The sequence below is a fragment of the Pipistrellus hanaki genome (assembly GCF_964339955.1).
Source record: "Pipistrellus hanaki genome assembly, chromosome: 10".
Lineage (NCBI taxonomy): Eukaryota > Metazoa > Chordata > Mammalia > Chiroptera > Vespertilionidae > Pipistrellus > Pipistrellus hanaki.
In genome coordinates this window covers 51,436,499-51,507,958 of record NC_140512.1, presented here as the reverse complement: position 1 = coordinate 51,507,958, position 71,460 = coordinate 51,436,499, and the positions used below count along the sequence as shown (strand labels likewise).

Here is a 71,460-nt window from a genome sequence, read left to right as displayed (position 1 = left end):
TTGGGACCTGGAGAGGGGGAAGAGGAGAATACAAAGGAGAAAGCATACAGTAACAAGAGGGTGGGAGATCATTGTTGCACAGTGAGATTCATCTTCACCAATATTATTAAAAACCAAAACATGAATGTGTTTCTTAGGGAAATGAATGAGCGGGGCTAACTTTGTGTATATTCTGGCTCTTCGCAAAACAGAGGTCCCAGATACAGACAAAGGAGGGGATATGGATACCCCAGTTGCCATCAGTATAGCCAGACCAGGTTCCTTGTCTTTCGGATTTAAACCTGTGCAGCCAACCTGGTCCTGGATTATGCAAATTGATCCCAAGGGGCCCAGGACCAGCTTTGATAGGCCTATAGTCCAGGGGAGATGCAGTTTAGAAATGACAGATTATCAGAAACTAACAAAAGTGAAGTAAAACTACTCCAACTACCAACTCCTCTGACCTTCTTCTCTCTTCAAGGAGGGGCCTCTCAGGCACAGAAGGGCCTCAGCACCTGGACCCCTGCTGGTTATCAAATCTCTACAGTGTCCAGCAGGTCTCTGCCTTTCACTTAGTCCCATCCCATCCCATCCCATCCCATCCCATCCCATCCCATCCCACTCCTTTAATCTTACACTCATTCACAGAGCACCTACTCTGTACCCATGCTTCACCAGGCTGTGGGAACAGCTAAGCTTCAAAGGTATTGACTACACAAGTGTGACATAAGCCACACCCAGTCGATGGGGAAGGAATTCTCTGCACCACGGGTGGCTGGGCTCCGGGGAAAGAACCCTCCTTATTCCTCCTTGCCTTCTGAGCATGCTGCTGAGATGCAAAGCTTGTTCCCTGATGAGATTTCCATCATGTCCCTGTCTTCAGGATCAGTCCTGCAGAGAGGTTAGCTTAGAGCCTTGCACTTCTCAGACGCTTTCATATTCTCTTCTATGCAGTTGCTTCCTGTGCTTTCTGTTGCGACAAATTACCACTAATTCAGTGGCTTAAAGCAACACAGCTTTATTCTCTTAGAGTGTTGGAAGTCTATAATGGGCCAGCAGGGCTGTGTTGCTTCTGGAGGCTCTAGAAGAGAACCTAGTTTGTTGCTGTTGTTGTTGTTGTTGTTGTTGTTGTTGTTGTGTGTGTGTTTTGTGCCGTTTTGTTTTCCCTTTTCCAGATTCTAGAGGCAACCCACACCCGCATTCCTGTGTCCTGGGCCCGCAACACTCTGACCTCTGCTCCCATCGTCACGTGACCCTTTTTCTGAGTCTCCCCGTATCAGGACCCCTGTGATTACACTGGACTCTCCTGGCTAGTTCAGGATACTCTCCCCATCTCAAGAGCCTTCATTAAACCATCCATCCAAAACCCATCATGTAAGACAGCATGTTCACAGGTTCTGGGGATTCGGATGTGGGTATTGTTAGGGGGCCATCATCCAACCTGCTTCACTCCCCAAAACGTAAAGACCAGAGCATGGTGACCCTGTCCCTGCTGGAGCTATGTTTGGTTTGGAAAAAACTGTAAATTCTGCCCATGGTTCGCACAGGTGGCATGGTGTGTGTGATGGGAGACCTCATGTCTTCCAAGTCCTGCCCCGAGTTTCCTTAGACACGTAACTGCCTTGTCCTCATAAGTACCCATTACTCGGTCTTACTGTCCTCTCGATGGACAAACTGCAAACCCAGAGAGGTTACACATCATCCCACCATCATCCAGTAACCAACAGCGCCCACCCCGCCTGACCCTGACCCCGACCCCGACCTCAGGCCCTTCCCAAGAGAAGCGGACAGGCTAGGGAGGAAGAACGGGGCTCCCCCAGACATGCTCCCACGTGGCCCAGCATCTCATTCCAGAGAGACAAGATGGAAGACAAACATTTCCATGTAAAAGCCTTTCTTTCCTTGGGCTGTTCGACACCCTCTTTCTGACTGGGTTTGAGGAGAATGGTGACTTGAAGGAAAGCCATTGAGGGAGGTTCTAGAGCAGGGGTCTTCAAACTACGGCCCGCGGGCCACATGCAGCCCCCAGGGAGTCTGATCCTGCCCGCCAGGTTTTTTGGGCAGTGAGCGCAGCCAAGGTGTTACAGTAGGGATTAGTAGTTCATATAGTCCGGCCCTCCAGCTCTCTGAGGGACCGTGATCTGGCCCCCACTTTAAAAAGTTTGAGAACCCCTGTTCTAGAGGAAGGGTTTAGAGAACAGACAGGATAATGCATGGTGTCCAGTAGCAGCCAATGTGGGCATATTTCTTTACTTCTCACCTACTGTTTCTGAGTGGTCCCCAAGGCATGGAGGCAAACAAGGACTAAGAAAAGCTGCTCTCCCCTTACAAACTGCGACGAGTGTGTGGGACTCTGGTTCCTGCCACCTGCTCTAGGTGAGGAGTGAGCCAAGGCGGGGGAGTCAGACCCGGCGAGGGGTCAGGCCAGGTGGGGAGTGAGCCCAGGTGGGCGTCCTGCTAGGTGGGGATCTGGCCAGGTCAGGGATCATCCTGAGCGAGGAGGGTGAGGAGGGCCTGGATGCCCAGCTTCCTGCTGTGAACACTCCGGGCCCCGTTCCCAGGTACTCTCCTCCTTGTCCCAGGCTCCTTTCTGCCACGACTGAGTCGAGAAGCCTCATTGGCCACAAAGGCTGAGTGGATTTGTTGAGGGGACCGTCCCCTGTTTCAAGATGCCCCCGCCTCGCGGAGGTTTGAGTGGGAGAGGATGTCAGAGCCCCGGCTGACTGATGGCTCTGGGTCAGTACTATTGATGCCCACGGGCCATTAGCCAGCTGAGTTATAAACTCCCACAGCAGTAAGGCCGGCTGGCTCCAAACCATGTTCCCGACAGCGAGGGGCCTGACAGGGAGATGCTGTTCACTTGATCGCTGCCATCTGAACCCTGAGGGCGTTTTCCTCAGCTTTCAAACCGCTTTTGTGCTCTTTGGTTTTGGAGTTTATTCCGATGGCTACACACACACACACACTACACACACACTCCCATTTTAATAAAATCAGGGGACATCAACATGGCTACGTGTATCCGTGTCGCATGGAGAGACACCTTTCTCGCTAGAGCAGGGCAGAAAGGCTGCTTTGTAGTGTATTCAGATTTTTAATTATTGAAAGCAAAATTCACACATGCTGTCATTGCTGGTGAACAGAGGTCAAGTTCTTATTTTTATTTTATCTTTGGTATAAATAAGCAAGGAAGGCTTTCTAGCTTCCAAAGGAAGCTGCCAAGGGAAGCCAGGCTGTGACGAGCTTTGAATATGGTATCAGACTCCTGGTGACAATTGCATGTGCTTTCCAACGCACGCTGCTAATAGTTGGGGTTTGGTTGTAAGTACTGATGGGGGCCAGGGCTCGTGGGCGCCACGCTAGGGGCCGAGTGGGGGAAGTGAAAGGCTATTCCTCAGGGTGGAAATGAAGTGTGTGTTGCTGCAGAAAAGACCCAATTGGCGAATCACCACACCCAGGAGAGGAGCAAGCGAGATAGCAATTTAAATAACAGGAGTGTTTGTGCCTGTGTGTGAGGGAAGGTACACAAGCTGGTTTCAGAGTCTGGAGCTAGTGGTTCCCAGAGGAGCAAGGCCAGGAAAGCCATTGCCAGTGGTGTAGAAGGAGGGGGTGCAGTGATGCTGTGGGGGAGGGGAGGAGCTGGCTCCCCACCCCATCCCCCACCCCCCATTGCCATTATGCAGTAGAGGGTCAAAGGCAGACCTGAAGGACCTGAGTGAGGGCAGTTGCTTGGGAACTTTGGGAGGAGAGATGGAGGATGCAGAAAAGGCATTGTCTGAGTTTCTCAGGGCCAGGGAGCTTGGAGCATGGCAGTCTGGGGACTCAGGGAAAGTGCTACTGAGGAGCACTTGAAGTTTCCCAGTGGAATCCTTAGCGGATGTGTTTAATCCACATACCTCCTATGGAGTCTGTGCTCAGCTGCTTTCTCCAGCCTCACTCGCATCCCAGTAGGAAACAGATGGAGCACTCCAACTGGGTAATGGAGGAAAGCGTAACACAGGGACTATCTGCAAAAGTGTGGGCGCCCTGTGAGGAAAGCCAGGGATAGCCTAGAGCTGGGAACAATGTAGGGAGAGATCACCGGGTTGAGGAGGAGCGAATGCAGTACTGAAGCTGGGCGGTGGAGAGGACCACCTTGGGAGAGAAGTATGGTGGCCTGGACCATCTACCAGGGGAGCATATGGGAATAAATAGCCCAACCCCTCTCCCTTCACCTTACAGTCCATTGGCGAATCCCAGTTTGAAGCCAGACATCACGAATGGGCTGGCAAAACCAAAGTCCGTAGGTGAATGGCAGCCTGGAGATTTGAGTAAGAGCTGATGTTCCAGTCTCCAGTCCAAAGACTGAAAACTCAGGCAAAATCTTTTTCCCCCAGGAATCCTGTCTGCTCTGAAGACCTTCAACTGATGGGATGGGGCTCACCCAGATGATGGAGAGTAATCTGCTTTAATGAAAGTCAAATGATTGTAAATGTTAATCACATCTAAAAACTACCTCTACAGCAACACCTCAGCTGGCCATCACAGTCTTGTCCAGTTGACACATAAAATTAGCAATCACAGACCTTGTGGCGGGGCAAGATGGAAACAGAGTGAAGCTGAGCCTCCATCAGGACCTTACAGTTTGAAATTACTCTCACGTGTGTTGATTTATCTAATCCTCAAAACCATGTTGTGAAACAGCTATCATCACTTTCACATGTTGCAGCTGAGGCCCAAAGAAGTGATTGCCCGAGGACGCAGCTGGAAAATTGTAGAGGCAAAACTCAGACTCAGGTCTCTGGACTCCAATCCCAGACAGTTTCTAAGTGAATAATACAATATATTAAAGGCCATTTATGAAATTACGTAATATCGGGAACTTACTTAAAAATGATAGCGTGGGGGTGTGAATGAGAGGATGAAAGAACATGATTGGCCATATGTGGATAATTACCGGGGCTGGGTGACGGGTACGTGGAAGTTCACTGTATGTTTCTCTATATCTTAGAATGGGTTTGCGAATTCCAACAGTAAAATGTTAAATACAATCCCGCAGCTTTGTGAGCAGTTTGCTATCTTATGAAGGAGAGCTGTCCATGCAAGCCTGCTCATTCGTGGCCCAATGAACCCAAGCGCTTTGAATCTAAGCCTGCCTTTCCTTTTGAAGAGTGTTCTTTGCCAAGGAGTGAGAGAGGTTATGACAGGTGTCTGTGAGGTCAGGTTGCTGAGCACCTTCTGGTGACACTGACCTTCCGACCATGTGAGCTGACACACAGGTCTTGCCATGTTCAGTGTTCACAACCATAAACTCTGCAGCTGGACTGCCTGGGTTTGGCCCCTGCCTCTGCCACTTACTAGCTCTACACCCTGTGCAAGCCACTTACCCTCTCTGCACCTCAGCTTCACCATCTAGAAAGTGGACAAGGACAGAACCTTCCTCCCAGATTACAAGGATTGAATGAGTTAATGTCGCCAAAAAGCTCAACCTAATGTCTGCACACAGTACGTTTTATGTAAATAAAATAAAAAAATTTTTCTTTTATCATATTTTTTATTCCCTCCCTCTTTGGGCCACAGAAGCAGTCACCAGAACCGAGGCTTTCCTGGGGATTACGTGAGCTGACTTGTGCCAATTTGTGTGTATCTGTCGCATTCCTGGGCAATTGGCTGGGAAGCAAGACACGGTGCTTGGGTTTTGGGTTTCCTCCCCCAGTTAGCTGCCGCGATAAGACTGATGTACATCACGTTTTCATAAAGCCAGCAGGTGCTTTTTTTTTCTTTCATAGTTTTTCTTAAAAACCCCAGTTTCTGTTCTCCAGAGCATCGCTTCTTTGTCCCGTCTCTTCCCCATCCAGCCCTCACAACTTATCAAATTTGGTGGTAGTGTTATCAATCCACTGATGATGTCCTCAGTGAAGTGGAGGAAATCCAGTTTATTATGTCCTCTCACTGCAGACCCTCTGGCCATCTTGACAGCTTCCGCTCCCTGTCTAGTCCCTCAGCTCTGCCTTGGTTTCCCTACTGAGAAGGGAAATCTGCTGTCCCGTGTGTCCTGAAACTAACACCCAAGAGAAGGCTGGGAATTCTCAGGGAGTTTCTCAGCTTCCTCCAAGGCACAGCCAGGGTCAGAGAGGTCGTGAGGATCAGGACAAGCAGGGTGAGCTGGAGCAGGGGCAGGGCAGACCAAACCTCTTTACCGCAGAAGAAGGAAGCACACTGTGGAGGGAGAATAAATAGAGGGGCCCAGGGCAGCCGTCCAGGCCCTCCAGGGGCACACTGACTGTAGGAGCAGCGGGCGAGGGGGGAGCCCAGCACACCGACTCCAGGCCCCTTGCCCGCCTCAGCCCCTGAGGGAGAGACGCTTGTAGGCCTTGTTCATCTGCTCCAAGAAGATGAAGGTGAGGACGGTGTGGGGGCCCAGGCGGGCGTAGTATGGCGTACAGCCCTTCCACAGGCTGAGGAAGCCCTCGTAGCGAATCACCTTCGCCAGCACATCCAAGCCGTTCCTATGCTCCGGCTTCCCGTCTATCATTCGCATGTTCTGGATCCGGGTCTTGACGATGTCCACCGGCATGGAGGCGGCCGTGGTGACCAGGCCGCTGGCCATGCTGGCACAGAAGTGCAAGGAGATGTTGTCAGTGAAGTAACCCGAGTCCAGCAGGAACTGCTTGCACTGGAAGTAAGAGGCGAGCTGGGCAGCGTTGACCACGACCGCCCGGGCCATGGTAGGGATGCAGCCCCTCCACAGGGCGGGGACCCCCTCCTCCCGAGCGATTCGATTCAGGGCGTTAAACACGTTGGTGTAGCCACGGCGTTGGTTCGCTGGGAGCCGGCCGTCGGCAGTCATGCGGATGAGAGCCACGTCGGCGGGGGTTCCCACGAAGGCGCCCGCGGCACCCGCCGCCATGCCCAGCACGACCTTCAGCAGGAAGCCGGGCGGGGTGCCGTCAGCCCCGGTCAGGCGCTCGGACAGCACCGTGTAGATGCCGAGGCGGGTGGTGGTGTAGGTGGCCTGGCGCAGGAGGCCGGCCGACAGCCCGGTGTAGACGCCCCGCAGCCCCCCTTCCGCCCTGAGGATGCTGGCGAGGGCGTGGAAGCTGGTCTTGTACTCCCGCGTCTTGGCTCCTTGCCCGCTCAGCTGCATCCGGTTCTTCACCAGGTCCAGCGGTTGTACGAACACCGTGGCTCCCATCCCGGCCAGGCCCCCAAACAGGAACTTGACGGACTTAGAGGACGTCCGGGGTTTCCCGTCCACCCCGCCGGCCCCGGGATTCGCCGTTGCCGCCATCGCTTCTCGATGGCCCTGGATGGTGCCGGGTGCGCGTGCGCGGTCCCGCTCGCGCCCAAGGTGACACCGCCGCGCGCAACAGGGGCGAGGGCGCGCGCATGCGCACAGGCCGGCAGCTCCCTAAAATAAAATATTTAATAAAATCTACAAAACTCTCTTCCCATGAATCAACTTTTGTCTGCATGCAGTTTTCTGGTTCCTTTGTCTCTTTCAGCACTGGAAGAAAAAAGCAATGGGTAAATCACTAATTCCCTCAATTGTTATTGAGGCCCTATTTCATTCCTCTTATGGTGATGGTGATAAAGAGGAGAGTCTTTGACAGCGGGAACACAGGTTAGTTGGAAAAGGTGGACCGTTAACTGAATCAATAGTTATTTTTTGTTTGCTAATCCTCACCCGACGATATTTTTCCATTGATTTTTTTAAAAAAAACAAACAAACATATCTTTATTGATTTCAAAGCAGAAGAGAGAGGGAGAGAGAGAGATAGACACTTCAATGGTGAGAGAGAATCATTGATCAGCTGGGGCAAGACTGAAACCTGGCATGTGCCCTTTACTGGAATCAAACACGGGACCCTTTGGTCTGCAGGCCGATGCTCTATCCACTGAACCAAACTGGCTAGGGCTAAATCAATAGTTCTTAATATTTACTTAGGCGTAGACCTTTAGAGAATTGTGGGGAGATTTTAAATCATCTCTACAAAATACTCAGAACACATAAATTGTTGGGTATAACTGAACTCTAGATACTGGGTTAAGAACCCCTAAAATAAATAATTATAAATACTATGATAAATAGTATGCTGGGAATATATTCCCTGTTTACCTCTCCAGTTTTTCAACACTGCTCTCCCCTCTCCCTAGTTCTGCTATATGGACCTCTTTTATTCTTTAATAAATCAGTTTCCAAAGTCTTGCTTGTACATCTCAATTAGAAAACACAGCAAATAAATAAACCCAATCTTCTGAACATGTATATATATTATATATGTAATATGAATATATATATTTACATACATACTCCAAGGTGTGTATATCTATTTATAAATTGTATAATGTATTACTACCATTAATATATCAAGACAAGGAGAACTATAAACATTCAACATTAACAACAGAGTATGCAAATCCATATTTCAAAAAGATTTGGTGATAATTTTATATTCTTTAGGCAGAATCCTTGTCAGACCTGATTAAATGGTTGTTTTGATCTCATAATGTGACTGACAAAGAGCTTGTATGAGGAATGTCAGTTCAGGAGAGAATCCTTGTTCACTGGTACTTAAATTATTAACTTTACCTTCAATCATTGACTCCTTTGCAGGAGCCTCTTTAAGCTACGTTTCGTTTTTTGAGAGTTGGTTTAGAACAGTGGTCGGTAAACTGCGGCTCACAAGCCACATGTGGCTTTTTGGCTCCTTGAGTGTTCTAATGCTACTTCTTCAAAACAGACTCGCCCAGGCCGAAAACCGCCTTCTGCGCATGGGCCACGAAGTTGCAATCACACTGTACGTGCGTGCCCGCACATGGTATTTTGTGGAAGAGCCACACTCAAGGGGCCAAAGAGCCACATGTGGCTCGCGAGCAGCAGTTTGCCAATCACGGATCTAGGGCACGAAAGTGGGTAAGATTCTTCCCTATCCTGAGGAGGTTCCAGTCTATTGGGAATGAGACATGTAATTTCACGTAGGTAGGATTTGTTCAGTAAGAGAGGGACCAGATGGGAATTCAGAAGGGAAAGAGCAAAATGTTAATTCTGGAGGAGGGCGACAGGAGACAGGGGTCTGCTTAGAAATGGCCACAAAGAGTCACGGAGAGCGGTCACCTCTACTTGGTGGCAGTGGCAGCAGGAAAATGTGTCTGTGTTGGCATTATCCTCAAAAAGCTCGCTGGCCCTTTAAAACCCATTCTCCACGGTGACTTTTAAAAATAGCCGTTAGTGTGGAGCCTTTATGAAAGTCTAAATAAATTACATTCATTGGTTTCCCCTTGTCCACACATTAATCTTCTCAAAGGCCGTGGTGCATTAATCAGGCCCGAGCTTCTCCTGCGATTGCCTCTCCCCGGACGTCTACGTACCTGAGTGCACCCCATCGATTCCAGCACCTGCCTGGGCCCTGGTGGGGCGGAGCGGGCTTGCCTGTGGTTCCCAGAAGCCCCCACCAAGCCTCCTCTAGGCTGGGGGGTCTCACTGGGGTTTTTCAGGCCCTCGGACATTAGGGCTCTCTGTGGCAACAGTTCACACGTGGGCTGAGAGTTGCCCAATTCCAGGCCCCCTCACCCCCCAACCCTCTAAAAGTCCTGGTTGAACCTTGCCCCTCCCTTCTCAGGGACTTAGCAAATTGAACAGCCAGTAATTTAATACTATTCAGTTAGCTATCTCCCAACTACCTGCTTGGGTAAACCTAGAAGTGGCCTGGCTGGCATGGCTCAGTGGTTGAGCATCAACCTGTGAACATATAAGTCATGAAGCCAACTGTTGGGCTAGAGCCATAGTCAGCAAACTCATTAGTCAATGGAGCCAAATATCAACAGTACAACGATTGAAATTTCTTTGGAGAGCCAAATGTTTTAAACTTAAACTATATAGGTAGGTACATTGTTATTAACTTAATTAGGGTACGTGGTATTTTGTGGAAGGGCCACACTCAAGGGACCAAAGAGCCGCATACGGCTCGCGAGCCCAGGTTTGCCGACTACTGGCTAGAGTGAATGCCTGAGTTGAGTGAAACCGGATCAGCGGGATTGCTAGGAGCTGCACCTGCAGTCTTCATCCACACGTGGACCTGATTCAGGTGACAAGGTTCTGCACGTTGATGCCAAAGTAAGATGAGACTTCTGACGGTGTGGGTAGAGAGCGGGTGTATTTTGCCTGGGGAATAAATGTGCATCATCAGGGCCAAGGGAAGATGGTGGTGGGCACTCCTCAGGATGCCCCTCATGATCCCTGCCTCCTGCTGTTCACATCCTTGTACAGTCCCTCCCACATGGGACTGAATTTGGGTTGGATGACCAAGAAAATACATCACAGTGACTTCATTCTGCGCTGGCCGGTGTGGCTCAGTTGGTTGGTCACCATACCATGCACTGAAAGGTTACTGGTTGGGTTCCTGGTCAGGGCACATAACTAGGGATGCCGGCTGGATCTTCTGGTAGGAGGCCTGCAGGAGGCAACCAATAGGTGTTTCGCTCTCACATTGATATTTCTCTCTCTCCTGCTCCCTACCTCTCTCTCTTAAAAAAAAAAAAATATATATATATATATATATATATATATATATATATATGTGTGTGTGTGTGTGTGTGTGTGTGTGTGTGTGTGTGTGTGTGTTTGTGTGTGTGTATGTATATATATATATATAAGTGACCCCATTCCCCATAATTCCTGACACACAGAAACTGGGAAATAATATGTTTATTTAAAGCTTCCCAGTTTGGGGTGATTTTTTATGCATACATTTAGCACATGGGTCTCCCCTTGGTCACCAGCCTGGTGAGGACAGAAAAGAGAACAGCACCCAAGTGGGGAGATGCCTCCATCAGGGGCCAGTGCATCTCTGCTTCTCTCCATGGAGCAAGAACTGCCCACGGGCTTTCCTGGGCCACGGAGAAAGTTGTGAAATCATCTGGTTTTTCAGCTGAGAAAAATCATTGAAATCAGGGTTCAGTGAGTGAAGAAGAGAGGGAATGAATATTGGAAAGGCAACTGTGCTGGGTTAAAAGAGAGTTATTTCTGAGTGTGCTACACATTACATGTGGGACTGAGAACATAATGTTTGTCTGAAAAGCTAAGGTGAATGGAGACTGCTGCTTATGGCCAAGGCCACTCGCCTGGGGCGTGAAGTGACAGGGGACCCACGTAGCTTCTCCTAAGGATGGGGGCCCATATGCTGCAGACCAGACCCCTTCACAGTGAAGCTGCTGGAGAGGGGACAGAGGTAGGTTTCTCAGAGGTCGGTTTGCAGGAGCGTCATGAAGCAATGTTTGCAAGACCAACACCTGTGAGGGGCAAGGGACACACAGGACTGGGCAGAGGGAGGAGATGAGTGGCAATAAGCAGCCTTAGGGACCTCAGCGGACAGTCTGGGGAGCTTTGGGGTTAGGATGACCCTTCAGAGTTGTCCCACTTTGAGGACAAGAGAGCCAGGCCTTTATCCGCCCTTCCCCATCACTGACCAGTCACCGGGTACGAGAGGAGACGTGGCCTTGGAAAAGAGGCTCTGTTATAAGGCTGAGGTTGGGGCTCACCTGAAAGCCCTCAACTGCCATGACTCCTAGCATCTGAGAGAATGGGCCCTTGGTCCCCAAAAGGTGGGAAGGTCTGGGCAGAGTGCCCTGAATTCACTTCTGGGGGCTTTAGGTCACGGTCACAGGAGCAGCCACCCGCTCCTCAGAATGGCCCTTGGTGGCATGGTGAGAGCTGAAACCTGGGTGCACGAGTAAAGCTCTTCCCCAGAAGGCGTCATGGTGTTTCCATGCAAAGGGGCATCTCCGCCAGGGAGGAGTCTCAGGGCCCGCAGCGGCCCGCCAGCTTCAGCAGCAGTGCCAGGGGGTTGGCAATGCATGTCACATGCTGTTTATTTGGACCCAGCCAGACCCTTCTGCAGCATTTAATTGTCATGACTGTCATGTCGCAAGAGGCAGCTGAGAGACTGAAATGAGCTCCCAATTTGTCTTTGAAAAATTTTCTCTATTATGAGACCAGGAAGATTAAAGGGATAATAACACCTTACACCCATATCGTGCTTTCCTACCAGCAAAGAGCTTTCATACACACATTATCTTATTTGGGCCGCGTGCTAGTCCTGTGAGGTAGTCAGAATACAAATTATTATTTAATCTTAGAGGTGAAAAATTGCAACTTTGGAAACTTATGCTTCCACCTGATATTCCAAGACTGGGTTGCATTTCTTGATTGTGTTTTTTTCTTTTTTTTCATTGACCAAGATCCTTTCCATTCTCTCAAAATTTAAGAAGACTAAAGCATGAAGGCAAATGAGGTGGGGGGAATCCCCCTTCTCTCTTTAAAAAAAAAAATAAAAATAAATAAAAATTATATATATATATTAATATATATATATATATATATATTATTGATTTTTTACAAAGAGAAAGAGAGAGAGAGAGTTAGAAACATCGATGAAAGAGAATCATCCATCAGCTGCCTCTTGCACACCCCCTACTGGGGATGTGCCCGCAACCAAGGCACATGCCCTTGACCAGAATTGAACCTGGGACCTTTCAGTCCGCAGGCTGATGCTCTATCCACTGAGCCAAACTAGTTTCAGCTCCCCCTTCTCTTATGCATATCTGGTTTATGACATCTTTCTCCTATCTCTGTTGCTTCAATACAAGGGTTAAGAAGCAGAAATTAAACTATTCACAAGCCAAAGACAGGGTGACTGTCTCCTGTGATTACATCATTTATTGTGCCCCTACTGTATGCATGGGAGTGGTACAAAAAAAAAAGGTGAATAAAAAGTATGGTTCTTTGGAGCTAATAGTTCAATAAGGAGCACAAATAGGGGGAAGGAGCGGAACCCGATGTGACAGGCGTTAAGAGAAGAGGCTGCAGCGTGGGAGCTGGTAGCCTAAGGTGAGCAGTGTCTCCTGGGCAGGTGGGGAAGCATCGTAAGGTGGCATTGACCCCAAGCTCACTGTGTGCCAGGCTCAGGGCTAAAGTAAAGGCAATTGCGTTCACCTTGTGGCCGATGGATGCATTCAGGTGTGTCGTTAGCCCAATTGCACACTCTCATCATCATCCGTCAGCCCGTTCTGCTTGCCCTTCCATTGGTCTGTTTTCTAACCATGTTTCGTCCCTCCCGTGCTTCATGGAAGTGTTGGAAGGGGCTATGACCAGAATTTGAAAAGAAACGCTTGGCTGCAGCTTTCTTTGAAGAACAGGCCCCTTAGGCTGGGGTGTTGTGGAGCCTTGGGGGGTGGTCAGAGGATGCTTTGAGCAGCAGATGCGCTCCTATCTGCCCCGAGGCAGGCGTCCTTTGTGCACACAGGTGATACATAAGCGTGTGCCCCAGGGAAATAGCAGGCCTTTGAATTGGGTGTTCTTTGCAGAGCTGCCTATTTGTCTTGCTTTTTTGTTCCAGCTTTCTTCCGCTCCTGGAGAGAATATTCCTAATAGGATTAACACATGAAAAATGTAAATGATGTGACTACTGAAATATAGGTTTTTCCAGGAATGCAATTGATTAGCTTTGTAGAGGCTAAGTCATGTGACGCCATCTGTTCAATGGCCAGGAGGAGAGGATTTCACTGATGAAGAGCAGGGCTTTTCGCTGTTGGCCTAGTGTGCCATGTGTGGCTTGCGGGGCTGGGCTGGACAGCGGGTCAGGCAATTTCATGTCCTAGCTGGGCCCTCACAGCCCATGTCCATGGGCAAGGCGCTCTGGCACTCTGTTTCCGCATTATTCAAATGAGAAGGCTGGGTTATGTGGTCTCAAGAAGTTGCCTGATCTTTTGTGAATGATTCTACTTCAGAATCAAAAACTTTATAAAAATACTGCTTTGTTGTATTCGTTCATCACCTGAAGGAGAAGGAAATGGAACCTGTGGTGACCTTGACTTCACCCTCTGAAAATGGGAATGTGGAGACCCAAATAGAGCGAAGAGATGGCCATGGAGAGATCAAATGGCACAACCCCTTTCAAGCTGCAGTTCAGTAACTTGGACACACCATCAAGCAAATCATATCAGACGGTCCCTCAGGTGCATGTCACCCCGACAGGTGGTGGTTGGCTGGGTCTTCTCCCTGTGGCCTCGCTTAGGGAGAAGTGGGGCTGCCCTGAGGCCGAGGAAAGGAATGTGGTGACTCAGGAAGGGTGATGTGGTCTCAGGTGCTGCTCTGGTGGGTCTGGTGGCCTGAGGGGTGAAGGGGATGCTGCTGGCAGACCAGTCAGGCATTTAGAGTAAAAAACGAGGTGCCCACCCACACAGGCCAATCAGGGTGCTTCCTCCATCCACCCCCTCCCTGGGTTGGCCTGAGTTCAAGATCTCGGCATCTCACTTCTCATAGTTTTACTCAGACACGGCTCCTTCCTGCTTTTAATTGTCCCTCTGATGACATTATGTAATTCCCAATTTTAGCTCTTTAAGTTCTATTTGTTTCTGAATTAACCTGGAACCCCACCCTGCCTTAGACATAAGAGATGGGTAAAGGCAGCGAGGACACCATCTATTTGCATATCCCTGGTGGCTCCTGCTGGACACCCCTCCAATGGCTTTGGAGCCCTCCCGGAAGCCTGCAGGTGGGGGAGGGCCAGGATACGTCCTTGGGAAGGGCATGAGGGCTGCTGGTCCCAGGTGGCCCTCATTCTGCCTTGCCCAAATGCCGCCCATTGCAGCTTCCTTGGTTTTAGCTGCTGATGAGACCCTGTTAGCCCATTCATTGGAAAGTACCCATTTCCTTTCCTCTCACTTATTCTCTAAGTGAACCTCTCTCTGTCTCCCCCTCAGTAGCTGGGGGCTCAGTATTTCCTTTCCCACAAGTAGGCAGAGGCCTGAGTACCCATCCGTTGGTCCTCAATAGAATCACTTGCAAATCTGCTTTGTTATCGATGTTTGATCAGCGAGTGAACGGAGATGATGTGTGTGCAGAAAGCATGGGGGATTTGGAGGGCTCTCTCTACGTCTCATTTCCTCAGGCTTGCCGGTTTCCCTCGAGAGGAATAAAATACAGGATTAGGAGGAGGATTAAATGAGATGACAAGTAAAGTGCTTGGCACACGGGAGGTAACAAACAAACATTGGGTCTCTTCCGTACACCGGCTATGTAATCTCTGTGTTAGTGTCTAGAGGGAAGGCATCAAAGTGACTCCCCGTGACTTTGAGGCGTGTGTCAGCCTCTCCCAAATTGATCGCTGTGAATCCTGGTCTTTGCTGATGCTTCTTTAACACAATCCAAACCGTATTCCCAAAACCTGTGGTGAGGGTGAGAGAAAATGCCATCCCCTTTCGAGGCGTCTCATTGTGTTGCTGTCTATCTGGATCAAAGATTGCAACAGAGGATGAAGAACCATTCAAAATAACAACAAAAATCCCTCTAAACCATCAGCAAAATAAAGTTAGAGGTCCACACTGAGAGGAAATAGAAGTGGAGCAATAGTGGCACTAAGTGGTGAGACTGAGAATGACAGCTTTGACTGCTGGTTTTTTCATTAATTCTTTACCTCAGAGCATTACCTGGCACCAGCATGATCCAAGGCCTGGCTCCTCAGAGCACAGGGTTGAAGGAGCCGGCTCACAGGGTTGGCACGCTATCACAGAGGAAACTCACACAGCTGTGCAGGTAAGGGCGGCAAGCAAGGCAGTGGGAATGGAGCCGCAGAAGTGAATCCTCTCCATGGGAAAAGACAATGCATATCCTTTACATGTTACGTATCAATACATATTACTTAGGCATATCAATGACACAGGAAATATTTCGCAAAATGCTATACCACCTGCCTCAGAATCACCTGAGAACTTGGTCAAGGTGCAGGATTTGGGGCCTGAGCCAGATCTGCTGAGTCAGAACCTGGGAGTTGGCGACTGGGAGTTTGCATTTTTAACAACTACCTTGGGTGAGCCTGGGGTGTGTAAAATATGTGGGACCAGAAAGTGGCCAGAAGCCAATGAATGGGAAGCCAAAAAGGCTCACTGAATTCATTCTATCTAAAAAAAAAAAAAAGGAGAAAGTGAAGACAATGAATAAACAGGAGAAGAAATGATCACACTTGAAAGAGATAGCAACTTGAAGGAGAAAGAGAATCCTGAATAGTAGATGGGTACACACACACACACACACACACACATCTACTTACCTAGCAACTGGACAGATATGTAGATGGGGATTTTTGTTTGTGGGACAGAGGATTTTAAAGATCATTTTCTTTTTTGTTAAATCACATACACATTCAGTTGCTTAAGCTTACTGGTAAGCACTTCTACACGTTTAGCACTAAGTAATCCAGTTACCTTCTGAGACCTTTAGCCCTTGCGTTGAATTTGAGATCTGTTTTCCCCGCCCGTAAGTTCTAACATGAAGAGATGCCTGGTCTCAAATGGGCTCTATTCCCAGGGAGAGGAAGGGCGGTGCTGGAGGGAAGGTCTTTCTTTTGCTGGCATTTGCTTTTTCCCAGAGAATGGTATGGTGCCTGACAGACAGTGGACATTCCAAATGAGTGAAATGAATAGGTAATTGGAAGGAAGGAAAGAGAAAGGAAGGGAGAGAGGGAGGGGGAGGGAGGGAAAGTCTGAGCATTATGCATGTTTGTTTATTTATTTACTTATTTTATTTAATTATAGTTGACATTCAGTATTATATTAGTTTCAGGTTCCATTTAACCATCTCTTCCTCTTTCTCTCTTCCTATCCTACAATCTGGAGGGAGGGCCACCAAGGCCCCAACTTCCTCCACTCCTCACCACCCCAGCCCAGAGCTCTGACCTGGCCAGCTCACCCTCAGGGCTTGACTTCACCTGTTATGTGGACTGTGGTGTCACTGATGTAAGATGTTCTCACACATGGAAAGCTTTCCCCGAGTGCCACCTGTCCCATGAAGGGCAGGACTCCAGCCCCACAGGGTCTCCAGGAAACTCCCGAGGGGACGAGGCTCTGCCACTCAGGCTGCAGGGAGCCTATGGGATCTCAGCTGCCAGGTGGCCTTGGTCACATGCCAGGGAAACTTCCAGCCCAAGCACCTTTCCTCTCTCCCAGGGAAGATGCCAATGGGTGAGAAGTCACATGGAATAGGGACTCTCCTAAAGCCTGTGCACTTTAACACGGTGACTGTTATGTTAAAGGAATTCTATGTCAGTTTTTAAAAGCATTTGAATATTTACCAAAGCAAAGAAGAATAAAAATGAGAAAAATAATAAGAATAATAATCAGGAGGAAGAGGAGAAGGAGGAGAAAAAATTCAGAGTGGTTCTTAGGGGTAGCAGGAGGTTAAAGAATATCCCAAGATCCAACCAATTCTTCAGGGGGGTTTTCTTTGGGAACAGAAATTCCAACTGAGTGCATTATCCTATTACTTGATTTATTATGTTGGATAACTAGGGCACAGATGTACCCCAAGTGCTGAGTCCTAGAAGAGCAGTGGGGATGCAAGAATTCCTCTGTCCATGTGAGAGAAGGGCCAGGGGTCGCTGGCTGACCTCAGCTCCTTCGCTCCCAGGATTCCTTTCCTATCAATCCAGCTCCTGATTTTAGTCAGTGGGGCTCTCAGTCTCCCTATAGACACCCCAAAATCCTGGGAAAATCCCTTTTTTCCTTTTGTTAGCTGAGGATCAGCTGGAATTTTCCAAAGGGAACTTTCCCTTGGGAACTTAGAAAACAGAAAAGCACAAAGGTTCTAGGAAAAAAAAAAAAATACCCTTTCCACTAGAGTGTAGATTTCCACTTGGTCAACGCAGAGACCAAAGCTGGGGGAAGAGTAGGTGAGACCCCTTCTCTGGTCTCCAATCTGAGCAGGGACCCAGCTCACAGAGACAGCCCTTGGGCCCTTGGACTCTTTCCTTCCCGTTCTCCTCTGTGGTCCCACCTGCCTGGAGTGGGGAAGGAGTCCGCCCAGGACCTTCCATGAAGCATGCCCAAGGCTGGGTAATGGAGACAATGGTGTGACTGGCTTATCTTTGAGAGCTTACGCAGGACCTTTTTGGTGCTATTTTCCAGATTCCTTCCAGAATTGCAGTGACAGATCTGCTGGAGACCCTATCCACCACCTGGTCCAACTCATCCTTCCGGTACGGAAGCATCCTGCCCAGGATGACCCAGGTGTCAGGCTCCTGGAAGGTGCCTGTGTACGGCCACAGAGCTGGCGACCTGGCACTGGGCACCTCAGAAGCCTGGCCAGTCCAGGCCCTTCTGTGGCTCAGGGAGGACTCACCTGAACTGTGAGGAGAAGGATCATTCATGCTGCTGACCAGCAGAAGAAGCTAGGAAGGTGGCATGGGTGGAGGGTGGAGGGTGTTTTGCTGGAGGTGGGCTGGACCCAATGGAGCAGGACCAGGAACGCTGAGGGCTGGTGTCTCCCACAAATCAGTAATACAGAGTGGGGGGCACCCAGACCCCAAATCTTCCTCCTCCTGTGAGGACAGATCAGCTGACATTTCCATTGCAACCCCACATCCTGCCTGCCCTGCTCATGGGAGTCCATGCTTCCTGCAGATTGCTGCACCCACAGATCTCTGGGTTTTGCTAAAAGAGCTTAGGCATATGCATGAATCAGTCCTGGTGGCCCCTGCTACCGGCACTTCTCCAGCCCCACGGAGGCACTGAGTCTACCCTGGCCTGTGCCTACCGACCTCAGGACAAGCCTCCTCAGGCCTGCTGGGCAGTGACAGTCCTGTGAGGCGAGAGACAGTGCTCCGCCCTGTCATCCTTCCTCAGGGGCACTCCACAACAGAGGGCCACAGCTGGGCCATGTACAGCGTTTTCAGCTCCCTCTTCTCTCTCTCTCTCTCTCTCTCTCTCTCTCTCTCTCTCTCTCTCTCTCTCTCTTTCTCTCTCTCTCTCTCTCTCACACACACACACACACACACACACACACAGCACCTTCTTACATGCCATTTTGCTCAAGTTCAGTGCCTTGTGATGGAGCTGAGACACCCAGCAGGCCCCTGAGCCCTGGGCTGGGCTGGGCTGGGGCTGGGCCACAGGCCAAAAGGCCACTCTCTTCCTCCCTCAGAATGTGCCCTGCGGTCACTTCCAGGGCTTTTCCCTCAACCTGGCCTTGTCTGAGGTTGCCCAATTTTAGGGCACATTTTCTCATTCTTGAAACACAATGGAAGTTAGAATGTGGAACACTTTTGCCCTGGGGATTTTTTTTTTTTTTAGTCACTATGTGGATTCAAACAGATGTGGGACAGGAGCTCAGGGGGACCTGGCACCCAGCAGCCAGCAGGCCCAGCCTGGAGTGATCAGGGGTGCTGAGTGCACCCCGGCACAAGCAGCACCAGGCTCAGCTCCCCAGACAGTTGTCAGAGCAGGTGTGGGGCGGGGGGTTTTGAGCAACAATTGACCTGCTCCAATGCCTGGTATGTCAAGGAAATAGCCCACTAGCCATTTTGCTCTAAATTCTTCCATTATTAAAACTTTTTGAGATTGATCTTGGGCCCCTGGGGCAGGGATATTGCTGGTAAAAAGAGATCTATGGCAGCATCGGTTCCCCAAAGGACCAGGGGTCCTGTCCCTAGGCCTGAGGTGGGCTCCTGGAGCCAGGACAGCAGAGGAGGAAGTGCAAAGGATGGAAATGTTACAGAAAACCGAAGAAGAACAAAGCAATACTTAGAGAGATGGAGTTACATTTATTACACGCGGGTCCAAAGGAAAATGTATCTCAAATTCTGGGCCCCAATATGCAGGAATTCTCCCTATTTATATGATCCTACCCTCTTTGTCTCCCAAATATGGGGTGTTTCCAGCCCCCTTTTCTAAGTTCTTAAAGAGCCAGTGTGTACTGGGGCCTTGAGACCTCAAACAGAGGCCTGGCCTGGAGCCAGCACTGATGACCTTTTCTGGGAAAGTTCAATAGCTTAACTGAAGTGGGAGTATTTTTAGCAAGCAAGAATTTACAGAAGCCAATTAGCAGGGTTAAAATTTCAAACAGCAGTTTTCATATAAGATGGATGCTTCAGAAATCCACAGGAGACGGTCTGACCAGCCACTCTGGACCAGCCACTGAGGGAGACCTGCCCTCTGGAGGTCATGGCTGTCCAAGGCCAGGAGCAGCAGGCTAGCAATCCAGTTCTGCTTGAAGTCCTGGCCCCAGAGACGGAGCGGGGTCTAGCTGGGCCTGATCAGGATGGCCTGGCAGAGCTGTGCTTCCTCCGGGTCACAGGTGGGGTCCAGCTCCCCTCAGAGCTACTCCAAGGCTGGCCTCAGAGCTTAGGTTGCAGGATATCTGAGGGCTAAGCCTCATCTGAGCCTTGCTTGACCTTGCACCATTCCTGCTTTGGTGCCAAATGGCTTTCCCAGGCCTGCTGGTACCCACGATCTTGGTATCACCTTACACACAGTTTCTATGTGGGCGATACCGACAGGAGCATCCAGGACCCAGAGAAAGGGGCTCCTGTGAGCTGGGCTGTGAGGAAGCATGGCTAGAGGGGATGGGCACAACTTCCACAGGCAGAGAGGAGGGGAGGCTTTCTAGGCGGAGGGGCCATGCGTCAGGCACTGAGGTGGGGCGTGTCCAGCAGGGTAGTCACACTTCCTGTCAACTGCCTCTGCCCAGACACTGCAGGAAATCTTGGTCCTGCAGTAACCACGTGGTTGACAACTGGTCTTTATGATGGGAAGGCCCCTGCAACAGATGGTCTGTGCAGCATCTTAGAGGAGGAGCCATCGGCCCGACAGACAACCACCCAGGCTGAGCTTTCATAGCATTTTGATAGCACTTACCACCCGCCTGGCAGTGCTGCAGGCAGTTCAGGCATATTATCCCCATCTAGATGATCCCATCTAATCCCCGCCATAGTTTTAAGAAACAGGTATTTTTATTGCCTTTATTTTATAGATGGAGAGACTGGGATGGAGGGTCCATGCCTGCCCTAATCATTTAGCTATCCTTCCCTTCAGCCAGGGCCTGGTTGTTGGGCCCTGACTTGGCCAGAAAAAAAAATGCACAGCAGAGGACAAAATAGAGCTTTGCTCTTGGGAGAGTGGGAGGGATATTTCTAGGTCAGAGGGATGCATTCCATCAAGGGCTGGCCCTGGAATGTTCTTCAGTCACTCTGTGGACTCATCAGCAAAACACCTTCAAGAAACTCCTGAGCTGCAGGGGAGTGGCCGCATCTAGGATTAGCAGTAATGATGGTGCTCAGTGTGCACAACACCTTTTAGCGATGCAGACTCAGGCCAGTGGGAGCCGGTTCAGGGACCAGGGTGCGGGGGGGAGAAGGGGGGAGCTGTCACCAAAGTCCATTCTGGCCTGGGGGTGGGGAGGACCAGGGTGGCTCACAGCCCAGGTGTGTTTGAACCCCCAGGCAGGGGCACAGCATGAACCAAGAACCGTGGCACTAGGAGGTGCTGGCAAAGCTGGGAAATGAGGATCTGAGAAGGGAGAGAGTCGGGTGAACTGGAAGGCAGCCAATCAATGATTCCTTCTCATCACTGATCTCTCTCTCTCTCTCTCTCTCTCTCTCTCTCTCTCTCTCTCTCTCTCCATCTCTAAAATAAATAAAAATATACTTTAAAAAAATTCCCACGGTTCTCCTTAAACTTTGGAAACATAGGAAGAGGAGCAGGTTTTAGAGCTCAGAAGAGCCCCTGTGGTTGGGATGGATATAGAGATTCAAGAACATAAGTGGAGGAATAATTTGAAATTCTATGTGATATATATATATATATATATATATATATATATATATATATATATATATATATATTTTGTCTCCATGAGTCAATGACGTTTACACATAGTCTGCCTTAGACAACCATATGTCTGGGAAAAGATTAGAATTTGTTACAGAAGGACTTATTATTATTCAATTAACATTAAAGTAATGGTTTTTATTATTAAATTCATAATTGTTTTAGAGTAGTTTTTATGTAGCCATAGTAACTGGAACACACAGTTTTGCTTTATAATTTTTGCGTTTATTAGCATGAGCATTTACTCATGTTGTTTCATAGCCATAATTATCATTTTATTGGCTGCAAAATATTTTTGAGTTGTTTGTAGTATAGCTTGTTTAAATATTGTGCTCTTTTTGACTATTGAGACAAACTTTCATTTTTTGCAATTTTAGTAAGTCTATACAGAGTTGTGCCTGGAGATTTTTCTTTTTCTTTGAACAAAAATCCCAGAAGTGGAATTACATTGGGCTATGAACATTTTTTGACTCCACAAATATACTGCCAAATTGCTTCTCAGACAAAATTGCAACAGTAGATTCTGTCATCCACTGTGTTTGGCAATGTTGCTACATAAACCCACCTCAACTGTGTTTTGAATTGAAGTGGGATATAAATAAGTGCACTAAAAAAAATCTTTCCTGTGTTGTTATCAGCATTAGACAATATCATTGCTTTTAATTTTTACTAGTTAAATTTTTTGCTAATAAGATTGTGTTTTATCATTGTTTATAATTTGTAAAACTTGGTTGAGGTTGAGATTTTGCTATATTTTTTTAATGTTTTTTCCACATTTTAAACATTGTGAAAAAGTCTTTCATGCATAAAAGCATCTATGTCTATTCTTTACCCAATAAAATGTATATATATATATATATATATATATATATATATATATATCAGAGCTCTTGAGATCACTAGTTCTAAACTGCAAGTCACAATTCACTAGTAGATTAGGAAATCAATCCAGTGGCACATGACCAGCACTGAAAAAAATTATAACAGAATAGGATAGAATAGAATAAAATAGAATAGGAATGTAGGAAAGTTATATTCTAGTAATATTATAGAAAGTTAATGTTATTAATAAAATGAAAAATATCATTTTTGCATAGTCAGCTTTTCATGCATGAAATTTGTTTCAAACTGAGTATGTAATGGCTCATGATGTAAAATGTTTTTGTTTTTAGTGAAGGATGCAACCACAATGTTTTTTAAAATTGGCTATATATATCTAGATATAGATATAGATATAGATATAGATAGATAGATAGATAGAAAGATAGAAAGAAAGAAAGAAAGATAGATATATGCCTAAGCAACCGGAACAACCAGAATGTCTGGCCGCTATGATGCGCACTGATCACGAGGGGGCAGATGCTCAATGCAGGAGCTGCCCCTGGTGGTCAGTGCGCTCCCATAGCCAATCTCCCCCTGCCTGCCAACCTCTGGCAGGCCCCGATTGGCCCATCGTCCATGCGCCTACAGTGGCAGTGTGGCAGTGAGGGAAGGAGGAAGGGGGACAGGGGAACCTTGTGGTGGCAGAGCACTGATGATGGCATCGCGGTCCAGTGTCAGTTCCTTCTGCTCCTGGCTGGCAATCATCATCGCCTTCTCTCCCGACTCTGCCGGAGCCTTCGGGCCCTAGGCTTGGACGAGAAACTGGGGTGGGTGGCGGCAGACATGGCCTCTTTCACAGGGGGGCCGAGGGCCAGCTCCCTCCTTGTGGCAGGGGACCAACCTCTCATGCCCCATCCCTCCCCCCAGCAGACAGGCCCCAATCAGCCCACTGCCCACCCATTGCGGCAGCAAGGAAAGGAAGAGTGGAGTGGGGGGAAGCGGAGAACTTCGTGGTAGCGGGGTGCCAACAATGGTGTCAGTGTCCAGTGTTCATTCCTTCCGGCCCCGCCGGGCAACCTTGCTTCCTCTCCGACCCAGGCCTGATCCACCTGGCCCTGATCCACCCTGAATGCTGGCCAGGCCTAGGGACCCCACCCGGGCATGAATTTCGTGCACTGGGCCTCTAATACAAACATATTTGTCACCCCCTTTTCTTTTCACATTTGATGCAAACATGTCCCAAGTCATGTCTTCCCTTTTTATCCTGAATTATCTTTCTTTTGTGCCACTTACATTTTTCATGTCTTCAGGCCGGCAGTCCTTTTTTTTTTCATTGAAAACAGAAATTCATCTTGTTTCTACAAGGTGATAAATGACCCATCATCTTTTTTGTCAACTCGCTTTTTACTGAAGCATTCTCTGGACACCAACCGAACTTATAAAAAGTTCATGTTGGCTCAGCAAAATGCCAATGCTGTTATGAGTGGGCAATTCAAGAAGGTGGGCTCCTCACGAGAGCACGTGCCCCTGGCTCACTGCCAGCTGTCAGAGTTTACGTTGCCTCGGCAACAGGAGTTCTGGTGCACATGAATGTTATAAGTCACCTGAAGACAGCTGCAGATGATGAAACAGACACCCAGAAATACTCAGGATCACAGAGATAGATGAGTTTGGGGGCAACATGGTTAAAGCAGAGACTAATAAAATGATAGTGCTAGTCATCATTACTGTGTATTATATATTTTCCCTCTCATTTGCTCCTCACCATTACCTATGACATCTATCATTATTTCCGTGCTACACATGAGAAGTCTGTACCCCAAGGTTACTCAGCCTGTGCTCTTGATAACTGCCCTGTGCTGCCTGCCTCTCACAGGGCAGTCAGGGGTTGCAGTCAAAGGAACAAGGTGAACGCCTAGGAAGAGAGCTACTCAAACACCTTAGGAGTCTTAAAGGAATACTTCTGCTGCTCTATAGAACCTCCCAGATTTCCCCGACCACACTAAGGAATTTCTTTTGAATAACTGGTTGAAGTCATCTAGAATAAAAGCAGCTTCTAGCCTGTTAGGTGCTGGAGATAAACAGACCAATCTATTGTATTCCATCTGTTATTGTGCTGGAACTTTACTCAGATAATGAGAATTCCTAATGTTACAAAGACTCCAAGAGGCAGGGAGACCCAGGCACAGATGTGGCAGCCTGTGTGTGTGGGTTTGGGGCTCAGCTCAGCCTCTTCCCAGCTGCATGATGAAGCCAGACTTCCTCGTTAGTAAGATGGAGATAATAATAATCCATACCTGTGATTACGACAACTCCTGGTTCACAGTAAGTGGGATATTAGGATTAGCTATATTATTTTTACATACTAGAATGAGTTCTTTTGAAGCCAGTATACTTTGTATTGGTTGTACTTTGAGGTTGGTTTTTTTTCTTTTTCTTTTTCTTTTTTTGTGGTTGGATTTTGGGAGATAACCTAGTTTTATCAGCATCATATTTACAGAGATTTTTATGTGGATGTTTGTAAGTTACATTTACTCACCTGGCATTTTCTTATCTAATTTGTCAGTTTCCAGAATACATGCCATTTGGGGGGGGGGGGTGATCATATGTCCCAGTTTACATGTGTCCCATTTATAATTGTCAATAGTGCACCCTTTCAACTCAACAGTGTCCTGGTTGGGAAGCTAAACCACATAGTCATCTTCTTTGGAAAACTGTCACTGCTCCAGTGTATGACCCTGGCCGGGAGGCCCAATGCCAGGCACAGAATTGCGGGCAGCAGCTCAGTCATTTTCATGTAGGACCCCTTCAGCAGAACCTTTTACAAGTAATTTTTTTAGATGCATGGAATAAAATGTACAGGAAATTCCATAATTTTCAATATTTTGAAATCACCATAATATTGGTGATTTCAAAATATTGAAAATAAATTTGTGGCATAGCAATATATGGGCTTTTTATTAATGATTTAATAACAGTTCTAGTGACAGGTTTAATAATGATCATAATCTCCAACAATGATGAGCATAAATGATATTATGAGATACCTGTAACAGTAGTAACGTGAAATAGGAATGCTGGTGATTTCTATCAATGACAAAGTCATGCCATTTCTGTTTGTTTCCTGTATTCACAATAGGATGTCATTGTTTTCTTCTCCACATTCACAGACCTCTTGTGTTTTATCCGGGTCCTCTGTGGACCCTCCTTTAAGAGCCTCTGCACTAGGGTGCACGTTTGCACTAAGATCAGGGGGGAAATGGTTATAGGCTTGGTCATCGGCACAAGAAGTGGAGGAGAAAGTGATGTGGGAGGTTGAGCCAGGAGGTGGACCAATGGGACTCAGTTTCTCCGGTTTAGAATGAATAATAGTAATATCTACTCCACAGAATCGCTTGGAGGGTCAAATCAGTGCACACACACACACACACACACACACACACACTGAGTGGCAAGAGTATTATTATGCATTCAAAGATCATAATAATCTGGCCACTCAGTGTAGATTGACCAGAGTTGGGATTTTTAAATATATATATATTATTGATTTTTTACAGAGAGGAAGGGAGAGAGATAGAGAGCTAGAAACATCGATGAGAGAGAAACATCCATCAGCTGCCTCCTGCACACTCCCTACTGGGAATGTGCCTGCAACCAAGGTACATGCCCTTGACCGGAATCGAACCCGGGACCTTTCAGTCTGCAGACCGATGCTCTACCACTGAGCCAAACCGGCTTCGGCATGTTGGGATTTTAAAATAAGGTTTTCCTATGTATAAGAACTGCATTGTGAGTAGTAGAAAGAAGCGGAGGACTTACTAGCCAGAGGCCTGGGGCTACTATCTTCTGGTCTCTTGACATGTCAAGATTTGCAAGCTTTCCCTTATACATAAGTACACTGAGTGGCCAGATTATTATGCATTCAGAGATCATAATAATCTGGCCACTCAATATATATATTTGCTTAAGACAGTGCCTGACATATTTTTATAAGCCTTCACTGCTGGTTCTAACAATAGAGGTGTAATTATTGTTATTCCAGTCAGTAAGCAAGGGCTTCCCCAGGTCACCCAGCTTTACTGAAACGTTAGCGTTACTCAAATGTGGCCAGCAGAGGGCAACAAACACTGCACCATGAGCTAGGCGGAAAGGAACCGGTGGTGTGTGTGGAGACACTTCTGCCCACACAGAATGAAGCAGGTTCCTTTTGTTTCCTTGCTTGGCCCGCAGAGCCCAAAAGGGTGGCCACTCCCTTTTGAGGGCCAAGACCACCCAGACTTCTGAGGCACCGTCAGGAATGTTCTGGTGAGATTGGCAGCCAGGGATGGGGCCAGAGACCAGCTGTTTATAGGTAACCCATCCTGTCCAAGCAGCATTTTAAAAATATATATATATTTTTTAATTGATTACAGAGAGTAAGGGAAAGGAAGAGAGAGATAGAAACATCAATGATGAGAGAATCATCGATCAGCTGCCTCCTGCACACCCCCCACTGGGGATGTGCCCGCACCCAAGGTACATGCCCTTGACCAGAATCGAACCTGGGACCTTTCAGTCCGCAGGCCGATGCTCTATCCACTGAGCCAAACCGGTTTCAGCGTCCAGCTGCATTTTAATTGTATAATTAGAGAGAGCCGTTGCTGGGTCCTGGGAAGAATTCTGCATTTAGTGGGGGCCTCTCAGTTTATTCTCACATGCTTCCTCCTGAAACATTTCTTGTTGCCTAACCTTCCACCTGCCTTCTTAGTCAGAGAAATACCACCTGTCCTCCAGGTAATGCCAGGAGCCAATAGGGTTTATTCTCGGTCACATCCTGAGCTGTGATCACCTTGGGAGTATCCACCCTAGGACGCCTTCTTCTGTCCCCCCTCACTGGACGGTGATGAAGGTGCTGCCTTATGCTACCCAGTACAGACTAATCTGGAGAGCTTTTGAACCAGCTCCCCGTGTGCTCCTACAAATAACTCATCCTTAGTACAGTGGCAGAAAGCTAACACATTATAGGTGCCCTTCTTCAGGACATCCAGGAAATGATGTGCAATTAAATAGGATGGTAGGAGCATTGTGCCTGAAATGGGCACGCTGAGGTATCACATGTAAAACTGTCTCTAAGAGAAATGTCTCCATGTGACTCACCTAGGAATCCTGGTACTCTTGCCGAGGCCAGGCGGGCCCTCTTTTCTGTGCCCCCAGCACATCCCACAAAGCTGAACGAGTAGCTAGAGCTCCAAGAATCCTCACCCACCGAGAGGTACCAAAATGTGGAAAAGGAGCAGAGAGGGTCCCCAGAGATCCCTCGGGTCTCCATTGATTGGTTTTAATTTTTCGGAAATGATTTTTTTTTTTTTTTTTTAAGGATCAGAACCCTTTCCCCCGCCACAAATGAAATAGTACACATAATTTCAACAAACAAACCAGGTGAAAAGGACTTTCCTCTGGAGGAAGCAGAGGGGAGGAAGGGAGGACACCTGTGTGACCTCCTTGCCCGCAGCTGGTATACAGATCCAGGCTTCCTCAGAGGCCGGTTTGGCCCTCTGGCTTCCCATAGGAAGCCAGTCTAGATGGGGCTCATCTTGACAATTTTAGGTTTCCCAGATGAGGTGCTCAGCCTGCGGGCAAGCCAGTGCAGGCGACCTATAGGGAAAGGGCGCTGCATAAGCACCCAGAGATGAAATCCAGCCCCGGCAGCTCCACCATAGGCCAGCTGGTCTTATCAGTCACGTGCCGCCTCCTATACAAAGAACACTGGCAACACGTGACCTTTAAGAGCCCGGCCAGAGCCACATCCTCAAGGAAACTTGCTGATTCATGGTGACTGCAGGGAAAGCCACGACACTGTCCTTGGTGGCCAGGCCAGGCTGGGTACGCTGCTGCTGCAGACAAGTGGAACTGTTAGGGGCAAGAAATACAATAATGGGAACTAGCTATGGTTATGGGAAATATTTATCACGCTCTTTTCACCGCGATTGCCTGGTTCAGGTTAAAGAACAGACATTCTAACCTGGCTGGGAGTTATACGCCCTGGGGGGGGGGGGGGGGGGTTGGGAGTCAATCTTGGACTTTGGAATGCTGTCCATTCTCATTCAACAACTGCCTGTTACCAAGGAAAGATTGACAACCTAATTGCCCAAACAAAGAAGTCCCCTTCCCTCCCTCTTCTTCCTCCCACACACACACACCTCAACTCCAGCCTGCATAGCCTACTTTCCCATGCCCTCGGTTCCTACTACTTCATGTAACCTTTGTCCTACCTTACATAAGCAGCTGGCTTATGGGGGATTACAGAGCAGGTTATTGGGGGGTGACCTGCTGCTCTCCCATCCTGCCGGCGGTATTGGAATCAACGCTCCTATATGATTCAACCCTGTCTGCTGAATTGGCTCAAGCAGTAACAGGCAGCCCGGACCCATTGGTTGTCCGGTTTCAGAACTACGTAGGGGCAGCTTTGCCCGTCCTTGTCCCATGCCAGGACCTTCTGCTGTGCTGAGCCCCGGGGATGGTTTCCGGTGGTAAATGCCCCCTTTTCTGGTCCCTTTAGATCCGGCGTTTCAGTTCCTCCCAAATGTACCTGACTTCTGTCCTGGGCCCAGCTATCTAATAGGTGTGCAAGGCACTGAGGACTCTCATCTGAAATCTGCTGTCTCCAGGTGAAACCAGTTTGGCTCAGTGGATAGAGTGTCAGGCCTGCGGACTAAAAGGTCCCAGGTTCCATTCTGGTCAAGGGCATGTACCTTGGTTGTGGGTGCATCCCCAATGGGGGGTGTGCAGGAGGCAGCTGGTTGATGTTTCTCTCTCATTGACGTTTCTAGCTTTCTATCCCTCTCCCTTCCTCTCTGTAAAAAATATCAATAAAATATATTTTTTAAAAATAAAATCTGGCCGAAGCCGGTTTGGCTCAGTGGATAGAGCGTTGGCCTGCGGACTGAGGGGTCCCGGGTTCGATTCCGGTCAAGGGCATGTACCTTGGTTGCGGGCACATTCCCAGTAGGAGGTGTGCAAGAGGCAGCTGACCGATGATTCTCTCTCATTGATGTTTCTAACTCTCTGTCCCTCTCTCTTCCTCTCTGTAAAAAATCAATAAAATATATTTTAAATAAATAAATAAATAAATAAATAAATAAATAAATAAAATCTGCTGTCTCCATTGGACCACTTCCTAGCACCCCTGCAGCTGTGCCTGGCATGCAGCTCTGCCAAACTTTGCTAATCACTATTGAATCTTATCTACACAGCAGAGAAAACCAAGGGAAGTAGGAGAGAAGGTTGATTTAAAAAAAAAAAAAAGTCTTAAAAATTTTTTTCTTTTTCAATTACAGTTGACATTTAATATTACTTTGTATTAGTTTCAGGTTACAGCATTGTGGTTAGACAATTACACACTTTACCCAACAAGTCTAGTGCACCTAGCACCATACAGAGTTATTACAATACTAGAGGCCCAGTGCATGAAATTCATACACTTGAGGGGTCCCTCAGCCTGCCTGCACACTCTTGCAGTCCTCAGTCAGACATCCTTAGCGCGGCCATGGAGGCAGGAGTGGCACCTGCCACTACCACTGCGCTTGCCAGTCATGAGCCCCACTTCTGGCTGAGTGGTGCTCCCCCTGTGGGTGCACACTGACCACCAGGGGGCAGCTCCTGTGCCCATCATAGCAACCGGTCATTCCTCCATTTGGTCAGTGTGCATATTAGCCTTTTATTATATAGGATTGTTGACTATATTTCTGATGCAGTATAAGAATGCTGATTCTGCCAAAACCGGTTTGGCTCAGTGGATAGAGTGTCAGCCTGCGGACTGAAAGGTCCCAGGTTCGATTCCAGTCAGGGGCGTGTACCTTGGTTGCGGGCACATCCCCAGTGGGGGGTGTGCAAGAGGCAGCTGATCGATGAGTCTCCCTCTTCGATGTTTCTAACTCTCTATCCCTCTCTCTTCCTCTCTGTAAAAAAAAAATCAATAAAATATATTTTAAAAATAAATAAAAAAAGAATGCTGATTCTAATAAGATGGTTCTGTTCAAAGAAACCAAACTTTTCTTGCATAATAACATGCAAGTAGGCACTCTAAATTCTCTGTATCTCGACCAGATAGAAACAGAAATAGCATAAAAATTAGTTCCCATGGGATTCAGCAGGAAGGTCATAGGATGAGAAGTGGAACCATTGAGTAGTTGTGAGAGATTTGGCAAATCAATAACCTTTTCATCATCTGAAGAGGAGACTCATGATACATGCGTCTGGAAGGACTGCTGAAAGGGTCCAATGGGATCATTTGTTAATCTGGCAAATATTTTGTTTTATTATGAACTAGATCACATATATATATATATATATATATATATATATATATATATATATATATATATATATATATAAAGGCTAAGCCACTAGACAACCAGATGACCGGCTGGTAGCTATGACACACACTGACCACCCTGGGGAACTGTCTCCTGGTGTCAGTGCGCTCCCACAGCGGTAGCACAGCTCAGCTGACAGACAGGCACCAGATGCCAGGCTCACAGTTAGCAAGTGCAGCTGGCAGTGTGAGCCTCTCCCACGGAGACTGACCCTGCATGCCCCAGCGGCAGCAGGCACAGCGGGGCTGGGATGAGAGGGAGTGGCATGGCATCCAGCCTGGGCCAGGGCTCCTCCCTGGCCACCTGCCACTTCCCACATTACTTTGTGCTGTGTGGGACTGATGCGGACAGTGGGCTGGAGCCAGATGAGTGGCAGGTAAGGCTGGGCTGCAGGGCACAGAGGTCCACTGATCCCCACAGGCCAGGCCGAGGGACCCAACTGGTGCACGAAATCGTACACTGGGCCTCTACTGTATATATAAAGTGCATAAAACCTCTGTATACCATTTAAAGGAGTGAAATGAAACAAGCACACATATTCCCAGAACCCAGGTTAAGAAGTAAGTGGTACCTTAGAAGCCCTTTGTATGTCCCTCTCTCATCTCAAACCTCAACCCTACTCCACCTGTGTGTGCGTATGCGTGTGTGTGTGTGTGTGTGTGTGTGTGTGTGTGTGTGAACTTTAGTCTGCATTTCCCCTAGTCTATTCCCTGCCCACATATGTTGAGATAAAATTGACATATGACATTGCGTAAATTTAAGGTGTGCAATGCTTAACCACCATAAGGTTAGTTAGCACATTCTTCACCTCTCATAATTAGCATTGTGTGGTTGTTATGGCGAGAACATTCAATCTCTACTTACTTAGCAGCTTCCAAGTAAAAATACAGTATTATTAACTGTAGTCACATGCTGTACATTAAGTCCCGGGAACTTATGCACCTTTTTACTGAAAGTTCATACCATCTGATCCACATTTCCCGTTTCTCCCACTCCTTAGCCCCTGGTAGCCTCCACCCTACACTCCGTTCCTACAAGTTCAATGTTTTTAGATTCCACATGTAAGTGGCATCATATAACGTTTTTCTTCCTCTGTCTGACTTATTTAACTTAGCCCAATTGCCCTCAAGGTCCATCCACGTTGTCTCAAATGGCAAGATTTCCTTCTTTCTTACGGTCAAATAATATTCCATTACCACAGTTTTTTTATCCACTCATCCACCGGTGGGTACACAGGTTGTTTCCAGGTCTTGGGGGCATTTTTAAATTCCTGAGGAACCTCCATGCTGTTCTCCACAGTGGCAGCACCAGTCTGCATCCCCACCCGCAGGGCACAGGCCTCCCTTCCCTCCACAGCCTTGCCAGCCCTTGTAGCTTGTCTTTCCCATAATAGCCATTCTAGCAGGTGTGAGGTGACAGCTCATTGTCATTCTGATTTGCACTTCCCTAATGAGTAGGAACGTTGAGCAGTTTTTCAGAACTTACTGGCTTTGGGAAAATGTCTGTTAAATTCCTCTGCCTGTTTGCAAGTCAGATTGTTTGCTGTTTTGCTATTGCCAACTCCCACCCTTGAATTTTGAATAAATCATTCTCTTGTTCTTCTTTATAGTTTCATGACCTGTGATTGTATCCTTAAAATATGTTGATTAGTTTTGCCTACTTTAACGGTGACATAGTAGAATCGCTCTGTATGTGTGTGATGGGCTGTTCTGGCCTCGGCATTCTATTTTGAAACTCATGCTCATGGGAGCAACCCAGGTGCAGTTTCTACACGATGAGAATACGCTGTGCTGGGTTCCTGAAATGCCCGGGTAGATGCCCTTTAGCAGGTTACAGACGTTTTCTTCTATTCTGGGTTTGCCGAAGATTTTTATCATAAAAGGATAAAAAGATTTTTATCAAAAACAATTTTGAGCCGAGACCGGTTTGACTCAGTGGATAGAGCGTTGGCCTGCAGACTGAAAGGTCCGGGGTTCGATTCCGGTCAAGGGCATGTACCTTGGTTGCAGGCACATCCCCAGTGGGGGGTGTGCAGGAGGCAGCTGATGGATGTTTCTCTCTCATCAATGTTTCTAGCTCTCTATCCTTCTCTCTTCCTCTCTGTAAAAAATCAATAAAATATATTTTAAAAAAACCACAACAATTTTGAATCTTATCAAATATTTTCCTGTTTGAATGCAGACCTATACCTTTGACGTATTAATGTGGTAGATGACGTTAATAATTTTTTAATGTTGTCAACATTGCGTTTCTGTGACGAAGCCGCATTATCACTCTCTTATGCATGATTGAATGTGACTACGAATATTTCACTTCAGATTTTTACATAAATGTTCCTCAGTTAGACTGGTCTGTAATTTTCCTGACTTGAACTCTTCTAGTGATTTTAGTGTAAAAGTCATCCTGGCTGCATGAAATGACTTTGAAGTGCCTAGACTACTCACTTGCTTTCAAAATGCTCTCACTTTTCTTAGATCAAGCAAACAAAATAATGAGCAAGGGCGCATCGATGTTCTGTTTGCTGGAAGAGCAGGTGAGGACTGGCATTGTCTGTACCTAGAATGTTGTGATATGTGACAGAGCTCCCATGAAGTCATATGGGTCTGGCGTTTTCTTCATGGCAAGATTTTTAACTAGTTATTAGCCTTGTTAGTGGTTCTCTGACTGTAAGTGATAAGGCTCCTGAGCATTGCTTTGGCTGCCTTCCAAACGTCCTATGTTTGCCTTTCCTCATGTGCCTTCTACTTGATCTTAAGAGGCAGCCTATGAGTGAGAGTGCAGACTCGGGAGTCAGGCTGCCCACATGCAGACCCTCTCCACGCTTTCCCGAGAACTTGGGCAGCTTGTTCATCCTCTGCGTGCCCTAGTTTCTTCATCCGTGAATGGGACAAGAGTAGGACCAACCTCAAAGAGTCGTCTAGAGCCGTGGTCGGCAAACTGCGGCTCGAGAGCCACATGCGGCTCTTTGGCCCCTTGAGTGTGGCCCTTTCACAAAATACCACGGCCCGGGCGAGTCTGTTTTGAAGAAGTGGTGTTAGAAGAAGTTTAAGTTAAAAAATTTGGCTCTCAAAAGTAATTTCAATTGTTGTACTGTTGATATTTGGCTCTGTTTACTACCGAGTTTGCAGACCACTGAGCTAGAGGATTAAACATATATATCAAACTCATAAAATATTACTTGGGACATAATTATTTTATAAATAATAAGTGCCATATACTAGTATAATGTTTGATGTTATTTTTTAATCCTTAAATTGATTTTATGTCTGTTTAAATATCCAAATGTTTATGTGGGAGATTGGGCAATTTGTAGTTAATTTTTAAACATTTTATAATTAAAAAAAATGATGATCCACGTATATAATCCATAAGACATCAAGTCATTGAAATTTGTTGAGGAAAGCACTTTGGCCTAGCATATCATTGGTTTACATAAATGTCTCACATGGCTTACAAATATGTATTCTCTACAAATAAGATTAGCAATTATGTCATTCAAATCTGAACCCTTGCTAATTATTTTATTTACTTGATCTAAGAAAAGTGAGCATTTTGAAGCATTTTGAAAGCAAGTGAGTAATTTAGGCAGACTTGTTAATTTTGTTTATAAACAGTTCTTTCTAAGTGTTTCATAAACTTTTCTTTTAATAGGTATTTTTAATTGATTTTTGAGAGAGAGAAAGGGGAAGAGAGAGATTTGTTATTCTACTTATTGAACCCACAATGGCATATTGGGGCAATGCTCTAACCAACTGAGCTACCTGAATAGGGCAATGGACATTTCATTTTTGAATAGTATTAGATTTACAGAAAATAATTCGAAAATAGTATAGAGTTCCAATATACCCCACACCAAGTTTCCGTTATCAATAGATTATGGTAGTACTCGTGGATTAGTGCACAAAATTCGTGCACGGAGATGGGGCCCCTCAGCTCAGCCTGCACTCTCTTTAATCAGGGAACCCTTGGGGAATGTCCAACTGCTGGTCAGGGATTGGGCCTAAACTGGCAGTCAGACATCCCTTTCACGATCTGGGACCACTGGCTCCTAACTGCTCTCCTACCTGCCTGCCTGCCTGATTGCCCCTACCTGCTTCTGCCTGACTGCCTGATTGCTCCTAACCCTTCTGCCTGCCTGACCTCTCCTAACCTCTCTGCCTGCCTGCCTGCCTGATCATTCCTAACTGCCTCTGCCTGCCTGATCTCACCCCCAACTGCCCTCCCCTGCAGGCCTGATCTCACCCCCAATTGCACTCCCCTGCCTGCCTGATCTTGCCCCAAACTGCCCTCCCCTGCAGGCCTGATCTCACCCCCAACTGCCCTCCCCTGCCTGCCTGATCTTGCCCCAAACTGCCCTCCCCTGCAGGCCTGATTTCACCCCCAACTGCCCTCCCCTGCAGGCCTGATCTCACCCCCAACTGCCCTCCCCTGCAGGCCTGATCTCACCCCCAACTGCCCTCCCCTGCAGGCCTGATCTCACCCCCAACTGCCCTCCCTTTGCTGGCCTGACCTAACCCCCAATGGCCCTTCCCTGCTGGCCTGATCGCCCCTAATTGCCTCTGCCTGCCTGATCACCCCTAACTGCCTTCTCTTGCCGACCTGATCTTGCTCCCAAATGCCCTCCATGTCAATCTGGCTGTCCAGATTGACATGGAGGGCATTTGGGAGCAAGAATGGCTCAGAAGATGCACAGTCTCAGGGTGGCTGTCCCTGAGATTGTGCATCTTCTGAGCCAGGAGGCTGCTCCCAGGATCAGCCAGCAACGAGGGCCACCACTTGAAAGGGAACCACTGCCACCACAGACACCTTGTCTCTGGGCCAGAGCTACTTCTGTTAGTGGGGTCCTCCCAGGCCCTCAGCACACAGGGAGCCAGGCTGCCCACCGCTATGCCTGTGGTGCCTCCAGAGCCAGGTGCACTCAGAAGGCGGGATCTCGGGGGCCTTGCTGGAAACAGGTCAGGTCGGGGAGGTTGCCTCAGGGCCTGTGGGACTGAGAGAAGTGAGACAGAGGGACTACCTCTGTCAGTGGGGTCCTCCAGGCCCTCAGCACACAGGGAGCCAGGCCCCACCTCCCCCGCCCTGTCCCTGCTGCCACAAGTCCCAGCCGGCTCAAATAAACTCGAAGAAGAAGAAGAAAGAAGAAAGAAGAAAGAAGAAAGAAGAAAGAAAGAAGAAGAAGGGGAAGGGGAAGGGGAAGGGGAAGGGGAAGGGAAAGGGGAAGGGGAAGGGGAAGGGGAAGGGGAAGGGGAAGAAGAAGAAGAAGAAGAAGAAGAAGAAGAAGAAGAAGAAGAAGAAGAAGAAGAAGAAGAAGAAGAAGAAGAAGAAGAAGAAGAAGAAGAAGAAGAAGAAGCCTTAACCAGTTTGGCTCAGTGGATAGAGCGTCGGCCTGCGGATTGAAAGGTCCCAGGTTTGATTCTGGTCAAGGGCATGTACCTTGGTTTCAGGCACATCCCCAGTGGGGGGTGTGCAGGAGGCAGCTGATGGATGTTTCTCTCTCTTCGATGTTTCTAGCTCTCTCTCCCTCCCCCTTCTTCTCTGTAAAGAATAAAAAATAAAAAAAAGAATCTAAAAAGAAAAAGAAAAAGAGCCCTAGCTGGTTTGGCTCAGTGGATAGAGTGTTAGCCTACAGACTGAAGGGTCCTGGGTTTGATTCCAGTCAAGGTATGTGCCTGGGTTATAATCACGATGATGTTGACAATGTCAGCAATAATGGCTGGCAGGTACTGCTTTGTTGTGTGCAAGGCCTGGGATAGGGGTCTTCCATCTATGATCTCATTAATCCTCGTGACCAAGAGGAGCCAGGCATTTTAGAGATCGAGGAAACAAAGACCGGGAGGGTAGATATTTCTCCAGAGCCATGATTAGGAGAGAGTAGAGCTGCGATACGGACTCAGTCCATCTATGAGTGCACAACCCTCTGCCACCCTTTCGCATATTTTAGGCCACTGTTCAGAACTGGGCAGCCCCTCTTTGGGTCTGAAACACATCAATTTCACACCAGGAGGTTTTGCTAGTTAATTTTAAGAAAAGCTCTTCATTCCTTCACTTGATAGTTCATGCAACTGACATTGGGAGCCTTGTCTGTGCCCAGGCACTGGCTCTGTGGACAGAAGGGCAAGGAAGACAGACACTGGTGCCCCCTCCGGCTAAGCTGGGAGCTGGGCTGTAGGAGGACCTGAGAAGGTGCACTCCGGAGACGGATAGGAAGGTTCCAGGCACTGGAGACCAAGGTCTTCCTTAGAGCACAGCTAGCGAATGCCTTCAAAGGAGGAAAGACTGGGTATGACCTGGTGCTGGGTTCCAGGGAGCCATGACCTTCTACAGACAGTCCCCCTAGGAATAGCCCCTATGACTGTCCCCTAAGACAGTCCCCCAGTCCCTCTGGGAAGCCTGCCTGGATTGTGCATCTCCTGGTGGGGCACTGCCTCCCTTAGCCAGCGCCTCAGACCCACACTAAACCATAGAGAACTCGGTGCTGAGAAAGCTCTCGGTGTGAGGTTAGACCTGAGAACCCGTGCGGTGTGAGATCAAGCCTGTTGTTCAGAGAGACTTGTCAAGAGCAGGTTTAACGGCCCCTGCGACTCAGTAACACTTAGTTCCGTCTTTCAGTTGGTCTCTTTATCGTATTAACAAGTCTTGGTAAAGACTCTGTTTTTGGTAAAACCCCAGATGTTTCACAATGTCTTCAGTATTTTACCGCGTCACCGTGACTCCACTTGAGCCCGTGGCTGGGCTGGAACCTGACCCCAAGGTATGGGATTTTATTTCTATAAAGGGAAGGAGGAACAGGCTGTCCGTGGGGAAAGAGGTCTCTTTCTATGGGAAACTTCGCGTCTCTCTGCTCCAGCTCAGATCAATTGTTAGCCATGGCCTCAAGCTGGCCCCACTGTGCCACAGCCTCACCAGTGCTCCCTCCCGCCACAGTCCAGCACCAACGTGCCAGGCCCCCGCCCGCTCCAGGGAACACAGGCTGCGGAATATATTCCTATTTTATCTTCAAAGTACAGAGCGGTCCTCTGTGGGAGGCCTTGATTTCCTCCTCCCCCGCCCCGGGGCCATCAGCCGGACCAGGCCAGCGCAGGGCCTTTCATCTTATTGGTGCTTCTGGCTGACTTTTCAAGTCTTTTTGACGCGTTTTTACTCAGGAATCCAGATGGCAGGCAGCTGACTTTAAAACTCTTTCTAGGGACACTCTTCCGAAAGTGTGTTTAGCCAATTCCGGACTGAGAGACAAGGGTAGGGACTGGGTTACAGAGGACTGAACCTAGCACAATAAAACAGGGGTCTGCTCTTGATGATGTGCAGTGTTTCCCAAAGTACCCCCAGGGGTACGGGAAGAGTTTGGTGGGGGTACGCCTTGCACCGGAGTTTGGTGGGGATATGCACTGCACCGTGCTTAGTTGCACCTAATTCTACGTTCTCATGAGTACGAGGGGTACTCAGCGTTACGAAAATTATAGAAGGGGTACACATATGTCAAAAGTTTGGGAAACACCGAGTAGAGCAATCATGTCAAACTAGTGGCCCGTAGGCAGTATGCGGCCCACAATGAATATTTTTGCGGCCCAGCCAATGTAACGGTATGTAAGAAACGTCTTAATAAAAATTTCAGAACTTAATTCTTACAATATCCTGCTATACATAATTATTAATAACGAATTACAATGTTTGCTGATTACAATAATCATGTTGCATTCATTTCCCTTAGGCACACATTTCTCTCCAATACTAGCAGCAAATATTTTAGAAGCAAATTGCCATGTCATTAGTCTTGGACTGACTTGTTTGGTGTGCACAAAAGGAAATATTTTGCTTTCAGGGAACAAGAAAAGTAGGTTTATTTGCATTACATTTACTAGTTTGTGCTGTTATTCAGTGTTATTAAAATGTACTATTATGTGTTGACAACTACTCATTTATTTCAGGCCTTTGTATTCAGCATGTCTCTATTGAAATAAATCTGTTTTTAAGAAAATTGAACTTTTTTTTTTTTGCAGCCCACAGAAATTTAAACCTTATTTGGCCTGTGATAGCTGAGTTTGACATGCTTGGTGTAGACTCTAGAGGGTTTATAGTTGACTTGGGATAAGGTGGGACCTGCCTAACCAGCAGGAGAAACTGGATCACGGTGACCAGCAGGTGCCAGGAAGAGGCCCAGGCTCGGGGCTGCCAGGCAGTGATCCGGTAGGGCTGTCTGCTCAGCTCCATCCCAGCCATGCAGGGGCCTGATGCTCTGCCATCCCTGAGCCACTTACACACGGATGACCTGCCAAGCAGGTTAACTGGGGCTATGGTCCTCCGGTAAAGGGAGCAGCAAAGCACCTTCTCTATGACATTTAAGGTCAACACTGTCTACCCCATCCTTTTCTTCACCTTCATCAAGTTCAGTCTGGGTAAGGAAACATTAATTAAAAAACAAAACAAAACAAAACAAAAAAACCCAGCATCTGTAAAAGTAAAAAATGGCTTTAAAAAAAGGAGGGGAGCCTTTACTTTTGTAAGCCTTCATCCTCCTGTCACGTGAAGACACAGCGGGGAGGAGCCGTCTAGCGGCCAGGAAGTGGCCCTCTGGGAACCAGACCAGGCGGCACCCTGACCTGACTGCCAGCTCCAGAACCTCGAGGAATAAACTTGCTCAGTGCACCCTTCTGTGCTATTTCGTGTGGCAGCCCAAGCTGATAGTCACTGATGCTCTTCCCTCTAGTCTAGAAAAGCAGCTCATGAAAGCAGTTCCTTGTGAGAAGCTCTGCTTAGTAACCAGGACTTGGCCTCATGTGTGAAATCACCAGTGGGTTTACATCCTGGCTTGGCCCTAAAGCTGTGGCTCCCAATGGGGCCTGCACATTAGCAACCCCAAAAGGCATGAGAACTCCAGATGTCCCAGCTACCTCCCTGTCTCTGGGGTGAGGGCCAGACTTCACTGGCTTTTCCAGCTCCCCAGCTGACTCCAAAGTGCACCCTAAAGCTAACCGGTACAATATGGGGCTCAGGGTTCCCCGCCAAAAGGAAAGGTGCCGAGCCCTCACTGGTGCTGCGGAGCTGACTGGCCCGCTTTGTGGGGACCAATGGTATGAGGTCGAGTGGGACAGAGGCGATGAATCATTTCAACAAACCACGCCAAACGAACAGCATCAAGCTCACAAAAGTACTTTTTATTTGAGCAAGAAGTCTGGCTGAAAAGATTACAGTTCCAAGCAACCAAAATCCCATTGTTAGTGGCACTAATTTTCACTTTGTAGATTCAACTTAGTCAGGAAAGAGTATCGAGGATGCACCTTCCCCAGACAAGAAGGGCAAAGAAAACAGGAAGTTTCCAATCTACTGAGACTGCTCATTGGCCCCAACGACAGGCCACACTACACTACGTACTCGAAGAACAAGGCAGGAAACGGCGGCAGGTGGCCTGGGGAAGAGCAGGCACCCACAGCTTCAAAACTCGGCATGGAAGGGATAGTTCTGGTGGGAGGCACAGCTGTCAAGAGAAAGAGGGACACATTAGCATTTTAAGAGATTTCAGCCAAAATAAATTACAGGAAGTCAGAAATGCTGAGTGTCCCATTACAGGCAGAACTAAAGGCCTGAGAGGAGCAAGTCGGCTGAGCTGCAGGCCATGGGCCTGCACTGGGGTGGCCACCCACCCTCACCCTCTGCCGCGGACTCTCGTGAACGACGGACAGAACCCTCCCAGGGCCCCGCACCGGGCCTGGGGTGTTCAGGGCAGCAGGACGCAAATCCTGCTTCTTCCTATTGTAATTCCATCCGACAGGCAGGGCAGGAGAGCACCTTGTCTCAGACATTAACAGGGTGATGGCAACGTGAGAGATGTGCCTGGAGTACAGGGAGTCAGGAATGCTCCATCCCTCAGGAGCCTCCTGGGACAGTGGGAGCTGCATAAGCTCAGCGAGCACTTGAGGATTCGATAAAAGGAACGGGGGAGGGAGGCAGGGCATCGACCTGCGGATGGAGAGCTGCGGCATGTTTGCCAGTCCAGTCCCATCCGGCCCGGCCAAAGACTTGCGTTGGGAACACAACAGCAATAGAGTTGGAAAGATTGGCTGGGCAGAGCATGAAAGGCCCAGGGTGAATCCACGTGGGGCATATAACTCTTACTTAAATCCTCAGAACCATTCAAAGGTCCCCGTGATCTGCCTTTCATTGTATCCCATCAAACCTGAGGTATAAACGCCGCCATTAGCAGCAGAGGCGAAGTACGACCATAATCACCAGAGGTAACATGTAGTGTTAGAAAGAGCTCCCTGGGTGCCCTGGGCATGTTGGGGACAGCCTCTCCCACCCCATTCAGACCCCAAACATCCCCACGGACCATTAGTAGCCCAGGGACTAATCTGATAGTGGAGTCTAGAACAGAGAGCGGAGGAAGCCTAAGTGTAAAGGAAACAGAAAACCATTGTGGCCTATCGACCCCGAGAGCTTCCATTTGGAATGGATGGCGTGGACGTTCTGAAAGCAGACAGGTGTAAACTGGTGAAAGGTTCACTCCTCCCCCCCTACCGAATGTTTCCAGCGGCACTAGATCCAAAGGTGGTTTAAATGTCTAAAGATTAAACAGCATTCACTCACACAGAGACATCAGAAAGGGCCCTGGTTGGGGGCTGCCAGTGGTAACCTCTGGGGCCTGTTCTGAGTCTGAGGCCAGGGTGTGACAGCCAGCGTGTTCACAGCTGGGCAGGAGTTATCCACCAAGATGCACACCAGGGAACATCTGCCCAGGGCGGCAAAAGCCAGCAGGGGCAGACCCTGCACTGGACAGCTAGCCAACCCCTGGCTCGGGGAATGTTCAATTTTGGGTAGGAGAGTAACTAACTAGTAAGGAGACGGAAGGAACCGGCAGAGTTCAGACAGTAAGAACAGTGAGAGGCTCTTAGATGCCCATGGAAATGGGACGGTTCTTCTTGAAAGCAGAAAACAAGCTCTAACGTTAGTTATTGTACAGGCAGGAGGAGGAAATGAACAGCTTCCCTTGTCACCTCCCTCAGAGTCCAAACGACAAATCAGGGAATACAAGGACCCGGGATGTGTGGCTGGAGGCCAGGCAGAGGGCCCAGGGACCATCTCAGTGCCAAGTGGCCCATCCGTGCTGGGATGATCTTGGGCCCGAGCACCGAGGTCTTCCCACTACACCCTTTATTGGCGTCATTCTCAGGTAGGCCGCAGGCAAATTCTTCCACAAAGGTGGGCAGGGCCGCCTGGGCCCTCTGGGTGTCACCGGCAGTCAGAGTTGGAAATGAAAAGCCAGAACATGCGGTTACTGTGGTCAGGCTACAGTGCACCTGGGCCGGGACGAGAAGACACTAGAGCAGACGTCCCGGCCCCTTCCCGGGGCCGGCACTGGGCGAACGTTTCCAGCGGCACATGCGTGAGTACGCCAAGAAACGTGCCAAATGAGGCCGTGATGGTGACAAGGACATGGACGCCTCGGCTGCCGGGAGCTACGCTTCCGCTCTGCAGTCTGGTCTGCCCGGGACCCACTCACCTCACCAAGGCACAGACCCTCCAGTTCCTATTGTAGCTCAGTAAGGTGGTCATATCCTCGCTGCTCAGCTCAAAGTCAAAGACCTAGGAGAGAAACAGCCAGTAAGCTCTGCAAGGAAAGCTCAACCCCAAGACCGCAGCAGGGCTGAGCGGTGAGGGGAGACGGAGGCTGAACTCGGAGAAAGTTGACTGTCGGGCTATTCAGAGAAGGCACACGGCTCGGCTGGGAGTTCATGAAACAGAATCGGCCCTTCCCTTCCAGGGCCTCCACTGAGTTCATTTCAAGACCCTTCCTGGCATTTCTGCTGTGCTCAGCACCGGGGAGGACCATGATGGGAAGATGTGAGTGCCTTGTTTACAAAGGACAAACAGCTAGCTGGAAGAGCAGGAGGAATTCACCGCGCCCGGTACGAGGGGCCGGGGGAACCGGGAGCCCGCTGTGGCCAGAGGGCCTGGGGCAGGCCTGCGAGGCCACGTCAGGTCTGACAGAGAGCAAGAGGTGCGCCCGGAGAACTGTCTGCACAGAGACCACGGTCCGTGGGGAGCCGTGGCCAACATGGAGGCCAGCGGGCAGGCCCTGAGCAGCACCAGGGAGACTGGGAGGGCCGGGCACAGGCCAGGAGGCCCTCCGCGTTGGATGATCACAGAACGTGCGAGAAGTCTGCTGCAGACTCTGTGAATACAACTGTGTAAATGTGCAAGGACTACACACAAATAAAATGTTAGCACCATGAGATCTGTCAGCTCAAAATATTCCTTTTCTAACACCTTGAAAATATGAAATACAAGGCAAAGCATCCAATCTCCAATAGTCAAAACATCTGAAGTGAGAAATGCTCCCCTACGACACAACAAGCACACCCCCTCCCCAGGCCTCGCCCCGTCTCCCAGGTGGCCTATGGCCCACGCCCTGGCCACAGCCTGTGGCCAGTGAACAGGCAAAGCCAGCTGCTTCCAGGGGGAACAGCTGCTGGAAACCAAAGCTCAGATGAGGCCGCATGGCCCTAGTGGAGCTGCTCTGCTCAGCAAGCTCAGAGGCCCAGCGCATCAGGCCCCACCAGAGCGGGCGTCACCCCAGACCCAGCACCAGTGTGAGAGGCAGCGAGAGGTGACGCCAGGCTGATCTGTTCTGGGGGTGTTCCCAGGACCCACAGAGACCACTTCCTGGTGCCCTAGTGCCAGCCATGCTGCTCAGCCCACTGTGAGATGGGGTCTCGGCATAGAATGGGCAGGATCGGCAGAGAGGTGGGCAGGATCGGCAGAGAGGTGGGAAGGACTGGCAGAGGGGGAAGGACTGGCAGAGGGAGTGTAGGACTGGCAGAGGGGGCAGGACTGGCAGAGGGGGCAGGACTGGCAGAGGGGGCAGGACTGGCAGAGGGGGCAGGACTGGCAGAGGGGGGACAGGACTGGCAGAGGGGGGACAGGACTGGCAGAGGGGGAAGGACTGGCAGAGGGAGTGTAGGATTGGCCTGTAGGCTCCTTGCAGACCAGGGACTCACCCTGAGCACAGCAGCATCTCCTGAGCGTTTACTTGGGTGCCAAGCATTGTGTGTGAAGCCCCTAATGTATCTTATTAAATCCTTACGAGAGCTCTTGAAACAGGTTATTACTTTACAGATGGGGAAACTGAGGCAACTAATGAAGCTGTGATGCAACTCCAGTGTCACTCACAAACATGTCTCAGGGCAACATGGAGTCACTGAGCTTCAGCACAGGAGTGTGCATGTGCAGGGAGTAAACTGAGGCATGGGGCCCACCCCAAAGTGGTGCCTCCACCCAGAAGGAGCCACTGTCCAAGGTGTGTTCACTGCAGCTTAGTGAGGCTGGCTCCGACCGAGACCTGCCAGAGGGCGGGGTCCCATCCCCACTACAGGGACAGGCCGAGACCCAGCGAAGAGTCCTCCCCGTCTCCATGAGGAAAACCAGGGACCAGCCAGGCCTTACCTGAAAGTTCTCGGTGATGCGCTCAGGGGTCACAGACTTGGGGATCACAATCAAATTCCTCTGGATGGGGAACCGGATCAGAACCTGCGAACAGATGTGCCGAGTGTGTACGGATGCTCACCCAGAACTCTGTCTGTCATCATCTCTCTTAACCTTATGCATCCATACCCGGAAGGGGCCATCCCAGAACTTCGAGTGATAAACCAAGGCACAGACGCTGGGCTAACCCAGCAGCAAGGAGGGTGGCCCTCAAGATCTGGCCCTCGCCCGGCTCTCAGCCACCACACCTCACACTTGTCTCCCAGGCCTCTCACCCGCAGGAGCCTGACAGCTCACGGGCCAGGAGCTGCTGCTCCCCCGGGGAGGAGACAGATCCCCACGCAGCTGTAACAAGCCGCTCTGGGAGGGCAGACGCACTGCACCGGCAGCGGCAGCCCGGGGAGGTACCGAGCGGGCAGGCACCGTTATGCCCAGAACACACACACCTTCTAACTCGCAGTCGGTCCCTGTCTACCACACACTCCACAACCCCAAGCCACACTTGACAGGTGGGCCACCTCCCCTCTGGCCCACGGGGCCACCCCAAATGCAGTCACGAGGGCCTGGCCATGGCCGTACCTGAGCTGTGGTTTTATTGTACTTCTTAGCTATGTCTTTGATCCTGGGGTCCTCCAGCAGGGAAGGGTCCTCGGGCTTGGCCCTGGAGACAGAAAGGTGCCTCATGTGAGCAACTGTTGGTGCCACCACTCAAGGCAGCCGCCATCCCAACCCTGACTCCCGTCAGCCTCGGAGGGCGGCCCGCCAGTGCCCTCCCGATTCAAAGCTTAGTTACAACTCCCCACCCTCTGGAAAGAGAGCAGGCCTCTGGCCACTCGAAAGGCCAACCAGAAACCCAGCAAAGGCTCCTGGGAAGGTCTGCACATCAGCCCGAGCTGTTTTCCGTGGTGCTGAATGTTTCTCTTTAGCCATTTCTAATGTTCACCAACGGACAGGAAAACACGCCCCCCCGCGGACTCACCAGGGCCTGTCGGGAGAGCCGAGGGGACTGTAGGCCGTCACCACAATGCCTTTGGACTGGCAATAACTGACGAGCTTCTCCTGAGTGAGGTACGGGTGGCACTCGATCTGCAAGTGCAAGCAGAAGGCAGATGCAGGCCTGGGCCCTGGCGAGGGCACACTCAGGAAGGTACCCATGCCAAGTCCCACCTCATCCGATAGGAAGTTGTGTAACCAACATCCTATCTCCCAGATAAGCCGCAACCATGGCTACGCTTCCCAGCGAGTGTCCTCGACACTAACAGCACTAACCTTGTTCCTGGCGTACCCTGGCGTGGCCGTGGCCCTAGGGTCTCTCTGGCTTTGGCCACTTATCAGCTGTGACAGGTCTGCGGACCTCAGTGGCCCAGGCTGCTCATCTGTGAGGCCTGGAGCCATCACAGCCAGGCTCAACCCTTCTCTCTACAAGTTTCACCCCCAATGTGCCATGTCATTCTGAATCGTCAGTGAGGACTGTGCCAGTGCCCGGGAGCTTGCCTCCCGGCCGCTCCCTGGTGACATGAACAGCAGTGACCACCAGAATCAGAAGGCACCAAGCGTCCATGCCCACCAGCTCCCTGCTGGATGCTGACCTGGTTCACCACCGGCTTATGCTTTAAGCCAGGTTTGTTTAAGAGCTTCTCGATCTGGAGATGGTTGAAGTTGGAGATCCCAATGGACTTCACCAGCCCCTCGTCCACCAGCTCTTCCATGGCCTAAAGACAAAAGAGGGGCTGCTTGCTCCTGACACGCGCCCCGAAGGACAGGATCAGAGGCATCTTTTACACCAGCCCAGCCCTTACTACTTAGTGCCAGTCAGACCTTGGAGAAGCCAAGAGACAGCAAGACTGGAGCCAGGCTGGCTTTAACGAGGCAGAAGAGCAAAACCAGAGGTGGAAGTGACGTAACTCACACCTGTCCACTCACAAGGACAGCGGGAAGCCAGCTCTGGGACAGACAGCCTTACCTCCCACGTGTCCACAAAATCCGTGTCAGAGGGAATCACGTTGCCCTTCGAATCCAACGGGAAAAATTCGCTCCCGGGCTGTCACGACAATCAAACGCACACAGTCAGTAGCAGCCCTTCACTGACGTGCAGTTACACCTTCGAAAGCAAAGTTCTAAATAATGTTCTACACTGCGGGAGCTGGCCACGTTTTTAGAAGACAGTCAAGGGCAAATCTGCCCATGTGAGAAAGAAATAGGCAGATGACTCTTGAAGCTCCCTACAGTTAAGATCAAATGGGCCGAGCGGACAGTTAGATGGAAATGGGTCACTCTTGGTCAGGGAAAGGAGCCCCGCCATGGACCAGAGTGTGTGGGTGGAGGGAGGACTCAGACCAGAACTCGCAGGGACCACGTGCTGGCTGGATCACCAGACTAAAGGACCGTCGCCTCGCCAAGCCTCGGTGGCTTATCAAGAAACACAAGCGATGAAAGTCAGGCCTGGATACCTCCAGGGCAATGAAAGAGAGCTATAGGGTAAACTCCACACTTTCCCTCTGGCTGACAGAGCGGAAAACTGAGCCTGCAGCTGGATTGCACAAAGGACATAATAACGCTAGACTCCTTCTGTGCAGAGTTAGAGTGCCGATAAATAGTCACCAAGCCTCCACAGGATGTGGCATGTGTGTGGAATGTAGGAATATGCACACGTACACAGGTGCGGGGTATGAACGTATACGTGCACACGTGCCTCTGGGCAGGGCGGGGATAGCGGGTAACATCTGGGCCGCGTGCAGGAATGTCCTGAGTCATGTTGGTTGTTACAAGGTTGTAAACCGCACAATCACCCACCACCCGGGGCAAGATTCTGAGTCACTGGGGTTTGGATGCAGAGGCCGTGGGTGGGGCCTGAGACTGGTTTCTAACATGCTCCCAGGTGAGGCTGCTGCCGGCCTGAGGACTGCCCTGGAGCAGTCACCACACACAGAGTGCGTCCGCTCACCTGCTAATAAGGAGGCCCCCGCCTGCACGGGCTACCCCTGAGCCGTGCCCTCACCTTGAAACTGACAGGCCAGTGGATAAGGTAAAGGTCCAGGTAGTCCAGCTTCAGGTCGCTGAGCGTCTTCTGGCAGGCTCCTTTCACCAGGTTCTTGTCATGGTACGTGGACCACAGCTGAAGCCAGTGAGAGAACACATCCTATCACTCCACGCAGGAAGCGGCCTCCTGGCTGGAGCAGGACGGCTTGAAGCCAGATGATTCGCTCTCCTCTCACCATAACCCACCCACGTCACCGTGATGCTACACATTGTGGCAGAGGAGACTCCACTTCACAGTGTGGGTGCTAACTTTCCAAAGGAAGGCAGGATACCTCCAAAGGGACCAAACTCAAGGCATGAAATAGAATGGACAGCTGGGCACCAGCCCTGGCCCGACACGTGAGTCTCAGGGCTATGTTCCTATAAGGCCGGTCTTCAGAGCCAGCTTCACCTCCAGGCGGTGGCCAGCAGTGGAGATCTAGTTTGTAGATGGGAACCAAGTCCTGCCTTAAAGATAAGTCCCTTGAAAGAAGGCACCAACCACGACCTCAGCCTCACTGGCAAGGGGCCTTAACCAACGGGTCCAGTGGAAATAACTTCCAATAGGCAGCCGTGGACGGGCAAGCTGGGGAGCCCACTATGGCCTCGAGTCTACACATTCTCCCTGGAAGACCTGTGTGCCCAGGGATATAACTGGAGCTGCAGTAAGAGGCCCCAGAGCACAGCCTTGGCTCCTAAGCTGATGCCACCAACGGATAACATGAACGAGACCCGTATCCCCCGGCTCCCAGGAGCAGCACCTTGCTGACGATGAAGAGGTCCTCACGCTTCACCACCTGCTCCTTGATCTTCTCCTGGATGGCCACGCCCACCTCGTTCTCGTTCTGGTACACGTGGGCACAGTCAATGTGGCGGTACCCAACGTCAATCGCCACCTTCACAGCCTCCGTCACTTTGCCCGGAGAGGACTGGAAGGAAACGGAAAACACGGAGTTAAAATCCACAATGAAACAGAAGACAGTGTGCACACAACGAGGGAGGAGGACAGTGTGAGCCTCCCGCTCCTCAGGGAAGCGCCTGTTCCTGTAAGGCCGGCACTGAACCTTTTGCTCTCAGACAGACCTGAAATGCCAGATGGCTTCATTTTAGGATAATTCAACAGCAGCATCGATCACCTTAAAGAGATGTGCACAGCCATTCACTCCTTGTTTCTTCACATCAGTTGATTTACAAGCCACTGTATAAAAAGTCCCCCACTGTCTGGATCTACAAGGTTCCCATGACAATAAAGGATACCATTTCCTTGGAATAGCTCAAAGTATTACAAAAAAACTCTGCTGTAAATGTTTCTCCAATTCCCATTGGGTTTCAGAGTTCAGTAAATCCTGTGCTTCACTTTCTCTTTTTGGTGCCTGAATTCAGATACTGGCAATCCCTTGCTTGGAAGCAGTTCTGGGAGATGCTCATAGAGTCAAGAATATTACTGATACAAAGGCCTGGGCATCAATTCTCACACTGTCCGAATCTTGGAACATCACCATATGGTTTGTGGTCACAGCTACGAAGAAGCTGAATGGCTGTCTGCGCCCAAACCTTCTGAGTGACCAGGACAGGTGTGGGGAGCCTGGCTGTCGAGGAGGAAGAGAAGTGCCTGCATAGCCATTAAGCTTCACCCAGATCGACTGTGTAGACACTTGCTTCATCTCCTGCTCAGACCAAAGAGGTGGAAAGACTGTTGAAAGAATCGAGGGCATTCCTCTGAGAGTGGGGTAGAAAAGAATGAAAGGAAAACTCCCTGGGGCCAGCACAGCTACAGACATCTGCTGCTTTATCAGCTGTTGTGAACAGGCGCACAGGCGCGGGGGGGGGGGGGGGGGGGGGGGAATGGAGCCAAGAGAATAGAGCGTGACCTGAGCCTGCTAGCACCCTGAGCTTGCTATCCACCATGGAGGGAGCAGGGAGGCGCTTGGCACCGCCCTCCGGTGTTAGGTCAAAGAACACCTTCAGACGACCTGACAACCTCCTCTTTCCTTGGAGGACCTAAGCAGCTGCACCTGCAGCCTTGCCCAACCTCCATGGCTCAAGGAACAGAGCAGAGCAGTAGACCGTAACTGCCTCAGCCTCTCTCTGTGGCATCCTGGGCACAGCTGATGCTGATGTGAGAAGTGACAGCAGAGCACACCCCTTCCCAAGAGGGAGGATGAGTGAGGGACCCAGGTGGGGGAAACTGCCCAGCATGCATTTAAGTTTCTTCAGGCGTAATGGAACCCGGATTTTCTCTGCAGAGCCCTGTCATGTGCCAGCCCAGCACCGTGTAGCCCCAACCCTGGACAGAGGGGTGGGCACCTCTCTCAAGCCTGGCCTAGTCACACACAGTGACTGGTACAGGGGCAGAGACACGACCACCCCAGCCAGGCCCATGAGAGCCAATCTTTGGCCTTCAGTTGGCACCAACAGGACAACATTTCGTCCTTCGGGGGTCACTGTGCTGGGAGGATCGGGGGTCCAGGAGCTGCTGGAGGACAGAGGGACTGACGGACAGATGAGGGTTACGTTTTTTAGGCTTGGATCTGGTTCACCTGAGGTCATTTTGTAGGTCAAGAAAGCATATTTTCACACCCTTTCCGAGAGAATAATCTGCAACAGATGGCATTTAACTCAGTGTCACGGTCATAATTCAGTTACACCCTTGGAGCCACCACTGGTCTTTTTGAAGGAAACACAGGATTACTAATATTCTGATGGCTTTGGCCAACAAACATGGCCTGTGTGAGGCAAGTCTAGGACACCCCCTTCCCCCGCCCCCTTCTTAACCGCCTTATATTTACTAATTTCCAACTGCGGGTGTTAGGGTTGTCCACGCCACCGCAGGGGTGCAACTCAGTCCTGTCTTTTCTTCCCTTGTCTGTGTGTCAACATCCAAGGCCCGCGCCCACAGTCAAAGTCCGTGGGAAAACCCGGGCCATAGCCGTGGAATGTAACGTGTCATACCTGAAGCTACCTCCTGAGCGGCTTAAAAAGATTGGGTTTTGCCCCCATAATATACCACGTTCCGTACCCCCTAGTTTTCAGATAAATCTGGCTCTCCACTCTATTCCTAACCATGTCTTCCTTCGGGGCGCTGGGAGGGAAGAGATTTCGGTGGTGATCAGGTTTGGGGGGGGGGGGGAGGCGTTTTCACACTGATGCTAACAGGTTTCCTGGGCGGTACCCACCCGCACCCCGATTCCCCGCGGCGTTCCCAGGGGACCCCCTCCCCCGAAAGCCAGGCGGGGCTGGAGGGGCTCAGCGCTGCGCGTCTGGGGAGGAGGACACGGATGCGCCCTGGGCAAACCCGCGCTCCCTAATTTAATTATCCGCGGTCTCCGGGCGCAATTACCTCCGAGACGCTTATTCCGGAGAGAAAAAACGGAAACGATTCAGAGGCCAAACTATTTATAAGACAGACAGACAAGGAGGCGGCGCAACCGGTGCCCTTCGCAGCGGAACACCCCATCTCCTTCGGATCCGCCTCCCGCGGTCCATCCCCGCGGCCGGGCGGAGGGGGCTCCGGGATGCACCCCTTTTCCTTCCGTCCTTTTTTAGGGACCTTTCCAGCTGGGATCGGACTCCCAGCGCGGACCGGGGGCCAAGCCCACCCGGTGAGCACAGAGGCGGCCTCACGCGAGCCCCCGGCCCGACCCAGGAGCCAGCGGCCGGCCCACCGCGGGGCGACCGGGAGGCCAGGCGTCCACTGCGGGGCGGCTGAGTGTCCCTCCCGCCCCCTTTCGCCCAGGCTGCGCGGAACCCCCCAAAAAAGTCCGACAAGAGCTGAAGGACGCGCCCCCTCCGCCCCTACCTTCCAGGTGCCCAGCCCCACGAAGGGCATCTTGGCGCCGTTGGAGAGCACGATGTGGGTCGCCATGCTGCTGCGCTGCACACTCAGACCAGGCCTGCGGACCGCGACAGCGTGGAGCCGGCGCGCCTTTAAATAACCGGTGCCCCGGGCGGCCGGGGGCGGGGAGGGCTGGCGGTTGGGGAATCTGGTCGGCGGCCGGCTCCGCAGACGCGGCTTCTGATTGGCTGGCCCGCTGAGCTCGTTCCCAGCGCCGCGGAGGCGCCGCTTCCGTCGGGTCCTAGCGGGGCCGGGTTTTGAGTGCTGGGATGCTGGCCTTTCCCCGACGTGGCTTGGTAGACCTCGCCCATCCCTGCGGGGTCGGGGAACTCGAATGCTTTAGCAAAAGTAAGAGGCAGCCTGCAAATAGCCAGCCTGGGAAGGAGTGTTTGTTTGTTTGTTTTGTTAAGATCCGGAGACTGGGTTTGCCTGTTGTCCAAGCCCAGTATCTTGCTCTTCGAGAAGCTGACAAATGTTGGGCCCATAATTTGTATGAATCATATTAGCCACTTTGCTCTTGGGAAGGTGCCTATAAGAGAAATGCCTTGCAATCTTGTTGCAGAACACTTTCTGGACATTTGGGTTTGCCCAGCCTGTATGTAGGTCTCGGGCTTTCTTGGCACCTTCACCCTCTAGGTGTGAGCTGTGTGTGGGTTTGGTTCAGCCTTCCTCCAAAAGCCAGCATTTCTGCAGGTTAGGAAGCCTCCGTGAGCTTGATCCTGAACACACAGAAGCTATTCAGTCTTTAGAAAGTGAGACCTTATCAAAGCAGCAAGTTTCAGTCTGGTAATTTAGTAAGACTTGAGAAGTGAGAGTGGGCAGAAAGTCACAAAAAAAAAGTTAGCTTTAATAGGACTTCAAATAGGACTCCACGGACTTTAAATTAGTGGGCGATAAATAATAAATAGGCCAACCCTAATTGGCAGGTAAGACTTCTTTCTATTCTGCCTCAAGAAGAATACATTATTTTCCAAAGGTAACCAAAGGAAAGTTGCTGGAAGAGCTTTAAAGACAATTTTGGTTTATTCCCAATGATCGCTGTCCATAATGCTATGCCCTACCCCAAACGTGCTCTTTCTGCTCCATCACCCTCCAACCTTTCCCCTCACCACGCAAGGCTGAGAACTCCATCTGCCTGCTAATGACTCAGGAGCCAGACCTCTACACTCCATTCTGGTGATTTTCCATTCAGTGATTTCTGAAAAGTGCCCCCTAGGAAAATTTTATACACAACGGACCAGCCCAGACATTTTTCCATTTGATTTTTATAAGAACTCATGTTAGTAGGCAAATTCTGTTGCTATTTGTCTCCAAAGAATATAACTTTAACTTAACCCTAAAGCTAGGAACTTGGTTTGTGGGTAAAAAGAGCAGTAGCCCACCACTCTTCCTTCATAAGATGGTGATATAGAGGCTGCTTTCCAAAGAGCTAGTCTTTTTAGAAAATGATACACCTTGAGTGACTAGGTTGATAGACACCGAGGGCTCATCTGTGAGGGACATGGTCTCAGTATGAGGGGCTTTGATGTTTCTATGATGACTGAGTATACAAGCTGACTGTAAAAAGGTGTGGCTGTCTAAAAGTGGAATATTCTGACCTAGTTACCCAGATGTGAGAAGCCAGACCAGTGGAATTTCTAAAGTAAAAATAGGACCATAGTTGGGACCATACTATTATGATAGTCTCCTAACTGCATCATTGTTTGCATAACCTTTTAAAAATGTCATTATGCACATATCAAAATTATGCTTTAAAAACTCTTCAATAGAATCCTTCTGATAAATATTCTAGTACTTAATATTGAGAGCAATAAAAATATTAATGTACTTTGAACCAGTAATCCCATAATGAAAGCAGTAACCTCATCTTGATGAAATAATTTTAAAGGAAACATGCTCATGCATGCGCGCACACACACACACACACACACACACACACACAATAGGTATGGGGCTGGGACTAGGGTGAGGAAAGTGTAGATAACATATAGCCATTAAATATAAAACTATATAGATATAGAGAAGGGTATATGAAAAAATACTAAGGTGAAAATAGATAATAACATCATAAATATGGCATGATTATAAGCATAAAATAACAACTTGTAACATAAAGTTAGGAAGAAGCCAAAGGAGATGAAGAATACGGTTTGTCATATTATTTGATTAATAAACACATTTTATAATTATGAACCCTCCAATCTCCCTAGGATAAAACTCCAACTCCTTAGCCTGGCATCCAAGGTCCTGTGAAATCGGATATTAACTGTAAATATATGAAAAAGCACCAAATTGTATACTTTAATAGTGTGACTATTATGGTATGTTGTATGACTATTAAAGCTGTTATAAACAAACATACAAAGGATATGGGGCAGTATAGAAAGAAGCTATAAGGGGAAACTGTGAAAAAATAATTAAACAAGACCAAACAATTTGAGTAATTTGCAGCCAACTAATGAATCACAAGGTTTTATCTTCCCTTACCAAGGACACTTAGGAGGAAATGTTTTATACAGACTGTCCAGGGGCAGACTGTCCTTAGTCCTGGTCCCTCTTTGATAACATTCTTTGAAAATAAAACTAATAATAAAAAAAAATAACCCTGACCCCTCTATATGCACATTTTGATGAATCAACATATCCATGCACACATCTGGGAAGCTAATGACTATTCTGTTAAGACCCTCCCCTAAACCCTCCTGCAGGATTATCGCCAGCTAAAGATAAAAAGTCTCAAGATAAAGGACCTGAAGTGCCCTCCTTTAGAGCACACCCACACCTTGTATCTCTGCTTTCTTTCTTCTGCTCTAAGGGCTCCCATGAGACTTAGAACCAGGAGAGCACCTGGCAGTGGCAGCTCATCCCAACCTTACTTCTTGAATCTGTCTCCCATGCCCCTCCCCCCACCTCCTCCCTCCTCCCCCCCCCCCCCCCCCCCCTACTTCCCAGTGAGCTAACAGTAAGTAGCCCTGCCTTGGCTCACTTCACTGTGACTTTAACTTCTCAGTGAGCTCATGCAGCACAGTGTGGCTCACTTCTTCCCTATAATGCCACTAGGAAACCAAAGCAGCCCTACCTAGGTTCTCTCTGGTTGCTTCTTCTACCTGTATCCTTCCTTTGTTTCACTGTCCCCAGCTTTAGTAAACATACCCTCAAAATCACTTGGACTCGTGTGACGTCTTTCCGGCATGAAGTTAAGAACCCACACGTCACTGGCTGGCCTGAGGCAGACCTGCTCTGGGCTTAATCCAGGTAACATTCTCAGGTAGCAGGACACTATGACAACCACACACAAGGGACATGAGGCCAGCTTCAGGAGAAACCATGGGGTAAGCCTTCCTGCCAGCCAGAAAATGTGACTTCTGCCCACTTCCTATCATGCCATCTCAGCCCACTCCATCCTTCCACAACTCTGGCCAAGCAGTCACAATTTGGGGATAAGAACACCTGACATAGGTCCTGTGGAGAGGCAGGAAGCAGGGAGAGGCAACAGGCAAACAGGTAAGAGCCATAGGAAGAGGTCAGAGAGACTGAGCCACTGCCATGGAGCTGGGTAAGCCTTACAGATTCGGGGAACTACCGGGGAGCAGGCTCCAGTGTGTCAATATTTGTTCACGTTTGTTTGCATGATGAGATTCAGATCGAGAGAAGGGTCAATATGAACCTTCTTCATTGATACTGGGGAATGGCTAACATTCAAAGAGAGAGAAAAATAAACATTTTATCACTTTTAAGCACAGTTGTTCCATAAATTCTTGTGAATAACAGCATCCACACATTCTTTATGGAAGAAGTGTAGTCAGTAAACAAATGCATTCATTTATCCAACAAATATTGAATCCCAATAGGTACTGTTTTAGGTTCAGGGATTACAGAGATAAACAGGACAAAGTCTCTGACCATAGAAAGCTTCCTTTAGGGAGGGAGAGAGAGAGGGAGGGGGGGAGGGGGAAGGGGAAAGGGAGAGGGAGGGGGAGGGGGAGGGGGAGGGGGAGGAGGAAAGGGAGAGGGAGGGGGAGGGGGAGAGGGAGAGAGAGGGGGAGGGGGAGGGGGAGAACATATCTAAAAACAAGCCAATATAACACCTGGCAAGATATTGATAGGCCACATGATGAAAACAAAAGAGATTCTAAGGATGAAGGTGAGAGCAGGGTCCATTGCATTGACAGAGAAGGTGAAGAGGGAGAGGAAGCCACAGGGAGACCCATCCCAGCAAGTGAGGAGGGTCCAGCGTTGGCCTTGAGGGCGGTAAGAGTTGACTTTGGTGTGTTTGGGTGAGGGCAGGAGAGGGTGGGAGAAGCAAGGAAGTCTGTGTGCCTAAAGCAGAGAGAGGGACTTGGAGGTCCCTAGGAAACGCAGTTGCAGCTGACATGGGAGAGAACAGGATACCAGGGTGGAGAGTACCCCGGGGTTGGGGAGGGACTCTATTCTTTGAAGAGGCTCCACATTTCATTATAAACTGCAAGAGCTCTGCGAAAATGCTGAAAGAAGTCTTGTCTGCTGCTGCAGGCGTCATCAGTTTCATCAGAAGCAGGGCTCTGAGTCACCAGATTTTGTGGTGAAATGGGACCACATGCCAGAGAAACTCACTGACTTTGCAGAGGCCTCTGGAAAACATGGGAGGAAACTGCAGGCAGTTTTCTGTTGTTGTTGCAAGAAAAGGAAAGCCCATTGTGAAAATCATTTGTTAAGCTTGAACTTTTTTGCGAGTGAATAAGCCGTAAAATATTGTTTCTGTGAAGGAAATCGATTTTCAGTGCAATAAAACTCACTGCACAATTCCAAGTGTATGTTTTTATGTGTATTCTTCCAGGGAGGCATTCAAAGCTTTCTTTCAGATCCTTAGTTGGGTTTCTGCACCCCAATGGTGTAAGAGTGTCAGAGAGCAGCCTCCATAAACTATAAATGATAATAAATACACAGGTCAACCTATAGATTGTAAGATGCCTCTATATGTATGTAACTTGTTACATATGTGGTAATTGCTTACTAACCTCCCAAGTTGGATAAATGAGTCTGTCAGTGAATCTTTAATGTTGCAGGAGGATGTTTTCTGAAACTACACGATTAGTTCTGATGATGAATGCAGAAGAACCCCTAGCAAGTATTATAGGAAGTAAAATGATAGAGAAAAGTTAGAATCCCATGCTATAAAGGATTATACCATCCTTTCGTTGCCCCTTCTTCATTTCTGCTACTTGGGATGTGGCTATGATGGCTGGAGCTCAAGCAGCTTGATGGGATCCTGAGGCAGCCTGGATAAAGCAGTGGGTAGAAGGTGCCTGGATTCTTTAAATGGCGCTGCTGCCATATTAGACCTGGACTGCCTTCTTCTCATCTTCTTCTTTGTGAAAAGAAAAAAGAAATAGCCAAAACCGTTTTTGGCTCAGTGGATAGAGCGTCAGTCTGTGAACTGAAGAGTCCCAGGTTCGATTCTGGTCAAGGGCATGTACATTGGTTGCAGGCAAATCCCCAGAAGGGGGTGTGCAGGAGGCAGCTGATCGATATCTCTCTCTCATCGATGTTTCTAGCTCTCTGTCCCTCTCCCTTCCTCTCTGTAAAAAAAAAAAAAAAAAAAATCAATAAAATATATTTTAAAAAAAGAAAAGAAAGAAAAAAAGAAATAACTTCCATGTTGTTTATGCTACTGCTTACTACAAACTCTGCACAGAGAAGCTCACAAATGCGTCATAATTACCCAAGGAAGTGCCTGCCAATCTTTATACCAATTTTATAGATGAGAAACTGAGATCTACAGAGGCTGTAGGTTGCAGGCTGTGTTAGGCATTCTGGCTCCAGAACGCTTATTCTGTACCTGGCCCTTGTCCAGTATTTGTTTATGCAGTCCTCACAGAAAACTTAAAAGATAGTTACCGTTATTCCTCCAATTTGTAGAAAGAGAAATCAAGGCATGGAAGGGTTAAAAAGTACCATAGGTGACAGCAAATGAGATGGTCCACTGTCAGGTCCTCTGTGATATGACCTTTCCCAGGGACAGAGACGGATTCTGTGTCCTTAAGGGCCATTATCTTATGAAAGTTTACAGGCAGCTCTTGCCCAACGAATGGGCATCAATCATTTGCATAAATCTGCTCAGGGCCATGTGTCCCGTTGGCTCTGATTTAACTCTGGCATTGAAGAGGCACCGCCCTTGTAGCATGGCCAAGATTATATAGGTGGAAGGTGATTTTAAAGAGACAGAAACAAAAGCCAATGTTTGCAAAAACTCTCTTCAGTGTCCATTATGAAAAAAATTTTAAGAGAGTTACCTTTGTAGCAAAGCCTCTATTTTAAGAGTATCAGAGCTTGCTCGACAAAAAAACACCTCTCTGGTGTTCAGAAAAAAAACATCATAATCTGTGTTAGTCAACATGTGTTAATCATGTTCTGTTGGGGGCGGCAGCTCTTCTTTTTCTGAGGGAGAAGATACTGAGCAGTAGACACAGAGCCGGGCAGATAAAGATCAAAATAGCAACTTTTGTTTTGAAAAGGCTGAGTTGGAAAATATGGTTTGAAGTTTGCAGACCATAATATGCTCTCCCCCTCCCCCCCCCCCCCCGCCCCGGGGGATTGAATGTGTCCACCAGTGCCATGGGAACCTTGACTACTGTGTCTCCCTCGCAGAGGCTGGTCACTTATCTAGTGGAAAATCCTGAAGATGGGGTTCTTTCTCTGAGATACTGAGGGAGAGAAGATCCAGAAAGGGTGCTCCAGGGGTGCACAGTCAAATTCAAAAAGAGTCCTGATATCAGCAAGTAAGCCACTCCACCTCCCTTTGGGGAGAGTAGGTGGCGAGTGGATGAAAGAAGATGAATGTCACCCTCTCCAGTGTTCCTTGAGAACAGAATGTCCTGCTCAAGGGGCAATGTAGAACGTAGGGAAATGTATCAGAGGCCCCACTGAGATGACTCGTGTGAAAGGCAATGTGCTACGTGTTTTATACGGCAAGGGGACAGATAGTGAAGTAGTCTGACTCCAGAGACCCCATCTAGCACCCCCACACAGTAGAGGCATTTCAAATGCATAGAGAAGAGCAGTCACAAAGGGCCATCTTGGATCAGGGATCCGTCAAGGAGTGCCATATGCCACTGTCCAGTCCTAAGTATGCACCATTCTCTCCACCCTGAAAGTGAGTATCTGGGCAAAGATATTGGAAAATGAAGGGGAGAGGGTAGTATATGGAATTCTCTTCCAGTCTCCTTCATCCCAGCCTCATTAACCCCACCCTGTGGGTGGGCATTATTGCCACATGACAGATGAGGTCTTCAAGGTTCAGAGGGACTAAGTAACTTATTCAGGACCATATAGAACTAAAAAGAGAATGGAGCCAGGAAGGCATGACTTTATTTCTGCCTTCATTCCCCTCTGATCTCATTGGCAAGGAGTAAATGACCTTGCAAAGGCCTGAACCAGGTTGAGGAGTATGACCTTCACTGATCTACACCTTCAAAAGGCGGAATTAAAAGATCTATAAACAGAGACGGGCCATGGCGAGCAGTTGTGAAAATGTGATGTGTTTAGAATTTCTTTTTTTGGCTCATCTAAGTGTTTAGAGCAGAAATGTGTTTCCACTTCCCATGAAATCTTCAAAAAGTTCGTAATGAGGTGATGCCCTTGAGTACCAGGTAGCAAAGAGCATACGCATCTTTCAGTCATAAATCTCAACGATGTGTTTGTGATGCAAGCTCAGGGGCCTTGTCTTTCACAGTTACAGGCTCTTGATGGGCCAAGAAAGATCCAGGATGAGAAGCTGTGTGAGCTGAGTGATGAGAAGGATCCAGGATGAGAAGCTGAGTGATGGCTAACAGTGGGAGGTGAGTGTGGGCATGACTTGATAGAATGTGAGTGTGGGCAATACTTTGATTTCATCACTTATTTAAAAATATATACAAAGCATAACATTAAAGTGACTAATGGGTTGTTAGTTAAATAAAAAGTTATACTTTTATTAAGTATATAATGCAGATGCTTTGCCAGGATTTTTGCTGGAGTCTTTCCATGTATTATGCCCTTTAATATTCACAGGAACCTGAAAAAATCAGTTGTTGCCTCTCCCTTTCTCTCTGTCTTTTTATCTTTAGTACAAGAAGATCCTTAGGCTTAGAAAGATTAACCTAAATAAACAGCCTCCAAAGTCACACTCCTTTCAACATACAATAATGCATTCCAATGACTAATATTCTTAAGACACTATTGCGTTACCATGAGCAGTTCACATACATTGTCTCCGTAAATCTTTCCTGGACCCTGAGTTAATTCTTATTATGCTCACTTTACAGATGGGAAAGCCAAAGCTCAAAGAAATGACTTCTTAACAGCTAGTAAACAGCAGAGCTGGGATTCAGATGCAGATCTTCTGACATCCGATTTCAAGCTCTGTCCAACACATTGCCCCCCTGAAATCCGAGACACATTCCTCTTCGCCCACACGAAGCCTTTCAATTTGAGTCCTGCCTTCACCGACAGAACAAAGCTGGCTGCCTGATGATAGATCAGGGGGTTCCTATGCTCAGACCTTAAAAATCTAATCCTACAAAGTGATGGCCAACATCTTTGGAAATCCTTGTATTGATAGATACACTTACGAATGGCAGCTGAAGAGTGCACTATCATTTTTTTAGAACTATAACCTTTGTCATACAGAACCATTTCATTTGTAAAGTCTGGATGTTTGCACCAACTCTGTAACTTCCTTTCCTCTCCAACATTCACCATTTGTTGTCTTTACACACCTTCTATATTGAGATGCTTCATGATTCATTTAGCAGCACCTCTCCGACTAAAAACCAGTCTCATTGCCAACAAAAGGCAGCATCGTGCGGAAATGCAGGGGCTGGGACCCAGGAGACTTGAGTCTGGATTCCAGCGTTGCCTCTTACTAGCTAACATAAGACTGGACCATATAAATGTACAAATAGTCAGCTTTTTAAAATACAAAAACATCAATTTTGTGTGGTTTAATGTAATAATGGTGGTCCAGGTAAACGTGTGGTGACATCACCTCATGTCGCTGTCACAGCGCCATCGTGAAATAGGATTCTCCTCACTCACGTCTCACTAATGAAGAAATGTAGGCCAGGGAGTTGGACCAAGGCCACAAAGCTATTGTGTGACTGAACGGAGATTCTAACCAGGTCTCCCTGCTTCCAAAGCCAGCTCCCGCTCCTCTTTGATTCCCATTTATGACATGAGTCATAGAAGCCTTCTAAGCCTCAGACATCTTTTTTGGTTTTGTCTATTTATCATACGCAAAAAGAAACCTGAGTCTTGAGTGCCACGCAGAGGAGCTTTCCTTTCATCTGGTTCATGTGAACCATTATGGGAGTTATCTCAGAAGATCTGGGTGTGTGCATGGCTGAGCAGAAGCGGCCGCGGAATTTTCCCTAAGTCAATGGATGGCTCATCTACTCAGCGCTGATTGGTGTGAGTGGACATATCATTGGTTATGGTAGATGCCATTCTTTTTTTTTTTTCTTTGAATGATGGGGTTATTTCATTGTTCATTTCTCTCAGTGTTTTCTTAATAGCTAGCAATAATTTCTAAAATTCTATTTTTTTTTTAAATTAAAGACTGAAGTAGAAGCTACTTCTTTAATCATGTTCCTGCTCATGCTAGCATCTGTTAGCTTACAGTCTTCTGCAAAGTCTTGTGCAGCAAGTCCAAGAACTCTGAGTAAATCTATACCAGCAGCAAAAGAGACTCATTTAGTAGCTAAAATATTAATATGTCCATAATTCTGACTTCTCATTTTGTTGTTTTGCATTGGCATTGTTGTTATTATTTAATAGCCAGAGTTTTGCTCTTGACATTCAAGTTTTGAAAATAACATGTATGTAATTTAGTTTTTGCATTGGCATTGTTTGCAATTGTTTTTAATTTTAGAGCCCTATTATTAATGGTTAAATTTTATTTTATTTTTAATAATATATTTTTTTATTAAATTATTATTTTTGTACATATACCAATGCCCCCCCTCCCGTACATACCCTCCCTCCCCAGAGTTTTGTGTCCATTGGTTGTACTTATATGCATGTATACAAGTCCTTCGGTTGATCTCTTATCTCCCCCAGATCTCCCTAACCTCCTCGCTGTAATTTGACAGTCTGCTTTTTGCTTTACTGTCTCTATATCTATCTTTTGGTTCTTTAGTTTATAATGTTCTTTATCATCCATAAATAAGTGAGGTCATATGGTGTCTCTCTTTCATTGACTGGCTTGTTTCACTCAGCATGATGTTCTCCAATTCCATCCAGGTTGCTGCAAACGATGAGAATTTTTTCTTTTTTATGGCTGCATAATATTCCATTGTGTAAATGTACCATAGTTTTTGGATCCAATCATTTGCTGATGGGCACCTAAGCTGTTTCCAAATCCTAGCTATTGTAAATTGTGCTGCTATGAACATAGGGGTGCATATATTCTTTCTGATTGATGTTTCTAGCTTCTTGGGATATATTCCTAGGAGTGGGATTACTGGGTCAAATGGGAGTTCCATTTTCAGTTTTTTGAGGAAGCTCCATACTGTTCTCCACAGTGGTTGCACCAGTCTGCATTCCCACCAGCAGTGCACGAGGGTTCCTTTTTCTCCACAACCTCGCCAACACTTGTCGTTTGTTAATTTGTTGATGTTGGCCATTCTGACAAGTGTGAGATGGTACCGAATTGTTGTTTTGATTTGCATTTCTCAGATAATTAGTGACTTTGAGCATGTTTTCATGTGCCTCTTGGCCTTCCTTCTTTCTTCTTTTGAGAAGATTCTATTTAGATCAATTGCCCATTTTTTAATTGGGTCATTTATGTTCCTTTTATTAAGTTGTGTAAGCTGTCTGTAGATGTTGGAGATTAAACCTTTATCAGTGATAACATTTGCAGATATGTTCTCCCATACAGAGGGCTTTTTTGTTGTTTTGTTGATGGTTTCCTTTGCTGTAAAAAAGCTTTTTATTTTGATGTAGTCCCATTTGTTTATTTTCTCTTTAGCTTCCATTGCCCTACGGGAAGTATCAGTGAAGAAGTTCTTTTGGCATATGTCTGAGATTTTGTTGCCTGTGGATGCCTCTAGTATTTTTATGGTTTCCTATCTTATGTTTAAATCCTGTATCCATTTTGAGTTTATTTTTGTGTATGGTGTAAGTTGGTGATCCAGTTTCATTCTTTTGCATGTATCTGTCCAATTTTCCCAACACCATTTATTGAAGAGACTGTCTTGACTCCATTGTATGTTCATGCCTCCTTTGTCAAATATTAACTGAGCATAGTGATTTGGGTTGATATCTTGGTTCTCAATTCTATTCCATTGATCTATATGTCTGTTCTTGTGCCAGTACCAGGCTGTTTTGAGAACAGTGGCTTTGTAATACATTTGAAATCTGGTATTGAGATCCCTCCTACTTTACTCTTCTTTCTCAGGATTGCTGTGGCTATTAGGGGTCTTTTGTTGTTCCAAATGAACTTTTGAAGAGTTTTTTCTAGGTCAGTGAAATATACCATTGGTATTTTAATTGGGAGAGCATTGAACCTATAGATTGCTTTGGGAAGTATGGACATTTTGATGATGTTGATTCTACCAATCCATGAACATGGTATGTTCTTCCATCTGTTTACATCTTCCTCTATCTCTTTTTTCAGTGACGTGTAGTTTTCCATGTATAGGTCTTTTACCTCCTTAGTTAAGTTTATTCCAAGGTATCTTAATTTTTTTGGTGTGATGGTAAATGGGATTGCCTTTTTAGTCTCTGTTTCTGCAAGTTCACTATTGGTGTATAGAAATGCCATAGATTTCTTGGCGTTAATTTTGTATCCTGCTACATTGCCAAATTCATTTATTAAGTCAATTAGTTTTTAAATGGAGTCTTTTGGGTTTTTTATGTACAATATCATGTCATCTGCAAATAAGGATAACTTTACTTCTTCTTTTCCAATTTGGATGCCTTTTATATCCTCTTCTTGTCTAATTGCAATGTCTAGTATTCCAGTACTATGTCAAACAGGAGTGGTGAGAGTGGGCAACCCTGTCTTGTTCCTGTTCTTAGAGGGGATGGTTTTAGTTTTTGCCCATTGAGTATGATGTTGGCTGTGGGTTTATCATATATAGCTTTTATTATGTTTGAGGTATGATCCTTGTACTCCCACCTTCTTGAGAATTTTTATCAGGAAAGGGTGTTGGATTTTATCAAATGCTTTTTCTGCATCAATTGATATGACTATATGATTTTTATCTTTCAATTTGTTTATGTGATGTATCACATTTATTGATTTGGGGATATTGTACCATCCTTGCATTCCTGGAATAAATCCTACTTGGTCATGGTGTATGATCTTTGTGATGCTCTGCTGGAGCCGAGTTGCTAGAATTTTGTTGAGGATTTTGGCATCTATGTTCATAAGGGATATTGGCCTGTAATTCTCTTTCATTGAGTTGTCTTTATCTGGTTTTGGTATTAGGGTGATGCTGGCTTCATAGAAGGAGTTTGGAAGCGTTCTTTCCTCTTGGAATTTTTGGAATAGTCTGAGGAGGATAGGTTTTAGTTCTTCCTTGAATGTTTGGTAAAACTCTCCTGAGAAGCCATCTGGCCCTGGGCTTTTGTTTGCTGGAAGCTTTTTGTTGACTGTTTCAATTTCTTCCCAAGTTACTGTTCTATTGAGATTTATAGATTCTTCAATTTCTAAAATTCTTGCCTAACAGCTATGCCAAAGGAATTTAGAAGAAAGGTTAGTTTTGTTCCAACTTGGGCTGGCATTTTAACTTTTACTCAAGAAAATCTGGGCATGGTGGTGGCACAGACAATAAATATTAGAATCCAAAGAGCTGGAGAAATCTGGGGGATAGAATAAGGCTGTTTAGTCAGCTCCTCCTCCTTATCTGGAGTTTTCATTCATTTATTCCTTTAATAAATATTTATAAATAGATGGATATTTATCTTATATTATTTACATACAATATATTAAAAATACAACATTTATCAAAATATTTATGCATGAGGCATCCTTTTCCCACAAAAATTGTGTGGTTCTCTGTTTCCTTTTAATAAGAATCAGACTGAGAACTGAAACTGTCTATGCTACACATCTTACGTGTATGTTAATGTTAGTTCACTTTATTAATATACTCCTCCAGGAAGATAAAAATTGCAGATAACTTTATTGTGCATTTCAGATACTTCCTAAAAGACCCACCGGCTCTTCAATACCAAGCATCACATGACAGTTTACACCCCCAGAATTTTTGAACCCTATTCTCAAATTCTTTTTTTTTTAAATCAATCTTTATTGTTCATATTATTACAAAAGTTCCTAATTTCCCCCCCTCCACCAGGTTCCCACCCCACCCTCTTCCCTTTCCCCACCCCCCATTGTCCTCATCCATAGGTGCACAGTTTATGTTCAGTCTCTTCCCACATCCACCATTCCCCTTTTTCCGGAGAATTGTCAGTCCACTCCCCTCCCGTATCTCTGATTCTATTATAATCAACAGTTAATATTGTTCATCAGGTTTTTTAATTTCCTTGGTTCTTTTTTAAATTAATAAACTTTTATATTTTTATTCTCAAAGTCTTTACATTGCTGGATCTACCAATCGTAATCAGTTACATCATGATTCTTCAACAATTCTAACTGAGCTCTGCTCTCTGCCCCCTCCTCCTTCAGAAGACTTACTTTAGACCAGGCTTCAAAAATCTGAATAAATATCCCAACTTTGCCCACTCCCCTTTGAAATACTATTGAGACTCCATAGAGGTAACATTCTCTCTCATCAAGATCAGCATCGCCTTACCAGCATTATTTTGGGCATAGCATCCCAAAGAAGCCTTTCTCTTAAGTTACAGAAATCCGAAGGCTTGAGTTGGAAAAAATTTATGTGGGAAAAATTTTTAAGTAATTGAATGAATTGAAGTCCAGCATTATGAAGGAGTCAGATCACAATAGCAGAAAAAATCAGATGACTATGTTTAAAAAGAAGAATATGTAGAACTGCTAAACTAAGAAATTGTTAGCAACACAAAAATGAATTTAAGAAGGAAGGTCCAGCCGGGCCAGTGGAATTGGAGTATGAAATTTTAAAGCAAGTTAAAGTAGGAAAGTTAAATACTGACGATAGAATGAGCTACTTACTCGGTGCTGGTGGAAAGGGTAAAGCTGGAGTGGGAAGCAGGCTCCCATCTTTTCAGGTTTACCTGAAGTAATCTTATTACTGTATCTCTTATTTTTTTTTAAAAAAAAATATTTTTTATTGATCTTTTAGAGAGAGGAGGAGAGAGGGATAGAGAGCTAGAAACGTCGATGAGAGAGAAACATCGACCAGCTGCCTCTTGCACACCCCCTCCCGGGGATGTGCCCGCAACCAATGTACATGCCCTTGACCGGAATCAAACCCGGGTCCTTTCAGTCCGCAGACTGACGCTCTACCGCTGAGCCAAACCAGTTTCGGCGTGAAGTAATCTTATTATCTCTTAGACAAATTGCCTGAAATGACTGAACCATGAAAAAGCCTCATACTGGCTTTTATCTCCAAAGAAAATGTTAAACGAATTGTCTTACTCCACTTTCCTTCCCAGATCTAATTTTAAGCACCCAATGTACGGTGCACTTACAGTTATCTCGGCTCCCAGAAGAATTTATCTCCCAGGAATTATTAAATTAACCTTGGGTCTCGTTGGCTCTGTTGTGGGGCTGATGAAGGTTGTTTGGTACAGCCGCCTGTGGAGTTAGAGTACAAACTCACCAGCGTCTCACAAGGCAGGTAGGGAGCACAGTTATGTCTATTCCATCAGTGATTTTAACAATCCAGGTTCTTACTTACACTGAAATCCCAAATCAGTATGTAGTAACAGTCAATACAACTTAAAGGAAAAGCCTTGTTAGCATGCTATGCTCTTAGTATTTGGATAAATTGCTCTGGAAAATAACCTCAAATTAAAAATAATGTTGGTCAATTTAAAAGTTGTGTTGAATGAAAACACAACATACTAAAATTTGAAGGATGCTGTTAAAGCAATACTTTGAAATTTCAAACACTAATACCTGTATTGAAAAGAATAAAGGTCTCAAATTAATAACCACAGTTCTACCATAAAAATCTAGGAAAAAAGAAAGTATGAAACTTGGGGATAGAAGATGAAAGGAAATAATGGTCTGAGCAGACATAAATGAAATAGAAAACAGAAAAACAATAGAGACAATCAATCCAAAATAATTTTAAAGTGGATCAATACAATTGATTAATCTCAGCCAGACTGATCAGATAAAAAAAGAGAAAAGATAGAATCTCTCAATAACAGGAATGAGAGATTCAACACCACCACACTTCCTATAGATATTGAAAGATAATGAAAGAGCATCGTGAATGCTATTTTGTTAATAAATATGATGATTTATATGAAAGAAACAAATTCTTCAAAAAAAAATACACACAAAAACAAACAAACAAACAAACAAAAACAACTAAACTGAAAAAGAAGAAGAAAGTTGGAAGATTAACACTAATTGCTTTTCAGACTTACTCTACAGTAATTAAGATATTGTGATAGAGTTTTCAGAAACTAAGAAAAGAGAACATCTTCGGATCTCAAGTTAGAGAAAGGTTTCTTAGAGAAGATACAAAAAGCACTAAAGGAGAAAGATTGGTGGATCAGATCTCAGTAAAATTAAAAAACATCTTTTCATATAAAAATATAAAGAGCATACCCCCAGACCCCCAGAGTGTAAAGGATATTTGCCATACAGATATATCCAACAAAGGACTATTATCCAGAATATATAAAAGATTCTTACAAATCAGTAGTAAAACAACAACCAAATAGGAACAATGTGGGAAAGATTGGAACGAGTATTTCATAAACTGAAAATCTCAGTGGCCAAGAGATATGAAGAAATATCCCACCTCTTTTGCAATCAGTAAAATGTAAATTAAAATCACAGATGCCATCGTAAATCTCCCAGATTGGCACAGATGGAAGACAGATGGTTTTAAATGTGTGTGAGCATGGTAACTTTTCATGGAAAGCTGGGGAAAGCTCTTTGGTGCTGTCACTGTGGAAATCAATTTATCACCTCGTACATTTGAAAACAGAAACAATTGCCCTTCAGCAGTTTCTCTTCTGGAGAAATTCTTAAACATAAAATATGCATCTTGGTGCCCATCTTATGCACAGCATTGGCTGTAACAGCAAAAACAAAGCCAAAAAAACAAAACAAAATACACACACACACACACACACACACACACACAAAAAAAAAAAAAAAAAAAAAAAAAAAAAAAAAAAAAAAACCCACAGAGAAACAAGAAACAACTGTGCATCAGCAATGGATTGGATAAATGCATGGCAGCATTCTTACACGATGGAATATCAAGGCAACAAGAACATAAACAAACCACAGTTGCAAGAACATGACTGAAACGAGCCGCCTTTTTCATGATCAAAGGAAGTCCGCCAGGGAAAGGATATCTACAAATATCGTACATTCTTCATGCCACTTTTCCTGGAGCCCCCGAGGGTCTCTCTCACCCCTGCCTTTGTCCATCCGTCAGTGTCCATGGGAACCTGCATCCAAAGCTCCCCAAACCACCAGCCCTCAGGGAGCCCAGGGAAACTGAGTCCCTAAGGAAGCGGAAAGAAAGTTCTCTGCCCACTTTAGCTTGAACTTTGTTCCTGTTTTTTTTTTTTTAATTTTTAAATTTTTTTTATTGATTTTTTACAGAGAGGAAGAGAGAGGGATAGAGAGTTAGAAACACCGATGAGAGAGAATAATCGATCAGCTGCCTCTTGCACACCCCCTACTGGGGATGTGCCCACAGCCAAGATACATGCCCTTGACCGGAATTGAAGCTGGGACCTTTCAGTCCGCAGGCCGACGCTCTATCCACTGAGACAAACCAGTTTTGGCTTTGTTCCTGTTTGAGCCCCAAGTCTTACAAAGTCCCTCCCCAAAACAACTTCAGTTTCGACTTCTAACCGTTTCCTCCAAAGGGGCTCACACCAACCCTGCATAACAGGAGGCGGCGGGGAGAAGGCGGGTGTGCTGATCTGAGGGGCTGGCGCCACACCTCTGAGCCCACCCTAGGGCTGCCGGCAAGAAACAACCATCCTTTATCCAACACGAAACACTCAAACCTCACTCTCATCTTTATTCATGTGACAACAACAAAGCACTCACTCCTGGAACTGTTAGAATTTGCTTAATAATCTTAGAATTGTTTTAAGTTCTTTATTTGCCTTGGTCAATTGTCATCCCTGTGACATGCCTGGCTGGTCTTTCCGGTAGGATGGCTCCTGGAACAAGATGATGTTTGTTTCTTTCTTCATTTATTGTCGCCTGGATAGTCTCCATCGGTAACAGGTGCACTTTCCCCCTCCATAGCCTATGTTGTTATCTTTCTTCTAAACGTGCTTCCTTACAAGAGCACATCCTTCATTGGTCAAATTCGAATTTATTTGTAGTAAACTCTCTAGTTTTCATTCTTCTGTTTACTCCATGTGATATTATTCTTTGGGTGCTTGAGGCCCTACGTAGCGTGACCATCTACCTCATCTAGTTATCTGGGACTTTCCTGATTTTAAAACAGAAAGTCCTGTACCTTGGGACCCCCAGGCTAACGGGTACGGTTGGTCACCCAAGGGAGGGCTATTCCTGACAAGTGACTCTCTCATATTTACTCAGGAATTTTAAACTCACTTCTTCGTTGCTTCCTGTCACTTTTTTTTCTTCTTCTTCTTTATTGTATCCAATCTTGTGACTACACAGGGTCTGGTCCGGAGTGGGTCTGCCTTGGGCTGGCCCGTAGTGTGCAGGTTCTTAACTCGGTGCAGGAAAGATTTCACAGCACAAGACCAGGTGACTTTGAGATTATGTTTATGAAAGGTGGGGCCAGTGAGACAAAGGAAGGGCTGAGGGTGGAAGGAGCAACAGGAGGGGGCCTAGGTGGTGCTCTGCTTTGAATCCCAAGAAGCATTATAGGAAAGAAGTGAGCCAAAGGTTAGCTCCTCGGGAAGTCAGAGAAAAGGGGGCCTTGGAGACAGGGTCAGGGACGAGCTGCCGCTGCTCATTGTTCCCCTGGTTGCAAGTCTCCTGGGGACCCTTAGCATTTAGGAGGAAGTAATCAGTTCATGCCAGGAAGGGGCCTGGGTGTGCTCTAGATTGAGCCCACATTGAGTGTTTGTCTTGAGGGTTTTCCTCTCTTCTGAGGGCCAGAATCCTAGGGGAGGGTTTCAGAGGAATATCCATCGGCTTTCCAGGTGCGTTTTTAATTTGCTGATGCATCAAAATGAGTGTAAGGGGCAGTTTGGGATTATTCTTCGGTCTGCTTCACTGTTTTGTTTTTATCTTGGGTCCGCCTGGCTCTAATCGGTTTTTTTGTTATTTATTTGTTCCCCTGGCTTCATCTGTCCTTGGGTTGAGCTGGCACAAATGGCATTAACTGAGCCTTTGTTCTAAAGCTATGTGCTCTCCGGTTAGGGAGGAGGATATAAACCATTTGTTCTCAAGTGTCCTTGGTTGGGGAAGATAAGGGCTTACAGTTCGCTAGCTGGCTGTAAGCTGTTCGAATCACTGGGCCTTGTTTCATTATCTTGTCTCAGTTTCCCCATTCCACTTGCCCGGGGGTTTTCCTAGCTTCTTCCTATCCTGCCTCAATCTTACTGGTTTCTCCATAATTTCCCCCCTTTCCTTTCCAAATTCTAAGCATGACCCTTCACTATCATTGGAAGAAAACTTAGATATTATGTAGTCAAACTCATTGAGCTATAGATGATCACATGGAAGCTTAGGGAGAAGTAACCAGCTAAATGTATACATCTTAAACCCAGAAGGAATTATGCCTTGCAATAACAGTACCTACAGTAATACCGACTAGTAATTCTATGTCTTCTAGTCCACCTGCTCACTGGGGACAACTTGTCTTTTAAGATAAAGTAAAAATGTCCTCAACCTCAGATTCCATCTCTGACAAGCCACTTGGCTTGTGCCCCTGGAATAATATGACGTCTCTAGGATTCTCGGTGTTCTCCCCTGTTGCCGGGTACCTCCGGCTTGGGACCCAGGCTCTGCAGACTTTCTTAGGCCTGACCTGCTTTCGCCCTCTGTGAGGGGCGTTTCCGCAGAGCCTGGGCCTGGAGCTAGAGGTCCCCCCAGCAAACAGTGAGAACACCAACAACCCCAGCAAGGAGGTGCTGCTTGGGCAAGTCTTAGAGCCATCCAGGAGAGGACTGGCGCCTAGCCACACACACGATCACGCTCTCCCCTGAGCTGATCACCGCACAGGGCGCATCCACTCCGAGGCAGGCATTGGAGGGCAGTGAAGCAGTCCCTACACACAACGCGCGGTGCTTGTCCACGGACACGGCTTTGACCACGGGGTACTGGTTCTCTGTAAGTTCGTGACTGAGACAGAGCCATGGTGACGCAGCACTGAAATTCAGACACAGCCCGTGTCCATAGGGAAGCCCAGGTGTTATTAAAAAGCACAGGTTGCCTCTACCTCAAGCACTTCTGCTGCTGAAGAACGACCCTTTACACCGGTGGTTCTCAACCTTTCTAATGCCGCGACCCTTCAGTACAGTGCCTCATGTTGTTCATGAATCGACCCAGAGGTTGAGAACCGCTGGCAGATGTTTACATTATGATTCATAACAGTAGCAAAACTTCCTAACTGTAATTTTGCTACTGTTATGAATCGTAATGTAAACATTTGTGTGTTCCGATGGTCTTAGGCGACAAAAATAATTTTATGGTTGGGGGTCACCACAACATGAGGAACTGTACTAAAGGGTCGCGGCATTAGAAAGGTTGAGAACCACTGCGTTACACGCCTCGCCAGCATCTTCCCAGTTTCCTTCTCTGCAGCCTGTAAACATGGTCTGGAAAAGTGTCTGTGGTCTTATTACCACCTGTGCCACCATGGAAACTATATTCATTCATTCACTCACTCACTCATTCATTCATTCACTTATGCATTCATTCACTCATCGGATAACATGGGCTATCTTCATTGTGACAGCTGTGCTGAGAGAATGAACTGTGCTGGTTCCTGCTCTCAGGAAGCTTCAGAGAGGTTGCAGAGAAGAGAAGCTTAGGTGTCTGTGGCACAGGTGGTTGAGCAAACTAGGAAGAAAGCGCAGGCAGTTAGTAACGGCCTCCTGCATTCTGCCTGGAGGGGTGGAGAAGGGCCTCAGGGGGGATGGGTCTGGAGTGTAGCCTGCACCCACTGTTTGCAGGGCGCTGCCCAGGCCCGGGGCAAAACGCCGAGACTTGGGCTGTGCCAGAAGAGCTGGCAGTCTTGCCAGGGGTTATTCAGGAACAATACAAAGTTGCAAGTGTGAGTCTCCAAAGCAAAGATC

At 47.5% G+C, this 71,460-nt stretch overlaps 2 protein-coding genes across 2 annotated transcripts; both read right to left on the bottom strand.

Moving 5' to 3' along the window:
* Positions 1–5,809: 5,809 nt before the first annotated feature.
* LOC311629555 (mitochondrial 2-oxoglutarate/malate carrier protein-like) lies at positions 5,810–7,262 on the bottom strand. The gene has a single exon (XM_084897727.1). It carries the CDS (start codon positions 7,247–7,249, stop codon positions 6,302–6,304), a length of 948 nt encoding a protein of 315 aa, XP_084753853.1. The 5' UTR covers positions 7,250–7,262; the 3' UTR covers positions 5,810–6,301.
* A 32,663-nt stretch (positions 7,263–39,925) lies between these two features.
* Positions 39,926–51,285, bottom strand: AKR1B1 (aldo-keto reductase family 1 member B). The gene is made up of 10 exons (XM_084896436.1): positions 51,088–51,285; positions 48,050–48,217; positions 47,269–47,385; positions 46,234–46,311; positions 45,860–45,982; positions 45,250–45,356; positions 44,850–44,931; positions 44,232–44,315; positions 42,289–42,371; positions 39,926–40,266 (listed from the first exon to the last, which is right to left on the bottom strand). Exons 1-10 carry the CDS (start codon positions 51,151–51,153, stop codon positions 40,224–40,226), a joined length of 951 nt encoding a protein of 316 aa, XP_084752562.1. The 5' UTR covers positions 51,154–51,285; the 3' UTR covers positions 39,926–40,223.
* Positions 51,286–71,460: the final 20,175 nt, after the last annotated feature.

Bases quoted from the DNA above. Each gene is read 5' to 3' on its own strand.
- AKR1B1 (XM_084896436.1), bottom strand. From the start codon at position 51,153: ATGGCGACCCACATCGTGCTCTCCAACGGCGCCAAGATGCCCTTCGTG. The intron at 45,357-45,859 runs GTCAGCATCCAG...TTGCACTTGCAG, and splicing joins ATAAGCCGGTGGTGAACCAG to ATCGAGTGCCACCCGTACCT. The intron at 44,316-44,849 runs GTACGGCCATGG...ATCTGTTCGCAG, and splicing joins ACAATAAAACCACAGCTCAG to GTTCTGATCCGGTTCCCCAT.
- LOC311629555 (XM_084897727.1), bottom strand. From the start codon at position 7,249: ATGGCGGCAACGGCGAATCCCGGGGCCGGCGGGGTGGACGGGAAACCC.